Here is a 59,468-nt window from a genome sequence, read left to right as displayed (position 1 = left end):
CTTTGAAAACTTAATAAAAAGCTGATACCAAGGGGGTGTGTACCTTGTGATGTTTTTTCTGGTGTGTGTATTGTACAATTTGTCCCAGCCTCCACAAACCATATTTCTGTTCAATCAAAGGAACATTATGGATGAGTTTTTCTTGTTCTCCGGTTGTTAAATATGTCCTCGGCGAGAGGCTGCTATGTCAGGAAAAGCTATGGGGGTGGTACCATCTTCAACATTGTTAGAATTCAGATGTTTCATATATTAGGCCATATGTGCTAGTTTCATGTTACAAATGAGACAAATATAATTTACAAATTATTGTTGAAACATAGCAACATCGCCCCTGACTGGCAGACTTTGGGAGATTATGTCATTGGACGGGCACAAATCTGGTCAACATGTTCCATGCATTGAAAACCACACGTGTTGTAAACATTACTTCCCTATAGAGCCGGCATATCCAGTTATTTCAATACTGATGAATGGTGTAATTACTCGACGAAATGGATAACACTTAAAAAATATATTACCCCAGTTCCAGCGTGTGCCGCTGGACGGGAGGTGTTTGGTGAGGCTTGGCGACGTCATCAGTTGCGTCGAGCTGGCCGTGGCTTGTACGGGGGTTTCCTGCTTTCAGTCGGCAGGGTATTGCTGCCATTTTCAGAAGGAACAAACGACAAGACGAACTGCAGAGATGGTGGCAACGAAATCAAGTTGTATGCCGTACAGATGCTAGATGGAATGTTGCGTTGCTAGACCATGTAATAGATGGCTTGGGGAGGACGTGATCCAGTAACGGACCGATAATGGGTGATCATGGTGCTGTGGCATTGTGATCAATATATAATTGCAGGTTGAATTAAATTGTGGTTGGGGGTCAACTCGGCTCATCAACCATAGTGGGTTTATAATAAAGGTTTTTGGGTTGGATCGCGTTATTTGTAAATGTGTCGTAACCCTCCACCACCCGACACGGCCAAACAGTAAAAAATGTCTCACGTTTACAAAGGACAAATAGTTCACTACTTTAGCCCACTGGTGTGTTGAAGAGTGAATCAACATCATTGAACATTTGAGTGACGTCCAGCTTCATCGGGCAATTTGCCAGAATGGTGAGGCTCTCTTGCTCTCGGTCTTAAATAGAGCAGCAACAGGGTGACGTCATTTATTATAAATAATATTGGTCGCGAAAGCCTACATGTTAAACATAGGGGGTTTGATAAACGTCCGTACCAGTGGGAAGTGAACAGTGGTTCTGCTGTCACACGAGCCCCCATCATAGGAATGTGGAATTTTCGCCTCTGACAAGTGGTGGTCACAGATGTTTGCTCCTGAAGGCGGTTGGATGTTGACGATGTTGGGGCCGAAATTTATTTTTTCAATATGAGTCGAGTTAGATTCAATGAGACAAGATCCATCTTTCAGGAGTGAGATGGATTGTGACATTGCACTACTTAAGATATGGCGTCGGCGTGTGGGAGGCATTTATTTTGCAGCTGATTGATGACGACTGATAATGATTTGGGACGATAAAATCACAGCATTGAAGCTGTCAAAGTCATTTCGTGTGACAGCAGGCCATTGCTCTTCGCTAATTTTCAGAGGGTGGGCCACTTTCACCGACAAGACCACATCAGTGTGGGGGCCACCACACATTTTTTAACCATTGGGGGTTTGACAGCACGAATTGGGCTGTTGTCACATGCTGTGGATTTTCGGGGGCCGCACTAAAGGCCACGAGTGGGCAGCATTGGGGCCCGCGGGCCTTGCAATGAAGAACACTGCAGGAGATGAAAACCCCCTTCTTTGTCCCACCACCATCTCTGCTGATGCCCTCCAACCACGCCACCACTGTCTGCGTGACACCAGGTGGCAGCGCATGAGCACGAGGAGTTTTGTGCACACGGCATGCCCATGGTCATCCAATCACATGACAGCAGTTTGATAATTCTCTTACTCATCAACGTGGCAAGCCGCCAAGTAACCCGTAATGCTCAGCAGACTTGAGCCTGGAGAGTGCCAGGATGGGTGGCCACAATGAATAGACGCTGCTGCTGCTGTTTTTGGCCGTTTTGGGGCTTAAATTGGTGGTCACCAGGGGCAGCAGTGCAGTAAAACCCCATTGTAGTAGGGTACTGCAGTGTTACGGTCTATGCTCCCATCAGTCATCTATCCGCGCAAGCGTGGTGAAGTATGGTCAAATAACCCCCACGAGAACGCACGGTATGGGAGGAGCTCGTCCAGCAGTGGATGGACAACAAGGGGCCGTACCCGAACGTTAACTTTGGGTAACAATTACCTGTCAGTCATCGGTCATGCACCGTTATTGGAAGTTAACCTCGCTCGCAGCAAAATCACGTTTTTACGATATAAAATTTCGCGATGTCGATTATCGCTATATCGGTTTCCTCCGTCTCTTTGTAATTGTATTTGGCACGTGTGTCGTTTTGTTCTCTGCTATACTGACTGCGAATAAAACATATATGACACATTCCTGCGGAGGGAGCTGGTAGGAACGTTGGGTTGCTCGGTCAATGGCCAGGGTCAACGGCGGCGTGGTGTATTCCGCAAATATGGCCGACTGTGAGGGCGGGCACAAGCCGGCGTGAGTAGGTTAAACGTTGAGTTTTATAAGGGCACCACGGGGTGACCTGCCCCTCCCCACCCAGCCCAACCCCTCCCACCCCCCACCCAGCCCCACCCTTGCCACCCAGCCCCTCCCCACCCTCCCCTCTCCACCCAGCTCGACCACTCCCATTTTTGGATGCACGACGGACGGACACAAATCCCCTGTGGGCTGGTGGAACCAGGTGGTTCCTACCAGTATAATACTTCGGATGTTTCCAGGACTGCAGTTCACCCATCAAATGACCGTCATAGATGCCGCCTGATCGTTCACTGCACAATCGTAACTCGTTTAAATCGTCACGTTACACTAGCAAAAATGCATAAGTGATACCGTACACATTTTAAGCATAACTAAATAACCAGCACTACGGTATATTGTTACAAATTATTACTTGATATTTTATCCGGATAATACATATCGGAATGTAAGACGCACCCACAACGTTTGCTTTAAAATATACTTATTTAGAAAGTATTCGGTAATACGTAATTAATATTCGGTATTAAATACGCACACCTTGTTAAATTAGCGTGGGCACTACAGAATTATACACGAGTTGTAAATGATCAATAATTATCCAGGTAGATTAACAAGTTAACGAACACGTTCACTTACAATGGGCGGCAGTTCGACGTGGCCACTCCACATTGAGAGTGGTGGTGGTGGTGTCGTCCATATCACCGATATATCCGGCGATAAACTTACAAAAACACGACATTGAATTTGCAATATGGTACTGGAGAGATAAACTTCGTCAATTTTGTAAAATATATATTGGGAAGTGAAATATATTTTCAAAAACCCTCTGCAGTCCTCTACGTATTAAGATGTTTTCAGACAAAGGCTTGATCAGTTTCACACGTAGGCTTTCGCGACAAATATTATCCATATAACCCAAAACACCTATGGATGAAGGCTTGATGAAGAAAAGGGATGCTGGGGAAAAAGGATACATATATCAAACCAACGAGAAGAGACGGAATTCTGTTTAAACCACTAGGATTGCAATTAAGAAAAGGGAATGAGAGAACACCACACAATATTGACAAAGTATTAAGGGAAACATATTTGTTTTATTCAACAGCACATAATAATCATAACATCACATCATAAATAATTGCTGTGTAGTCGTTTGTGCCTGCTCGACTCGCGTTAAAACCCACAGCGTAAGAACGATCGTCAACACCGGCTAAGCAGGCTATTGTCCATCTCGTGGCAGTGCGCAGGTTGTGATTAACTTGCTGTGCAGATGCTGTTTGTGCCATCACATTCGGTAAGTGTATCAATGAGAGTGTTTTCTGTGTTTGTGTGTGCGTTGTGTGCGGTTGTGGACTTGTTTACTTCACATGTGCACGCATACCCAACTTCCTGCTTAATTGACATCGCATTTTAATGTCCAAAGATGCAGTCGGCGTTCTGTCCCGTGTTAAAATACAGACAAAAATTCTGCTCGGTACGTTTTAGAAACCCGAATGAAATGTGCCAAGATTTAAATGTGCGTACATCACATGATTACACCTCAGTTGTTGGGAAAGCAGAGTTGCTAATCATCAGTTTTTTGAGTTCATCCAGTCGCAATTTATCATCATCCACATCATCATCCCCCAAAGTCAACGTAAATAAAAACAAGTACCGTCTGGTGGTGTTACTCAACTCGGCACAGGAATGCGTACTTTCCCACCAATGGCTGTAAGGGAGATGAGCTACTGCTCAAAGCTCGAAATGTAAATGTCACATTTGTTTTTGCAGTTTTTCGATGTGTGTAGGGTTTTGGTAACATTGCTCACATGCACGAATGCGTTTTTTTTATTTTAATGTTACATTGTTTATACAGGGATACACAATTTGTTGCAGAACATGCCTGTGTAATGCACAAAAAAGTAGGCATATGCTATATTAAAAAAAAACATAAAAAAACCAAAGTGGTTACATGGCAAAATACTCTCCACCACACCACTCATTACAACCACTTCTACTAACCACTGTCGTTTTTTTTAAAATTCCCCCAGGGAAACTAAACCTTTACGATTTGACGATGTTTCTAAACACTGCTGTCTTATGAACGATCAGATTTAAAATGTGATAAACTTAAGGATGGTTAGGTACAGATGTGGCTGGGTGTTTGAAGGGGCTCCCAATTGATTATCAGTGTTCCAAAATGAAGCAGGCTCTGATAATATTCAGTCAGGTCACCAATTATGGCACAACAATAATGAGTATTGGGAACGTTTTTAAGTGCTTGTTGAGCCTCTCCTCTGAGGGCATATTTTGTAAGCAGGCACAGTGAAACCTCTTCTTCATCTGTATAGACTCATGGCCAAGGTAGGGCAGAGCCTTAAAGGATTTTGTGCAAACGTCTGTGATTTGTCATCAATAGCTACAATAGAATATAACAATTTGAAAATGAAAATTTGATCATTGTTCACATTGGAAAATAAATTGCCAGTGATTAAACATGAATGTTTTTACGTTACCTATATTCTGTAACAACACCTTTATTATTTTTTCAACATTGGATTGAACGTCCTTGATCAAAGCGAGTGCCCACTGATACCAATGATGACCCGAGAAATGGTACCATACTGATTTAGAGGAGGGGGGGTGGGGAGAGTTGGTATTTTTGGGGAGACTGCTGCCGATGATAAAATGTGGTATTGTTTCGTGACGCCAGCACACAGTGTCCTGCTTTCATGGCGCCACACACAGGACCCTTACCATTCTCTCGACAGCAAACACAACGATTTTATAGTTCTCTGCGGAAATTCCCCGGCGGATGTGGGAATTGATCCGGTCCGGTGGGTGAGTACGGTGACCTTTCTGCATGAGCGACCGCATAATTTAAAGATTTTAATTTTCCAAGAAAATGCGAACGTTGTTTCTTTTTTAAGAAGTTGCCTAAAAAGATGAAATTATACATTTGACGTTCGCCATAAACACAACCCAATGCATGCGCGTTTTAATTATCGTCTTGAAAAACACGCAGGTGAAATTGCTGAAAATGTCAAACCCATCTTAGCAATCATTAAGCTCTCGTATCTTTACCCGGACGTTATTGGATTTACTATTTCAATTAACTAAACACCCAAAGATTGTGTGTCTTCACTTCCTCCAAAGACCTTACACTTACCACAGGGGTGACTTTTAACACCAAAAACGTGTGGAAAACAACAGCTTGTGCTGCCCTTGACATGAAGTCCTGGAGACCTTACATTTTCCCAGGAAATGTTAACATCGTTCGTGACAAGGCAGTAGTTTTAACAACAGACGAGAACACGTGGAGAACATGTCCTTGCTTGCGAATCAGGACTGCATGTCCAGCTATCCAATGATGATTTTCATGTGCCCCATCCAAGCCAAAACATCTCTTAAGGTGAAGTTAATGCAGTGCAATCTGTATGCAATATTGTTGCTTGCAATAGCGTAGTTTCATATTGAACAATTTAACAAGGGCTGCAACCATTGGGGGAATGTTTTTGTTTGCGTTTGGGATTGGGGATCTGAAACGATGTTCCCCAAAACCAGTTTGGAAATGCGACTCTACTCATGCAACTTTGCTGTGATCGGTTGTAATCAGGTCATATGGGTTTGACAGGCACGTCAAACAGTAATGTCACAGCTGTAAAAAGGGTGTCAGTGTTACCGTGGCAAATATGTGCCTGAATTTGATTCTGAAAAATTGCTGACGTGAAAAGTAAAACCATGGAGAGTGGCGGCGAAATGGTTTGCCCTATGAACCCGTTCAACCGAGTTCAATTCCCGGCCATCGAAAACATCCGTTGTGAGTGACGATTAGAAGAAGTTCTGGGCCCTGACTCCACCAACCTTCACTGACCTGCGCAGAGAAGTGTAATCAATCAACCCTCGTGACCGATAGGGCATGTGGGTGAATTGAAAAATGGCATATTAAAATATTACATGCCATGAAGTGACTTTTTACAATTAGTATATATATTGATTTGTAAATTTTGAATGACACAGTTGATTTTTTGTTCTCTACAATGTTTCTTTTTTTAACCCGAGTATATTTGAGGAGGCCGCACCTGTTTGCCTAGATCACAGAGCCAATTTGAGTAAACTCTTTGGGCTTTGGCATCTCGGCAAGAGGGGTATGTTGGGGGAGAAATGCCCGTGGCTTATGTCATCCTATATTCATTATTTAAAATATGTCTTTAAATGTGCCGTGATTGGGTCGTGTGGCTAAATGACCTGCATCTGTGATGTATTACACAACCCAAAACGTTCACAACAATGAATGCCACGCAACTTTTGTAGCCCCAACAAAATTGCATTCAACAAAGTTGTAGATATTTAACTTCAGCTTAAGACTTAGATATGCTCACCTTCCTGGAGTAAAACATAATCTAATTTAGTTGTATATAAAAAACACATTCGGACACTGACTTTGTTCTTATCGAATGTATTACGTTTAAGCATAACTGCACCAAGGAACCCATTTATAAAAACGCTGAAAATATTGGCGTCTGAATTTGTCAAGGTGGCCATTACCACCCATACATGGTGAGCAGTGGTGCAAGAGTTGATGGAACACAATCTCTTCAACCTGGGTTCAATCCCTGCGTGTGAATACCTGTGACAAATGGTGTATACATTGACGGAGGGGAACCTTTCACACATTTTTAAATTACCTTTCATTTCCCATGACCGCACACCTTAATGTCAGAGGTGGGACAAAGTCATTGTTATGCAAGTCCAAGTCGAGTCGCAAGTCATCAAATTCATGACTCGAGTCTGACTCGAGTCCAAGTCACATGACTCGAGTCCACATCTCATAGGTGGGACAAAGTCATTGTTATGCAAGTCCAAGTCGAGTCGCAAGTCATCAAATTCATGACTCGAGTCTGACTCGAGTCCAAGTCACATGACTCGAGTCCACACCTCTGCTTAATGTTATCCATTATTAACGCCAAAGTGCGCGTGAACTTGGCGGAAAGTTTTCACCATCGCTAGGCTCCAGCCTAATCCCACTTACTTTGACCTCACGCTAATTTGTGTGCATCTCACCGTGGGAATAGAAATACCTCCGGGCATGCACGGGTGGGTGAATCCTCACCACCCCATTGTGCCCTCCACTGGCATTAACGGCGACTCGCGAACAGAACTTACTCCAACAGCATCTCTCGTCTGAGAGAGCGGTGCCAGCGTGAACCCACTGACAGCTACAAAAATAATAATATCGACTATCCTCGTACAGACTTAAGCTCGGTAGAGCTGAATTTTGGTGCTGCGTTGGAGCACCTTCACTCGGGGGTGCTGTGCTTGTTCGGTGTGGCTCCCTCTTCCTTCTCGCACGTCCACACAGCAAACGGTTTATCGCCCAACTCAGGACAATTTTGGGCCCTTGGTGCAGCTATCCAGATCCCGCAAAAACAAATGTTATGGTCGCGTCCTGTCTTGGCTTGCCCTGGTGTGTGTGCGCTTGTGGAAGTGTGTATATGCCTGTGTCTTTTTTATGCATGTGTACAGTGAAATCTCGATACATCCGTGGACAGATTTTCCTGGTTGTGAAAAAATAAATAAGATACCTTTACGTGCACACACTGGTTTCATTATGAGCAGCTCCCCACTCGTCGAGGGTCAATGATTCGGTGCCCACATGGCCGCAAACTCATCAGCCAGTAAACCGATTACTTAAAAAAACAACAAATGACAGATTCTACGACTTCGCCCCCATTCTACGCATGTAAGCAATACATGTTCCATAGCCGAGCTTACGCACGTTTTGCGTTTTATCCAGGCCACCCATACCCCCACTGCCCCGGGTAATCGAGAGTTGACTGCACATGTACACGTGATGCGTGTGCATGCGTATGCAAGCGTACACGAGACTGCACTTGTGAAACTGTCCCTGCGTGTTCACGTGCGCGCACGTGCGCGTGCGTTTACAATAATCATATTATCACAAATGTAGGTGCACGAGGCAAGGGGACACACAGAAATACGAAAAATCACGCACTTAAATCGCATCAAGTAAAATTAAATACGTGCACATTAACGGGCCCGAGACAGGCTCAGCTGTCTGGGCCCCCCCCCCCCACTGTTTACCCTCCCAACCCCGACATCCATCCTCCCGAAACCCCCACCCTGTCTCACGTGTGGCTGGAGGAACGGCCTCTTGCCGCGGTAGAACGCGGCGGTTCGAGCCGAGACGGTAAATTTGTGTGTGCACAACAACACAGCGCAAAGGGAGGGGGGCGGGCCCACGGCGAGAAGGCCAAACGGCCGCTTGTATTGCACAACAAGGACAGCATCCGGAACACACATTCATACCATAGAGGTGACGATGGAGGAAGGAGACAAATATTAAAGAGCGAGGCAGAGGTGGAGAAACACCAAGAGGGTGGAAAGGTGGATGGTTGAACCCGTTCTCGTTCCGATGACGTACGTGTACTTCTTCCGGACCTGAAAAACTAAAATAAAATAAATGTATTGCTACCGAGGCTCCCACAAGGCTATGCGGGAGGGCGTGTTGCACAGTTTGACGCCAGCTATCATAGAGTGCGGTCGTGTCGCTACAGTTCTTTGCGGTGAGTGCAATGTCTTTAAAGACAACGGCGTTTTGTCTCTCTAAATAAAATGGAGGCTGAACTTGCAGTCGTCTCGGAACGGGAAAGGATGAGAGAGGGACGGAGAGGGAGAACGTCAGCAGACACAAATCGATTGAAAGCTGCATTCAGAAATGGGCCACAGGAAGATGCAGAGAAACACAAGGGAAGCCAATATACAGCGAGGGGGCGATATGAAGGTCGCGAGAGAGCTATAGATAGGATGAACTAGGGGGGTGATAGAGAGGAATGCGATAGAAAAATAAGCAAAACCAAAACTAATGTAAATGAACACGTAAAAACTTGCGAGGAAGATAAGTGCGATTCGGGAGAGAACAAGGGCAGGGTACAGAGAGAAAGCGGAGCGCGGGGGAGACCCCACGCAGCGTCACGAGGTCTCCCAACCCCTGTCGGAGCGAGCACAAACCTCGGATGAGCCGTGAATAACTTATTCTTGAGGTATTGCAGCGACCTGGCCTCGAGGTCTCGCCGGCCCAGGGACAACCCGCACACTCTGTAGGGCCGTGGCGTGGCCTCTCAAGAGATGGTGGAGCTCGTATTAACAAAAATAATGCCCTCGCACCTCTCGTCCACGCTGACCGCCGGCCGCGATTTAGCTATCTCTTAATTCTAGATTTGAAGCTTTCGTGACTGCAAGGATTCATACTCTTAGGTTTTTTCGGTAAAGTCACGTAGGTAAAAAAATTCAATTAAAATTAATAAAAGTAATAATAGACATAAAATAATAAAATATAATAATTAATAAAAGTAATAATATAAATTTGTATTTTATTTCTATTATTACTTTTATTTTTATTTTTTTACCTACGTGACTTTAGCTATCTCTACCCCCCGGGACACACGCCTCAGGAGGCAGGACGGTGGATCCTATGTCAGATGAGGAAACAAAACAGAAACTGGATAATAAAACAGGAAATAACGAAGGTAACATTGGCGATATAGTTTAACACTTTTGCGACCAATATCATCCGTAATAGAGGTTTTTTGGGTTAGATCGCGTAAATATGTGTCGTTAAAACCCGCCACCACCCGACACAGCCAACTAGTAAGGGTTAGACTTCTCCACAAATCTGGCTGTCGCCTGATGAAGCTAGTTGTAATTACTGGCGAAATGTCGTACTCAGATTGTAAATGTTGTGGCTTGGCTCTCCAACACACCGGTGTTGCTGTACTAGTGACGAATTGGCCACGTTCTGTTTACGTGTCGGGTGGCGGTTACATATTTACGCGATAGATTGGCGATATAATTAACATAAAAAAATTAATTAAACAAACTTTGTTTTCATGGGAACCTTATGATTTTTAAATGTGGGCCCTGCCTGCCCCAAATCCCTTGCTGACCCAGCCTAATCAGTGGCAGGGGTTCCATCAAGGCTTGGGTCAGGCCTAGAGATTAGGCCGGGGCAGAACGGCGCTTTTAATCTCCCAGCAGCTCATGTCCCTGGGCTCACGAACCTCAGATCCGTTAGGCCCTTGTCTCCAGTGTGTTCTGCCAAGCTCCAGGCCTTATAACATCAATGGCTACCCAGTCATGGAAAACACAACTTTTGTATATATATATACACACACACAAACAATGTAAGAGAGTCCTTACATCCACAGTTTGTTATCTGTAACTCCTACTGACCACACATGCCTTCTATCTGCAGTAAATACCACAGCCCAAACAGATTAACGCGAAAGTTCTATCACGTTGCTGCAATTGCTGCTACGATCGTGGCATTTGATGAGACAAAACATCTTCATCGTGTCATAATATTCACAGTTACAGTTGCACGTGGCCAAGGCTCAGAGGAGTTGCTTGGGCATTTTTACTTCTACATCCAAGGGGCTTTGAGAAAAGGACATTGACATTTTCTACAAACTCCAAAGGACTGTGGAGGTTTTTAATACAGCCCACCTTTTTGCCAGGTGTAATCGCATGACACGATCGCCTACTGCTCAAGGATTTGGGGTTTCAGATAAGCTCATTATTTAGGTCAGAGCGAGTTTTTTACGTGTCACATTCTTAAAACGTCTTCGCCATTGTGTGTGTGTGTATGTATACGAAATACACACGATAGTTTGTACAAAGAAGCGAAAACTGAAAACTATACAGAAGTTCCCAGAGACCTACAGTTTTACGACCGATATAAATTATAAAGTGAAACAACGTAAATAAATTATAATTTAAATCCCTTAAATCCAAATTCCAGATTAAGAGAAGAATTGTGTCATAAGTGCTTCAGGAGTGTTCATAAATAATCACCTAAATAACACAAATTGTTGTTGATCCTCTCGTAGACATTAATTATAATCATCAGATGAATTATCACATAAAGCTTTGGAGAGGATACACACACACACACACTTTAACACGTGCACACTCACACACCTTCAAACATCTCTACCCGCACGCACACGCATTCATACCCACGCTCACTCATCCGTAAGTGTGCATGCAAGCCCCGCTTCAGTTATGTGCATGCACATACATACAGGGACACGCACGTACATGCACAGATGCATGCAAAAACGTACGTGCGTGAACAAGCATGTACACGGATATACACACAGAGACACGGGCACGCACACGCGCACATGCAGTTAGGTAGTCAGGCATGCGCAAGTACGCGCACACACACAAGCACGCACAGAGACTCACCCTCTCTCTCACGCACACATACCCTATGTACACACGCGCAAACCCACGGTAAGGTACACTCACACACGCAAACACAATGCCTAATCCGCCAAAGTATCACCATGCACATAGACACCACACAGGCAGAGTCTCACATCTGTCCTGGGAAAAAAATGTTTAAAAATAAATAAAATGTTTCACGTGGACTTCCACGGCAGCTGCTCAGAGATTGGCCGACAGAACGTCTTTGTAGTTTATTCAGAGGAGGGCAGCCGTTTCAATCCTTACAGTTGTTCCAGGCCAAGTCCAGTCTGTAGAGTCTTCAGAACACCTGGAGGCAAATCACCTGCATTTGCAGCAATAAGTGTGCTTCCCTCCTGCAAGCCAACAATTTTTTTGGTATGAAGAGTATCGTTTGTCAACCTTTTTTTCATTCTTCTTCTATTTCTTCTCAGGATTGCAGATGTTTGGACTTCAGAACACATTTGTGGGAGGGTAGTAGCCTTGCAACTGGTCACTCAAGATCATATTTCAAAGAAAAACCACAACACACTCGGCAGGTTTCACGGAGTGCATTTCAAGAAGATGGCCGACTCGCGGCCTGCTGCCCGCCGTCTATGTGATCCGCCGCTCACTCTGCTGTGCCACCCGCTAAACACCACGGCTTCGAAACAAACACCGTCACTACCACCAGGCAGCAGTGAACAAAACACGCTTCAGGCCTCAAATCCAGGCCATTTGTAACTCTGGTGTTCTGAAGCCTCATCGCGAGCGAGCGGGCTGCCCCCTTCTCCCAATTGTGACCCTGCTCACAGTACCTGTATGGCCTCCAGGCTTGACTGCTTGCTAATGGAATGCAGGCTCGGGTTAGCGTTCGGGCCCGGCGTCGCGCCCACCTCGGCACCGTCCGCCGACGTTGCCCTGCCGCCGACCGACTCCTCGAGCTCCAGCGCTTCGCTCCCGCAGCGTTGTGCCGAGGGGGGCTCCTCGGGCCGGCAGCTTCCCGAGGGCCGCGCTCCACCCGGCGCAGCCCCCGCCCCCCCACCGCACACCAACAACAACGGCGGCTGCGGCTCCACTTTCTCCTGCTTCTTCTCCTTCCCGTCCTCGCCGCTGGCCGACACCGACGCCATGCCGAGGACCAGCAGCCGCGGGGAATCCAAACTCTGCCGGCCATCGGCGGCGGGCGACCGCGCGCATCGCGGGTGCGACGCCTTCGCGGGTCGGTGCGACGAGTCGGGTGGCGGACCGGGGAACGGAGCGACGAACGGAGAGGTAGGAGCGCCCGGCGGGAATTCGAGAGGTGGTCCCGGCAAGGGGGGTGGGGTGCTCTCCCAAGGGCTGGGTGGCGTCGAAGGAGTGCTGGGAGAGAGCAGCCGGTAGTGGTCCCAGAGGCCCGGCGCGACGCCGCCCGCCGCCCCAACGCCGTCGCAGGAGACGGACAGCCACGGGGCGTCGCAGTAGCCGTTGGCTTGGCCACGCGGAAAGACGGCCATCGGGCTCGCCGGGGTGGATTCGTCGGGCGAGAGCTTCTTCTTGGGCCGCCGCGCGACGCCGCCTCCGTCCTCCCCGTCGCTGCCGTCCCCGGCGGGGCTCTCGCGGAGGCAAAACCCGCGCAGCGCCTGCGCCGTGTCCTCGGTCGGCGTGAGAATCGTCAGCGCTGGGTCGCCGCCGCCGCCGCCGGGCGGGTAGACGGTGGAGCGCAGGTTGAGCGAAAACGACCGCTTGAGGAGGCTGTACTTGTGCACGCGCTCGGGCGAAGGCGGCGGACTCGTCATGAGGACCGGGGGCCCCACTCGGCCACCGCCGCTGCCCTCTGAAGAAGAGGAGGAGGACGAGCAGGAGGAGGACGAGCAGGAGGAGGTGGAGTGTCCCCTGCCGTTGCATAGCGAGGCGGCGGCCCTCCCGGTCGCGCGCGCATCCTCCGGCGTGTCGTTTGGATCTCGCTCGTGGCTATTGGCGGGCAGAGGCGTCGCAGGGCCGAGGCAGTTTTGGGGAATGGAGATGCCGCTCCATTTCGAGCCACGGAGGCCCCGCTCGTACTCCAGCAGCTGCCCCAGGAAGTTGAAGTTTGGCGAGATGGAGGGTCGCTTCTCCTTCACGAAGCTGTCAAGGGTGGGGTGACAACGATTCTTAGTTCCTTCTTCTGGCCACTCATTATAACGCACACTGATTATCATTAACCTATTAACCCTCTCACGTGATCATCAAAAAGGTCACTCCACTGTTTACCTGGGCGAATACATTTTCTTCACACAAGTGGCAAATATCTGCACCGGTTCTGGGCCTCCCGTATAGCTCGCCTCAGTCTTACAATGAGTACCCAGTGTGCTGTGCAAACTGAGCATAACGGCCAAAAAAACCAAGAGTGTGGGTAAGTGTGCACACACCGCAGGGAGCGGTAGTGCAGCGGTTAGCGCTCTGGGCTACGAACCCGGCAACACCAGTCACGATTATCTGAACTGGTCCCGGGCCTCCCCTAAGTGGACGACTCAGCCTCAAACGAGTACCTGATGCGGTGTGGAAACATCGCCACTGGGGAGACAAAGGCGGACGGGCGTTGTGCTGGCCACCCCGACCCCTCGTTTTGTGCCATGCCGGCCTTCATAGGCGCTGCTCACAACAACACTCGCGGAGTGATCATTGTGTGCACACACCCACCGGTAAGCATCGTCGGACGATAGCCCCGTGGTCCGCATGACGTACGCGATGGCCACGGTGGCGGATCGCGAGATCCCAGCGAGACAGTGGACGAGGACGCGCGACTGTGACACCCGCACGTGATCTGCAGAACGACGCAGCGCACGGCCACATCAGCACTTGCTAACCGTCGCCGACCTCACCCACGGTACGCGGCGAGGTCTTTGGGAAGCCGCATCGTACGCGAGTTACATCGCAACAGCGGTCATCTTCAGCGTTCTTGCATCAACGACTCTCACCTACAACTTGCCGCACCAACGAACACTCCCGTCGACCATCGAACATCAACCAATGCCGATAAAACATGGCGCATAAACCCACACTTAACAACAACAACACACAAAATTTACATTCACCACCGGTCAATTTGAGCTGGGTCGGTGAGCCATAAAATACGACAACAACACGAGGTGCTTGTGGAACCGTGTAGTCGTCTCCTTGTCCAGGTGTTGCAACGTTGTGCGATGATAATGCTGAGCCATTGCATTCATCTCTAACTTCCGAATTCCAGCTTAGTCTCCCCTCTTCGAACCTGTCTCTAGGCCTCCTCCAGTCTACGTAACAAGCGACCCGGAAAAGTTGGGTGTGCACGCGCATGCTCGCGTACTGTATGTGTGCGTGTGCGTCAGTGTAAGTCCGTGTGCACGAGCGTTGACAGTGCGCGCCGCCGACGATGTGCGTGCATGTGTAAGAGTCCAAGGGGCGTGCGTGCGTTCGCGAGTTCAGTTTGCACACACACGTCCGTGTATATGCGTGTGTGTGTGTGTGCAATGGGGAGCGGTAGTGTCGTGGTTAGCACACTGCACTACGAACACGGCAAACCCGAGTTCAATTCCCACTCACGGCCAAAGCCAGTGACGATTATCTGCATCGGTTCTGGGCCTCCGCTAGGTTGACTCGAGTACCTGGTGCGGTGTGTAAACATCGCCACCAGAGAGACAAAGGCGGCCGGACGTGGAGCTGGCCACCCACCCCCTCGTGTGCCGTGCCGGCCTTCATAGATTGCTGCTCGCTAACAACGCTTGCCCCAACAGTCTGTGCTAAGACCTTACGGAGGGGGAATCTTTGTCATCTTTGTGCATGCAAGCGCGTTGACGCGCGCACCGACGAAGGAGACCTGCATACGTGCGTAAGAGTCCACGGACGTGCGTGCGCGAGTTCATAGGTGCGCGCGCGTGGGTGCATGCACGAGTGTGGGGGCGCGCGCACCGATGAAGGAGACGGACGGCTCGAGCCAGGGCAGGATCTTGTCTCCGTAGCCGTCGTTGACGGGGACGCGCATGAAGCGGCTCTCGGGCAGCCAGTCGGGGCGCGGGCATGACGTGCTGGCGTTGAGCACGTACGCGATGCCCGTCTGCAGCATCAGCCCCTGCACAAGCACAGGAGGAGGAGGGACACGTGTGGATCAGACAACGTATTTATTGTACCAGGGAAGGCCCATTTTAGCTATATAGCTCTTTGCAGAAGCTATCTGGCCACAAGCGATAGCTCAACAAAGAAGCTTATCACGTGGAATATATATCGCAGCCAAATACTCTAAATGAATGTTTCTAAATATGGAGGAAAAAAATCAGAGGACCCGGAGAAAAATCCACGCTGCCACGAGGAGAGTGAACATGCAAACTCCAAATATACAGGGTCGGGATCGAACCCAACGACCTCCTGCATACCAGGCGAGGGAGTTAACATCTCCCCACCGCGGCACCCATGCAGCTTGGAGACATCCTCAGAGTATGTCATGAGTCTAGGACATAGATCGGCAACCAGAATAATAATGAGAGACATTTTTTTTTATTCGGTATAAAAAAATAGTTGCAATGCACGTGAATAAATCCGAGAAGCTGGCGCTTAATAAGTAACGTCACGAAAGCAGAGGTCCTTAAAGAGCCACACACGCCTCTGGACCCGCACGTTGCCGACCCCTGGTCTAGGACCATCCTGCAACTAAACCACGTCTATATTTACATATTTTACAGGCAAGTCTACAGGTTACGCAGGTGAAACGATTCCAGGCCGAGGCCTCGCCTTGTTTATAAGGCGAGCAGGGTCAGTACTGAGCAGGAAGAAACGTCCCAAGCCACCCCGCGTACTTCCCCTGCGGCGTTGCAGTATCTTCCTTTTGTCATCAATCCCACTCCGCAATACGCTCCATCGGCATTTATGGATATTTCAATTCTGTCGACAAACAGCAGTCGCATTTGCCAATGTTGAAACAAATAAGAAATTGACTCGCAAGCCTGCGTCTGATGTCCTTTAATGGTGCATTTTACACGCGCAATAAAACTGCACTCTCTTGAAATGTGTAATAAAGTCATCTACTTAGTGGCTATCGATTGAATGAACCTTCGGAGCTGGGCAACGTTAAATTAAGGTTCGATTGTGCAGCCAATGGCAACTGATATCAGAATTTCTCCACAGTGTGAGTGAGTCTGCGGATGTATCGCACAGGTGTCAATATCCCACAGTGCGACTGCAGCCGCCAGTCAGCCTCCAAACCACGGACCGCACAGGAACACCAACGCCAGGTTCGATCAATTCGCAGGCAGCGTTTTAGATGTTCCCCACCAGGAGGCTACTTTTGTAACCGTCCACTGGATCAACCCCCGACCTCGACGTGAACTCGTAAACATGGCTGATCCAGCCCCCCACCACAAGGAAGAAGAATCAGGAAGAAGACGAAGAAAGAGAATAGGCCATTGTGTGCCATCGCCACGCGAACCCGCAATGGAACCCAGCTTCTTACCAGCGTTGTGCTCAGTGTTCCAACATGGACATGAGACGAGCATTCTTAGCCATTCATCCGCCACGGCACTGCAGTGATGCATGCTGACGTGCATGTTAACGCATGTCAACATGCATTTGTGGAAGATGCTTATTTGAGGTCAAGTGAATTCTGGCCGGGTGGCCTTGTGAGTAAAGCATCTGACTCGGCGACCGGACCGCCACGAGCGAAAATCTGTGGTCGACAATGGCCCATCATTCCTTAGGGGAGGGGGGGGGGGGTCGATAAATCGAGTACCGCTTTGTAAGAAAGCTATAGTGGTAGTGCTAGGCCATTGGGGAACCTTAAGCACGCAATTATTTTGGGGTAGCCTCCTTTGCGAGACAAGAGAAATGTAGGCAAAAGCAACAAGATTGAGATGTCGTGATATGTGAGGAGAGATGCAGACAAGACAAAGATGACCAAGATGAATTGGCTCGTTTACGTTCAACATAGGTGATGAGCGACGCCGCAGAACTCATTCGAGCAGAGAAATACTGGTTTTATTTTTAACAACATAGGAGCAGCTTTTGCCCGACAGCCACAGACAGCGATCGCTGCCGATGATGCTAGGAATGACACCTGGGAGGTCACTGGCAGTGAGATCATCTTCCTCACCATCATCATCATCATTATCGTCTTCACCCGTCAAGAAATAATACACCTGAATTGTGCCCCATCTGGTCAGATCTCGGACGTTGAGCACAGATCAGCAGGAATAGTGCTTTGGATGGGAGACCGCCGTGTATGACAGGGTGTTATCGGCTGCTATGTGGGGCTAAGTGGTGGGCAGCACAGGGCAGTGCTGCGAAACAATCCATCGTTGTGCTGTACTGTGCTTTCTCACGCTCCCGCGTCTATGCTCCCCCGCCTTCACCAATCCGCAGTGTCCGGCGCGGTGGTGAAGTACGGCATCATAACCACCCACAACCAACTCGGCGTAGGGAGACCCTTGTCCAGCAGTGGACTGACAAAAGGGAATGTAATTGTACCCGTGCTACTCATTATTACACCACTCCTACGTCTGGCTGTTACTAACACGGTCCGTGCATTTATGAAAGAGCGTATTTAGTTGGCTTTATGTCATTGTTTACACGGTGTGTGCGCGTAACTATGCGTAAATGTGCACTATGTGTTTGCCTGCAAGTGTGAACACATCCGCGTGTTGGTACACGTGTTGGTGCGCGTGTGTACGTGCACTTAAAATAATAATCAGGCGTGGTGCTGGCCACCCACCCCCTCGTGTGTCGTGCCGGCCTTCATAGGTGCTGCTAAAAAGCGCTTGCCCCAACAGTCTGTTAAGGCTATACGGAGGATCTTAGTGCACTTATTTGTTGACGATTTGAGATTTACGCTGTTCAGCGTACTTGGTATAAATGCATAACAGGCTCACGCCATCATCATCACCCATTGTCTATCCACTGCTGGATGAAGGCCTCCCCATGCCCACGTCATCCCTTTACGATCCCGCCATGCCACAATCCATCTTACTCCTAGGCATGAACTTATCTCAAAGCTCTATAATAATCAGCCGACACAGTTTATTAGACAATTGATCGATTCATCATTATACTTATTTAACCAGGGAAGCCGCACCGAGTCTCAACTCTCTTTATCAGGAGGGTCCTGCCAAGTTTTCAGTTGGGAGCGATACTGCTGCTGCAGTGTTTAATCCCAATTGAGTGATTTGCAGGTCACTTTTCAGCATTGGGATGTTTGGCCAACAGCATGTACATTTGTATGGTTTTGATTTTCTTGGGGAGGAAACCGGAAAACTCGGGAACCCAAGCAGAGCAGCTGGAGAACGCACAAACACTCCGTGCAGATCGGTGCCAGAGATGGTGATCAAACCCAGGCCCTTCTTGATGTGTTGCCACTGCACCGCCCTGCCACCCAAAAAGAATTGCTCGACGCCACAGCAGCTCCACTTATACCGCGTGGACAACAAAAGTTTCCCACGTTGAAGCGTGCGCAAGCGAACATGTTTGTGTGGTGGCGAGTCTGCGCACTGATCGCTACACCACCGCTCCCCACATAACACGCGCACGCGCGCTTGCTTGAGAGAGTGCGTGGCACAATAGCAAACGGGCGCAATGCGGCCAAGCGCCGGCAACCTTGGTTCGATCGCTGACCGCTCACGACGTGCATGTCAAACCCCCAAAAGGGGATCTCGAAGCCGTGAGGCCCCCCTCCTGAAAGACCTCGGGGTGGGGGGGGGGGGTTGACCCCAAAAAAGGCTGAAACTAAAACTGGAGAAATGGAGACAGAAACCAAAGATTCCGAAGAAACTGGAGCCTGAAACTCCAGCAACTGAGGCACAGAATCGCGTGTCACGCAGGAGGCAAGGGTGAGTCTACTTTGAACAAAAGAAGTGGGGCGGGGGGGGGTTTAATGAAGGAGTTTGTGTAGCAGCAATGGGTTAACGTACACCACTATGCGAAGACCCCCACTCTCAACGATTTAATAAGAATAACCTTGGGTAACTTTTTTTTTTACTCGTTTCCCGCTGTTTTCTCATAGAAAAGGTTGCAAGGAACGACACAACTGTCGGAACTGACCCTTAAATATGACCCTGAATCATCGGCAACAGCTGCCCGTGGACCGCAATAATTAGGGCTGGGTTGAGGTATTTACATCAGGTAAAACAACCACCACAACAACAACGACGAGAAACGTGAGAATCCATTTCGTGGACGTGAGACACCCAAAACCGTGAGTCTCAAGGATAATAATCCTAGGTCACTTCACACGCGAGCAGTGCCAGTTGCTAAGTGGATCTGCTCTGAGCTTGCCATAGGTCGACTTGACATAAAATGAGCACCTGCTCTGCTACAGAGCTCAAAATCATTAGCGCGGACACAGAGGCACTGTGCGAGTTGATGACTTCACCACACACCTGTGCATTCACCATGAGTGCCTGTGTGTGTGTGTGCGCGTGCGCGCGCGTGATTGTGTGTGTCAATGTGGGGAGCGGTGGTGTAGCGATCAGCGTGCCGCGCTACGAACTCGGCAACCCGGGTTCGATTCCCGCTCACGGCCAACACCGGTGACGATTATCTGAACCGGTCCTGGGCCTCCCCTAGGTCGACTCAGTCTCAAATGAGGACCTGGTGCGGTGTGTAAACATCGTCACTGGGGAGACAAAGGCGGCCGGGCGTGGTGTTGACCACCCACCCGCTCGTGTGCCGTGCCGGCTTCATAGGTGCTCGCTAACAGCACTTGCCCCGACAGTCTGTTCAGGCTATACTGGGGGGGGGGGGGGGATCTTTGTCTTTTGTAAATGTGCACAGGTGATGCATCGGCCAGTCATCTCAGTCGGCCAACCCATGGCACTGGGGTCTGTCCCGTGACCCCCTGCCAGCGGGCGTTGAGACTTCACGTGGCCTTAAAGTGCACATGGCCTGGCACAAGCGCCGTGGTGACGTCACCGCCACTTCGTGGGGAATCACGGTTGTTGTTGATTCTGTTGTTGACTGTGCACGGGGAGCGGTGACGCGGTGGTTAGTGCAATGCGCGACGAACTCGGGGGCGTTAACCGTGAGCGATATCTGAATAAATTCTGGGCCTCGCCTGGTTCAACTCGGCTTCAAAATCAGTTCCTGGAGCTGAACGTAAACAATCCAGCAACGGGGAGACAACAGCGGCCCAGCTGGCCACACCACTCATCATGTGCCAAGGCGGCATTAATAGGCGTTTGCTAGCAGCACTTGCCCGAACGGTCGCTTCAATAATATATGAGGGAGCTTTGTCTTTTAATGTGCACAAGTGAACGTGTTCAAGTGTGATTGTTGCGTTTGTGCATTTGTGGCATGCGTGTGTGTGTATATAGAAGTGTGAATGTGTGTGTATGTATGTGCATGAAATTGCGTGTAAGTATGTTGAACTGTATGTATGTTGAACTTCTTTCCCACCGTACGTAGCCAGCCGTGTTAATCAGAGGTGCGGGTGTCTGTAAGTGTGTGAAAGTGTGATTGTGTGCGAGTGATTGTGCGGGGAGCGGTAGTGCAGCGGTTAGTGCGCTGCGCTACAAACCCGGCGACCCGAGTTCGATTCCCGCTCATGGCCAAAACCGGTGACGATTATCTGAACCGGTCCTGGGCCTCCCCTAGGTCGACTAAGCCTCAAATGAGTACCTGGTGCAGTATGTAAACATCGCCACTGGGGAGACAAAGGCGGTCGGGCGTGGTGCTGGCCACCCACCCCTTCGTGTACTGATCCGGCCTTCATAGGTGCTCGCCAATGGCACTTAAAGGCTATATGGGGGGGGGGGTAGGGGAGCCTTTGTCTTTGTGTGCTTGTCGCTCTCACCCGGTCGAGCACGTCCCTCTGCGAGCCCAGGTAGAGGTGCGGCAGGATGCAGGTGGGGCCCAGGCTGCAGGAGGAGGAGGAGGAGAGGCACGGCTGGGAGATGCTGGAGGGGAGGGGGGCGGGCGGCCGAGCCACCTCCACCAGCCCCGGGAAACACGCGGAGAACGCAGCAAAGCCCCCTGCACGCACACACACGTGCAGCAGACACGTGCATACAGAAAGACAATGATTCTCTCCTCCCTACCCGTATATACTGTAATGCGTAGACTGTTGGGGGCAAGCATTGTCAGCGAGCACTCGTCGTGACAGGCACGACGCACGAAAGGGTGGCGTGGCTAACACCATTCCCGGCCACCTTTCTCTCGCCAGCGCTGATGTTTGCACGCCTTCACCAGGCACTTGTTTGAGGCCGATTCAATCCAGGGGAGGCCAAGGAGGCCCGGGACCGGTTCAGATATCGCTTGATGCGCTTTCCAGATGACTGGTAGAGATGCACAAACGGTGCTCCCCACTGTGCCAACTTTCAGCATTTTAGCCACACGGCGTTCTGCTCGTTGTTGTGAGCATCGCTCCTCTGTGGGTGGAGGGCGACTTCCTTATGTGCAGACACACACACAAGCTTGTACACATGCAAGCACGTACGTACATACGCAGTCATGTCCGCTTACAAATGTATTAGCTTACACACACGTATTAGCTCATGCGCACGTGTGCGAGCACGAAAACACAGACACATTCCACGGTCACACACGCACACACACGAACGAGCCTGTGTGTGTGTGTGTACGGGCATTGCGTGTTTACACGCTTTTCTGCATGTGGAGTGTTGATTTATTTAGAGATACTCCACTAAGGTAACTTGAAGAAGTAAGATAAATAAACACCGGTCTCAATCCACTTAACACTCTCCTGATACACTTAGTCCAACATCATAAATAAGCAGGCAATATATTTCCTTCATACGTGTTCCTCGTATTTTTCAGACGGTTCCCATCAAACACAAAGAATTCTGGGAGTGCACAATTTCAGCGGCTTTTGTTCAATGCAAGAACATTCTGGAGTGGTTTCGACAATGTCTCATCAGTGCGCAGGCTTGCTTGAACCAATTCTGGTGAACTGCCAGATGTTTTTGGCAAGGAGAGATGGGTTGCAAGTCCAACGTAATATTCTAGTCGCTTCGTCCAATTACAGGTGGTCCAATTTGCCGACAAGAAAGTTAAGAGGATCATTAGAAATCAGTTTGGGTGTCTGCACACGGACCGCACCGTATATGCCGCACCGTGCGTGCAAAAGCGCGCGCTCGTTAAGAGTGTGCGTTTGCACGTGTGTGCTTGCGTGCGCGTGTTATGCGTGTGTGTTGCTGCACAAGGTGTAACCCCAAACAAATTGAGTCATCTCCTCGTCGCAAACCCCCCCCACACCGCCCCCCCCATACCTCCCAACCACCACCCATATAAACGCCACTCCCAGCTGCACTTCACAGGCGGCATGACCTCACCGGCGCATGCTTTTCTCGTGAGCATCTGCATGCAGCCTGCACTCGCGTTGTGGTCTCACGGCGCCCGATGCCCGTGCGGGGGAACTCGGCCAGCACCGCTGGGAAGCCCCCGAGTTCAAACCCTGGGTCTGTGCGGCTCAGGAAGCGTGCGCCAAGGGGCTCATGCTGAGACTCGGGGAGGGGCGAGGCGACAATTTTTGGGAGAGCCTGGGTGTTCGCGAGCCTTCAGCTTGGGTGGGTGGCTCAAATAATGAATGCGAGCAGTTTTCGTTCACTCTCTGCGAGGGAGATTCATTGGCGTGAGAAACCGCAGACAGAAGTGACGCTACCAACAATTGAAAAATGTTAACTACCTCGCCTGGTATACAGTCCTGACGCCTACTTATTTGGAGTTTGCATGTTCTCCCCATGGTCGTGTGGAAATTTCTCCGGGTTCTCCGGTTTATCACTCCGCATTCTTAAACGTGCGCTTAGAGTCTATGGATGCTGTAAATTTCCATCTAATAAGCGACTTCGTTGAACTATTATTTGTGGCCAGGTCACTTCTGAAAAAGAGCTATATAGCTCAGTGGGATTTACTTGGTAAAATAAAAAAAATTGTTTAGTTTATAGTTTCAAAGCTCTGTGGCCCAATAATGGGATGTTTGTCCAACTCCATCAATGAGTGTTTATACACGTGGGAGAAAACTGGAGTACTGTACACGGAGAAAACCAACACGTGGGAGGGGAACCGTAGGGCAAGTCACAACCCCATACAGATGGAACACAGATGGAAATTAGTCCACTTGCTGTACTGCCGTCATACCCTGGCCCCACCAGGAGATGGCGACCTCGCGGGACAGAGGGTTTGGGAGTTTCAGGAATGTGTGATCCACCAACCCTCGCTGCTGCCTTCACAGTGCGGGGTTACAGGTCACGTGCGCCACCAGCGCCCGGCTAAAGGGGCAGTGAGTCACGTGAGGAAAATAACGCAACGGCTCACGTATTTACAACAGGGTGAATCATATTGCTGCACGGCATGTTGTCTTTTTAACCAACTTTAAAACAATTGTTCAATCAGAGACCCATCATCACAAGACGGAAAACCCATCTTTGGGTTTCTTCTTTGTGTTCGAGAACTGCTCGCTGATGTGGATACCACAGAGCTACTTCTGAGAAAACTCTCTTCCATGAAGTAGTGGACAGCACTTCCCCACCCGCCCTGCTACAGATGAACGTGCGTCACGTGGCTTTCAAACTGAATTTTTTTTTTAATACTCAGAACTAGACTGGAACAAAATTTAGTGCAGAACCAAATTTAATACAATGAGGGGTTTTTGTTGCGTGTTAAGTCATTGGTGACCGGGCTGAGCCCATCAACTTATTACACTTGAGAAACCGGTTTAATCACTGGTGGCTGTCTGGATTGAAACCCATGATCTAAGCGCTGCCGGCCTGAGGCTTTGACCTCTGAGCCACCAGGCCATTTCAAGACAAATGATTACATTTTCAAAGGAGACCCAGAAACTTGTAAAAGGAAAGGACTTTTATGACCAACTTCTTCTCTAAAATGGCCAGTAAATACCTGTCACATCGTCTGCTATGGTAAGTCATTGAAGGATGGCCTTATAGCAAAAACGTCTAAAAAAGACACAATCCATTTACAATGTTGGTCACAATGATCATCGCCCAGATGTCATCTTCTAATAGGTGAATGGAACTCTGTGGCTATGTACAGTGCAAAAGAAGTTCAACATACATGCCTACATAACAGAGAAACAAAAAAATACCAAAATTATGCTACTTGTAAAGTAGCGTTAATGTTGGGAATGCTGTCACTGAAGTCTGTGACACACCGTGAGTTCTTAGCCACAGGACTCACGAATTTTGGGATTTTCACCCCCGCGGAATGTTAAAAGTTGTCATGGACTGTGGGTTCACGGTTGATTTTGTCTGAATATTGTGTCCTGTAAATGTTTTGAGACATTGATTACCGTGCAATTTTCCACACCATTCTTGCCAATAACCTAGTGCATTGTGCAATCATTGAATTAATGTTCATTCAGGGCTGAATGAATGTCTCACCACACTGTGTCAAGTCATGCATTTAAAGTTTTTTTGGCAGCTATAAATTTCAACACGATAAGCCACTTCGTTGAGCTATCATTTGTGGCTAGGTCGCTTCTGCAAAAAGAGCCACATAGCCCAGTGGGCCTTACCTGGTAACAAAAACAAAAAACTTTAGTTTAATGTTATATATATCTACCATACTCCACCACGTTGGTCAGCGTGGGTTGGTGAAGCGGTGGCCCAGGGCCTGTTCCGATGTCACTCGGCCACCGATGGTAGCCGGGAATCTAACTCGGGTCGCCAGGTTCGCAGTGCAGTGCGCTAACCGCAGCGACATGTCCCCACCCTGCAAGCGTGCGATATGGACGTCCAATAATAAGATTAACGTAAGAAGACATTTCTTCTTATCTTACTTATTCCCCAAATGAAGATACTATTGTCAACAGTGTTTACGTAAGACAAAATGTTTTACAGTCATCTCAAATGCTCCGTAACCACGTGATTTACCGCTATTAATTTTGCACAAGATGGCAGTTAATCGTTATTATGATTACGCTTGCTTTTTAAAGAAAGCCTCACTGAGTCTGAAGACTCTTTTTTTTAGGAGTCGGGGGCAATGTTGCTCCTGTGCGTTATCCGAATTGAGTAATTTGCAGGAAACTTTTATTGCAGAATTGGTATGTTTGGCCTAATACCAGTTACATTGTGTGTGTGTGTTTAATGTTTAGCTACGGGAGGAAACCAGGACAACGCGGAAGAAACCCATTCAAAACACGGACGGGGAGGGGGAGCGGGGGGGGGAACATACCAATGCCACACGCAAGAAAGGCATCCGAGTCAGGAATCGAACCTAGGGCCTTCTCGCTGCGACACACAAACGTTGCGACTGCATGACCTTGCCTCCCACTTAAGAAATGACGATTTGCACTTCCCCCTCAAAGCAACGTTACAAAACATGGAAATAAAAACAACCTGGTGGTTACGCACACTTGGCTGCATGCCGTGCTCCGGAACGCACAGCACGCGTTGCCGTACGTGCACAAGAATGCGAAGGCAATGTTTTGAACATTACCTATTGCTGTCGCAGTGTGGGAGAATGCAGAAAGCAGAAGAAATACTTTCACGATTTGCATGTCGTGGAGCCTCGCCGCACAGTGAACTGGCCAAGCAGAAATAGACCATTTTGATGAATTTTAGGATTACGGGCATTTTTAAGAACTCCAAGGGCGACCGATTTTAAATAATCGTATCGGAAAACATGTCTCAAGCTGGTGTGCACGGCTGCCTTAATCAGGTTTTAATGGGTGATATGCTTTTGATATTTCAGTTGCACTAATTTAAATATGATTTTTTTTTTCTCTCCAGATAACCTAAATACTAAATCACCTGGAATGTGCATGGAAGCCTGCACAGTACTTGGATGGGTGACAACCATGAACAAATTTCGATTTAAAGCTTTCGTGACTGCATGGATTCATATTCTTGGTTCTTTCGGTAAAGTCACGTAGAAGGGAAATAATACAATAATAAAAATAAAACATAATAAGAATCTTATCTTGTTATGTTTTATTATTATTAAAATAAAACATAATAAGAATTGTATCTAATTATGTTTTATTATTATTTTATTATTTCCCTTCTACGTGACTTTACCGAAAGAACCAAGAATAGGAACCATGAACAAACATGTTGTCATAGGTTTACAGGCCTGCGTGGTGGGCAACAGAAGGCAGCTTAGTAAAATCCACTGTTGTACTGTGTTTCTATGCTCCAGCATGGTCAAAACCCCCACGAACGACATGAGGAGGCCCTCGTCCAGCAGTGGATCAACACAAATGGGTCCGCAAGTACAATATAAACATTACACAATCACCGCATAACTTTCAATCACGTGCCGGAGCAACACGAGTATTATTTCGGTGACGCCGCCAGGATACGCAAGCATCCCAGCCAATTGAATTCCACAATCCAGTCGCACGCAAGTCAAGGCTAGGCTGGTGAGAACGTAGCTTTCAGGCAACACAGTCTTCCACTGTTGAATATCACATTCGCAGGGCGTTGTGCAATTCACACTCTATGCCCGTACATTGCAACCACTGCGACACTTAAATCTGCACCTCCGTCGACAACACTGCAGCCTCAAAGGGAAGAGTATATAATAGGCGACGTTTCGGGCAATGGCCCTTCGCCATTGCCTTTAAGTGTGCTGTAAAGAAGGGAGGGGCCATTGGCCCGAATCGACGCCTGTTATTACCAGGGCGTGTCTTTTAAAAGTATACCCAAGTCGTATTGACGAATGTGTTGAGTTTTTTGTTGAGTTGTGCTTGTGCATCCAGCAGCAGCATCAGCATCATCGCCAGCTAATCTGTTTAAGTCGGCACATTTTACAACGACCTTTGAAACGGCCCACTCAGAAAGGATTTGAAAATAGCCTTCAAATTAGATTACAGTACTTCTGATGCTTTCGTGAGCAGTGGCACAGTGTGGCCATACTTCACCATGCTGGTCAATGCAGGTTGATGAAGGCGGGGAGCAGAGATACAGAGCCATATCAGTACAGTACAACATGGAATCCGCGGCAATGCCTTCTGCTGCCCACCACGTAGCCCCACAGCAGCCAAAAACAGCCTGTTGTGCATGCCAGTCGCCTGTCCTAGCACTCATCCGGGCTTCAACCTGCTGAGCTTCACGAGATCTGACAAGCTCAGGTGGCATACGGTCATACGGGTGAGATGTTAATCGTACTTAACAGCATTAAAACACCGGCGCACTGCTCAGTCGGAGGAACGATTCTCCTGACGAGGCCTAAAGCCCGGCCTCAGCAACTTAGGACCCCAGTCCGCGAGGAGAGATTTGCACAGAGCAACACAGCGACCGTCGTCAAGACTGTGGCTCCGGTGGCGGCGGTGTCTGCGTGGCATCTGGGTTACTATTTTTGGTGACATCAGCGTGCAAAAAGGGCATGGCTTTGCCTGGCACATTTCAATCAACAGGCCAATCAGTGACAACTATGTCATCGTGTCCAGCCTCAGCGCCAACTGCCCACCCCTTTGACTATCAGAAAGGACAGCACGTGTCAGCAGAAGCCTGTTCTGTATCTCAGCGTACAAGTAGTATAGCAGTCGATTGGCTTTCCAGGGCAATATGAGCAAGCAGCATTTGTATCAAAAAGCAAGCTCTGGACCTGTTTTGACCTTCTGGCTCTCATCAGCAGTGTCAGGCTTGTCAGACGAAGTGCTGCTGTCAGCAAACACATTCACGGGAAGTCACATTGCACGTTATAGTGTCGTCTCGTTTGTTGTCCTTTCCCCGAGCCTCCCATTTGTACAGTTGGCGACGTACGGTGCGAAAGAAGTGCACACATACATACATACATACGTCTAATGGTTCTGTGGGCGACACGCACGGAAAGAAAAATGGTACGTGTGTAGCGGGCTATGTGGTGGGCAGCTGACTGCAGTAAACCCATTGTTATACTATACTTTCATGCTATCACATGTGTGTTCCTCGCCTTTGCCCACCCACACCCACCCACCTGATGAAGTATGGCCAATAACCCCCCCCCCCCGCACCACAACCCACATGGTGTGAGAAGGTCCGTCAGCCAGCAGCGAATATTGACAAAGGGCCGCACGTGTACACGCACTGGGCCGTCAGAAAACACAAGCGCTCCGCTGGGACGCCGAGTGATGCGGTGTCCGTCGCGGACGGCCAAGCCGTGGCTGTTGAACACAACGACGACGACGACAAGAAGCCAGAGATGAAGAAGACGTCGGCAGGCAGCCAGACCGGCAGCGGGGAAGGGCATCCAGAAAGCGGATTGCGATCGAGGCCGACACGAAAAACTTCGACCGGCCAGCGACTGTGCGAGCCGATTTCTCGGCGTCTGGTAGAGAGCCAGAGATGCTGCCAAGTTGCACGAGTTTGAACCGGGCCCGTGTCTACCCACCGCTGGGCAGAGGGCTCCCCGATCGCTTCGCCACTCCCGTGGCTACTGAGATGTTGTTCTTTTCCCAGTGACGACTCTGTAACCCGTCAATTTCGTCGCTCTAGCTCTGTTTTTTCTGGAGTCATCATGACATAATCGCCAATGGGATAGCCTGATCGGCACCGTGGCATGGGGAGGTTTCATCAAGCAGCAGATAGAACACGTCTACTGATGTTGATGATGATGATGACTGTAATTCGCAGACAATGCACTTTGTTAAGAACGACCCATGGAAATTGCAAACATCGGACTGTTGGCTCTGTACAAAGTGGCTCGACAGAGAGCATCTGAACAAATGGTTTGGCAGCCAAACTGGTAAACACGGTACCTGTGGGGTCACTGCCTGGCAACCAACGTCCCTTGGGCAACCCTTTCTCTCTCCCCACTGCTGCCCCCCCTTCCATCGCCACAACAGTGGCAAGCGAAATAACGTGATGAGACTGCACACACATACACACACGCACGGGCGTGCGCGCGCGTGCCAAGACCTCAAAATATTGTAACACAACCCGGTGAGCTTACTGCTCTATGAACTCAGCTACCCGAGTTCGATTCACGCTCATGGCCGACATCAGCAAAGAATATCTGAACCGCTGCTGGGCCTCCCCTAGGTCTAATTAGCCTTAAGTGAGCACTTGGTGCGGTGTGTAAACATCAGCACTGCGGAGACAAAGGTGGCCAGGCGTGGCGTTGGCTACCCATCCCCCTGTGTGCCGTGCCGGCTTTCATAGGCGCTCGCTAACAGCACTTGCCCCAGCAGTCTGTTGAGCGACTTCCGCGACACGCCGTGTAGAGAGTACTTCTTCTATATTACTCACACGGAGCACAACACAGGCCAACACTCATCCTCTCCCACACCGAGTACAACACGAGGTATTAACGTCTCTACTGGCTACACACAGCCGATCACTCGGCGTGGTCCCACCGCCCCCACTCGGCTACGCCGCTGGCTGGCGGCGTGACGATGACGGCGATGGAAACCACGCGGGAGATCTTCCACGTGGCCGGACGACGGAGAGAGATGTCTGCGAGCAACGACGCAGCCAAGACCCAGGACCCCACACACGAGCCCCGAGCTCCGGGTCCGTTCCCCCTGATATCCCCCCAGGCGTGGCTAAGCCCCGCCTCTGGCCACGCCCTCTCATGGAACCTTCGAGCAGGTTCCCGGAGTATATCTGCTAGCTCCACCTGTTACCTTTACCCCAGATACATCTCCCTCTCTGATTGGTTGTTACTTAACCGTGCCCCTACACGTGATTCCCCTTCCAGGCCAGCAGGTGTCACCCTGCCATTACACATGCACTCACTTTGTGTAAACGCGTGAGATCCCCCCGTGTAGCCTTGAACCGGACTGTCGGGGGCAAGTGCTGTTAGTGAGCACCTACGAAACGCGCGTGAACGCGCGCGTGAAAGCGTGCGTGCGTGGCTGCGTGCGTGCGTGGCTGCGTGCGTGGCTGCGTGCGTTACCCGTGAGCAGGGCGACGCCGGGGAAGGTTCGCTCCAGCTTGGCGAGCAGCACGCACACGAAGTGGTCGGGAGCGAGCCGGCGCACGTCGCGCGTGCTCTGGTCGTACACCACCACGCTGCGGCACTCCATCGTGTCCACCTGCGCCTGCGCAAACACATACGTTCATTCGCACGGGACAAATGGGGCTATCGTGCCACCGTGTCATGAGGCGAAGCATCCATCTGTTGGATGCTTCCTATTGGAGGATGGAAAATGAAAGACAAGCCACGGTGCGACTGTGGCCACACAACCCAACCTGTTGTCACATGGTAAACCACTGTGGTCTGGGCTCATTCAGAGGAGGAAAAGCAAAACTTAGGAACTCTCTCCTGAAGACTTACTCATGGCTAGCAGACCTCAACACGCACATCTTCCAAGAATGGAACAGAGGATGGATCGCGGGTGACCAGGCTAAGATTATATCCTCTCTACACTTGAAAACTGCCTTAATCACAGGTGGTTGCCTGTATTTCAATCCAGGACTTTAGCAGTGCCAGCTGAGCATCCAAACCTATGGGCTACCCAGCCACCTCGAAAATTGACTTTTTTAGATCCATTTGCAACCCCTTCATAGGCACAGTGTGGCAGTCGAGTGGCACGTGGCCCGTGTTTTATTTGAGGAAGCAATGACAATTCCCAGATCTGAGTTTTCCAGGATTCGCTATAAAATGGTGAAATTGCTTACTTGGTCATTCCACCGCTAGACGAAGGCCTCCCACGCGACATCGATCGTGGGAGTTTATTTCACCATTCCTCACCACGTCGGTGACAAAGCTGAGACCACAATCGCACCTCCGATGAGCACGGTTGGCTACGTGCGGCGCGAAAGATGTCCAACGTAGTACGTGAACGCATTGTCTCGATCCGGTGCACTGTTGTGCAACTTGGAACAAAAACATTGCGGGTTTCCCAGGACAGCGGCTACCTCGAAGAAGAAGGAGGAGGCGATTCCAGGAAAACGAGGACACAGCAGCTGCTGCTGCTGCTGGTGGTGACGACGCGCTGAGTGCTACCGCTGGCTCAGCGGTCTTAACGGGGAAGAACGTGAGCGCCTCGAGCAAACCAACACCTCCCTGGGAGGCTCTCCTCTTCGCTTGTAAAAACCCTGCCCCGCCGTCCACTCGCGACCAGTGTCGTGGGGGGGGGGGCAGGAGATGCCGGTCTGACCAGCATCGAGCGACAACTTGGGTGCGAGCTCGCGCGTGCGTGATGTCAGGCGACTTGCGTCATTGGGATATTATTAAAGTGAAGTAATGAGGAAGGAAAGCAAGAAGCGGCACCCACGTGAACACAATGGAGACACTCCCGACACGCACGCTCTTACTTACACAACACAAATACAAATATTCTCCCCCCGTATAGCCTGAACAGACTGTTGGGGCAAGTGCTGTTTGCGAGCACCTATGAAGGCCGGAACGGCACACGAGGGGGTGGGTGGCCAGCATCACGGCCGACTGCCTTCGTCTTCCTCGTAGCGATATTTGCACGCTGCACCAGGTACTCATTTAAAGCTGTTTCGACCTAGGGGAGGCCCATTGGTGTTGGATGTGAGCGGGAATCGAACCAGGTTTGTAGCGCAGAACACTAACCACTACACTACCGCTCACACACACAAGCACTTGCAATCTTAAATTCCCACGAAGTAGTACTTAAGGCTGATCAGCCCCCATATGGTTGATAAGCCGAACGCCAACGGCAATTTCAACTAAACTTTCAGAGCATGAATTGAGCGTGATGCCACAGCAGCAGTAGCAGCCATGATCAATATACTGCTGGATGAAGGCCTCCCCAACTGACCACCAACACTCATGGTCCTGCGATGTAGAAATCCATTTGGCACCCACACAAGAGCTGATTTGACTGCTCCGTGTCCTCCAATCAATGTCCTTTCGAATGCGGATTCCTCCTTTGACTGCCATTCCAACGTCAGTCTTGACCTCTGGCCACGATCCTTTCTAGCAACGTGTCCTGTTCAAGCCCCCACTTATTTTTCTCAACAGTCAATCCGCTGTCTCGAACTTGCTCGTGTTCTCTCATGCACGCGTGCATCATGCATCTAAAACTATCCGTGATATTCGCTCCTGTGGGCAGTTTTCCAACACGAAAAAGATCTCGCGCTACTCTACAAAGAGATCCGAATGGATGCTTTGTCCCAAGACGTGATGCCAATCACTCGGTCGGGGATAAATTCAGAGAGAAAAACGATGTGCGTGCGAGAGAAATCAGGCATGCATACGCATGGATTCCAACATCCTCTTGTCCTCGGAAATATTGAACGTTTTAATTTGACGACCGCATAATACTTCAGTGAGCGGGATAATATTATTGTTTTTTTCGGTAAAGTCACGTGACTTTACAGAAAGAACCAAAAATATGAATCCCTGCAGTCACGAAAGCTTTAAATAAAAATTTGAGCGGGATAAGTTCATCATTCGTGCGTTACTCCGTTCTTATGGATATACTGGATAAAACTGGAAAACATGACACCTCACGACAACCGGAGAACTTAATAAATAGGACCGTAAGGTTGGGCTCAAGTTAATTACACCATGTTCTCTAAACAACTGAAGGCATCTCTTCCAGGGACCCAAATGGGGTAAAACCAGAATATGTATACCTCGGGCAATGATTGAAGGGGGACTGGAATCAAAAAGCTAAAAGAAAGAGGTGGGTGACAGCTGGTTGGAGAGCTTTTGGAAAGCTGAACTTATTTACGGCCAAAACATTATTAGACGATCACCCGTGAGTTACGTGTCGCGGGGTGAGAAACAACTCATCATTGCGTGAGTTCTGGTCTTTCTCCGAGCCGCTTTTTGGCTGGCCATCGAGCAAAGACGGCCACCGCATCGCGCGCTTAAGGATGCGCTTCTGCGGCCGTCTGGAACCGCTTTTCCGGCCGTCTGGAACCGCTTTTCCATCCAATATTAGGAAGCCACTGGAGCTATGCACTTTTAAATCATCGAGATTGAAAACGAATTTCTTTAGAACTGCTCTTTGTGTTACGTTTGTTGTCCTTCCCCGCCACCTCCGATCAGCACACTTGGCTACGTACGGCGGTGGTGCGAAATAAGTTGAACGCACATACGCACACGCGTGTCACACGCTCGTCACGCGCTCGCCCGCCCGCCCACCTGCGCTGCGTGCTGAACCAGCTCCCGCACGCTCACGCGGTCCTGCTGCAGGCGGCGCTTCACCAGCGTCGAGCTGCCCACGTTGACGGCGCCGACGATGTGCGACGACGCGAACTCCACGAAGGGACGGCTGTCGACGATGAGCGTCGAGCGCGAGTCGCGCCGCCGCAGGACGGCCGCTAGCGCGTCGGCCTCCATCGGCCGGGGCCCCACCACCTTCCCTCCGACCATGGCGCCCAGCAGCGTCGATCGCAGGAACCGGCTTCGGCCGTGCCGTCGCGGCGGAAAACACGATCAGGTGAACGACGTGGCGGTGGAAGTGGAGAGAGGCGCGACAGTAGGTGGCAGCAGACGGCAGAAAAAAATAGGGGGGGGGGGGGGGGGGTGGCGGCCGTGGAGGGGCAGCAAGAGAGGGCGGCTGGGCAGTTGGTCGCGGCTGCCGTATTTGTGGGCGGGAGAGGGGTGGGTGGGGTGCAGCGGATCTGCCGGTCGACCTGACGAGGGTCGACCTCGAGGTCAAGCAAGGTCAGACGAGGTCGTTGGCGGCGGCGGCGTCAGCGGCAGCAGAAGCGGCGCCGGTGAAAATGCCGCCAGCCTGGACGATGGCGCGTCCGCGTCGTATCTGAGCGACGGCCCCATCTTGAGTGGTGGTGGGGGGGGGGGCGGTGCCGGTGCTGGTGGTGGTGGTGGTCGCTCTCAGAATGGAAATTCCTCCTGGGGATTGGGGCTTAACAAGCACACGCACGCAAGCTTAATTAACATTAGCACATACAGGGCGCACGAATAAAGACGAAGGATCCCATTTTTAGCCTGCATTGCACCGTAGGAGAAAGTGCTGTTAGTGAGCACCTATTATGGCCGGCAGGGCAGATTAACAGGTGGTGGATTTAGCAACGCGCAGAGCTGTTTTTGTCTCGCCAGCGGCGGTGATTTAGACACAGCGCTCCAGGCAGAGTGGATTTGGGGGAGACCCAAGCCAAGTTTTGGTGGCACCGTTATGCGTCGCCAGGAATTGCATTTGGGCCGCTGCGACGGTGGAGCGGTGTGTACGGATCACTGCTGTGCGTCTCTCCAGAGACAAAGATCCCCCGTATAGCCTCAACAGACTCTCGGCGCAACTTCTGTTTGCGAGTAGCACCTACGAAGGCGGGCATGGCACACGGTGGGGTGGACGGGTCAGCACCACGCCCCAAGCCGCCTTGATCTCCCCAGTGGCGATGTTTACCAGGTACTCATTAGTGGTTGAGTCGATCTAGGGGAGGCCCAAGACCGGCTCAGATAATCATCACTGGTATTGGCACTGCCCGGGAACCAAACTCGCCGGGTTCATAGCGCAGTGTGCTAACCACTACACTACCGCTCCTCTACAAACACACACACGCGAACATGCATTCACATACAACAGTATAGTAAATGTGATGATTCGCCTCCCCGTTATACGATGAATTGTCAAAGTTAAAAGTCACTATTTGATGCAATAAATGGTTGTTTTTTTTACTAACTTTTTTACCTCTTACCATCTCGTTTGTATTGTTTCTCAATAATTTCTGTCTCAACTGTGCAGTCTTGTCTACTCGATTAGCCTGTTTGCAAATAATTATCATAAATTGATAATCATCAATTCTTGCAGATGCGATTTGATTCAGGTGCCCCGAGCCTTAACAATCAATGAGGGCCTTCTCACTCCGTACGGGTATTGTGGGGTCATTTTGCCATACTCCACCATGCTGATTAGTGCGGGTTGGCGAAGGTGAGAAGGAAACACGAAGCAGCAAAGTTCAGTGTGTTCAAAAAAGATAAACGAATTCTGTACGGACACCATGCATAGGTCCAAATAGAAAGATACGCACCTTTGTCCTCCTCTCCGCGCACAGTTTTGACAGGAACCTCAACGTTCACGCAGACGTCTAGCTCAAGGGGACAGCAGCCACCTCGAGGAGGGAGAAGTCACCCCGTAGGAGGCATGAGTGTCATGCTGCTCCAACCTGTGCGCACAGTCGCACACAAACAGAGAGACAGAGAACCCTCATTATCGCCTTAACAGGCACCAAAGACAACATTCCCCCATATAGCCTTGACAGGCTGTTGGGGCAAGTGCTGTTAGCGAGCACCTATGAAGCCAGGCACTGCACACGAGGGGGTGGGTGGCCGGCATCGCGCCCAGCCAGCTTTGTCTCCCCAGTGGCGATGTTTACACACCGCACCAAGTACTCAGTTGATGCCGACTTGACCTCAGGGAGGCCCAGGACCGGTCCACATAATCGTCACTGGCATTGGCCGTGAGCAGAAATCGAACTCGGGTCACGGGGTTTGTAGCGGAGCGCGCTAATCGCAACGCTGCCGCCCCCCACGGTGGTCGCACACGCGCACACGGAGACACCCAAGACCACGGCCGCCTGCTTGGGCAGGATGAGCTGTTGCTGGCTACGAGCGGTGGCACAGCGGGCAGAGCACCGCGCTACGAACCCGGCGACACGAGTTGGGAGTCCCCGGCCACGGCTCACGTCAGCGGCGAGTGACATCCGAACCGATCCTGGGCCTCCCTCCTTCACACAGACCCGCGCTGGCCAGCAGTAGGCAAGGACGATGAAACAAACCCCACGACTAACACGGCACGGGGAGGCCTTCATGCAGGTGTGCGTTCACAAAGGCCCTACAACCAATGCTGAGTTTACAAAGAGAGAACAGCACCATACACTCCCCCACGTGAGCGTAGGACTGTTTGGTGCTCAAGTTGGGAGCTACATCCGAGTGTAATCATTAAAGGGCTGAGTTGACCTAGGGGTTGCCCAGGCCAGGTTCACATATCAATTGCCACCGGTGTAAAGGTGAAGGACTGAGCCCGGGCTGGTGAGATTGTAGCGCAATGCGCCACTTTTCAATTCTCACACTAACCCTGAATACAAATATCTCGCATTCAGCAGTGCGATCTTTCGAGGGAAGTGGTGTTAACAAGCACTCATTAAGTCCCACCTATGCATATCTCCAGTGGTGATATTTTTTATGCCACAGTGAACTTAGGGGGCCTATGACCACCTAGAATGCAGCCAATCTCATTGCATCTGGAAAAGCTAAGCAAATTTAATCCTGGATAATACTTGGACAGGTGACCACCATGTATTAACCTGGTCGTTATAGGCAGTGCAGCAAAAAAAAATATTGTTGTACTGTATATCTATATTCCCACGTCTATGTTCGCCACCTTCACCAACTCGCACTGACCAGCGTGGTGAAGTATGGCTAAATATCCACCCGTGACTCATTTGCCGTTGGGGTCAAAGCCCTCACCAACCAGCGGACTGACAAAAGGGCCGCACACTCGTACGTAGCCAAGGTGAGGTCTGGTGCAGGATGGTCATAAAGGAAGCACCACTGATGATACACATGGATAGATATCGAACCCAACACCACTTGAGTTTGCAGTGCAGTGCACGAATCCCTGCACCACAGCTCAGCGCGCACACGCACACATACATACACACGCACACATACATACACACGCACACGTACACACACACGCACACATACATACACACGCACGCACAGCAAAGTGCTAAAGAGAGAACGAGTCCGTCATACAGTGAGCTCCAAGCCAGGCATGGCTGGGACACCCTTTAATAGCGAATTCCTATTAATACCCTGACAGTGGCGGGTGCTGGAGTGGTGGGCAATGCACGTACAGGCACGCACGAGCACGCCGCCACGCAGGGGCACAGCCGCACATACTTTGGAAGTTGGGGGCTGTCCTAGTCGCGATTGGTTCCCATAGTTTGTTAATTGTGTTTATACACTCGCCTTTTGTCCGTCCAAGGACGGGTGTATTGCAGTAAATCTGAAGCTTGCAAGCGAAAAGCAGACCGCGACGTGATATATTCATTGCATCAACTCGTGTGCAAGTTGCAAGCGAAAAGCAGACCGCGACGTGATATATTCATTGCATCAACTCGTGTGCAAGTTGCACACGAGTTGTGTGACACAGACCTATTTCATTTAAAGGTTATAATCCCTTGTTCATCACGACGTCCTTTTTACTTTGATGTCTCAACAGCGTTACGGAGATGGCGTGACGTGAGGGTTCTGCCTTTGTAGTGAGGGTTGTGAGTTGACGCCGAGGAGGGGGAGGAGGCGCCTCGCCACGGCGATAGAGCGTTGCACCCGTGGGTTTTCGCCGGGTGCTCCAGTTTCCTCCCACTTGTACAATAAACACTGATTGTCATTAATTGGCTGAAAACGTCTTAAAATAATAAAAACCCAATTCAGGGCCCCCTCCTGAAAAAGAGTCGTTCGACTCAGTGTGGCATTCCTGGATAAACAGGTAAATTATATAGGAGCCGAGAAATTCCTCAATTGGGATTACGCGTCACACTCATCGCCCACTACCGGCAGACCAATGTCCGCTTGCAGGCCAGGTGCCGAGTTGACAGCTGCCGCTAGGGGTGCCCTTGCAAATTGTTGAGAGGAGGTGTAATGCCAAGAATTCTGAGACACCCCAGCGTAAAAGGCACTCAATAAATAAAACAAATTCTTAGGATTATCATTAAGTTTCCCCTCCCATCCACTTGGTTACATATACTGTTACTATTTTAAAAATATATATGTAATGGTTGCTAAGCATAGGGCCCCAATGTCAATAACATCGAGTGTGCAGAAACAAACAGCACTCCTGGATGTGTAAGAGATCAGGTAAAATGCCTCTTGAATTGAGCTAAATAATTATAAGTGCTTACTAAACAAAACTATTTTTTTTATCTCACCAGGTAAGGCCCACTCAGCTCACTAGCTGTTGTTCAGAAGCGACCTGGCCACACAAATGACAGCTCAACTAAGCGGCTTAGCACGTGGACATTTTTCGAGGCCAAAAAAACTCTGAACTTGGAGAAAAAAGGCAACGGGAGGGAATTAAAGAGCTGAGCCGTGAGAGGAAAGCAGCAGAATGAGAGGTGTTTTGGACAGCGGTGTGGCGATGGTTGAACTCAGCCTGCACGAGATTAAACACCGGACCTACGCAGCCATTGGCAACGGACTCAGCTGAACCTACTTATCCGTGCTCCCACTGTGCATAATTTCAAAGTTGCGTCGTTAGGGGCCGTCCATAAATGACGTCACGCGATTTTGGACGATTTTTGACCTTCCCCCTCTCGTCACACGGCGTCAGACACCCCCTCAAATATGACGTCACAAAGCTCTGCCCACCCCCCCCCAAAACCATATTTCCATTTTAAAAAGAAAACATGCTTCAAATCGCTTTAAACTATTGTCATTGTAGTGCGTATTTAATGTGGCGCTGCACTCTGATGTTGTAGGAGAAAACATTTATTAAAAAGTCGATTTAATTAAGTAGAACGTGTTGTCTATATTTATTTAAAGTTGCACATTCTGATGTGACGTCACATTTCTCACCCCCCCCCCCGTCACACATCGTCACAAATGTCTGACCCCCCCCCCCCTACGTGCGTGACGTCATTTATGGACGGCCCCTTACATCAGCACATCAGCATCATCGGCAATTACGACTCCTTCTCAGGGGCGGACACAACGGCAGACCCATGTGTGCCATGATTTTTTTCATCCAAACTTGTTGTGGGTGTCTCTTAGTCACAGCTAAAAACGGTTGTGGGGGTGGGCGGTGGTGTCTGGACACACACACGCACATGACACCCACCGTAGCCCCCCGTGCCTCTGGCACACAGCTATGCCCAAACGCTTTTCCACGGCGCCCATAAATCAATGGGCATGCGCCATCGGCCGGAGTAGCCACCTCCGAATTGAACGAAACAACTGTGCTGGAGAAAGAGCGCAGGGGCGCGCGAATGAAAGCGTTTGTCTGAACAACCAAAGTGGTGCATCCTGGCGAGGCAGATGCTTGGGACAATGGCGTTGATCAAGTCACAGCAGGCGTTATTTAAGGAGAGTCTCACAAATACGTACTGTCCGCAGGTGGCACTCCAAACCACCGCCGCTGCTGTTGCACGCATGCAGACACAGCTCGTCAGCATAGACAGATGATGCACGTGACCCTTTGCACAGCGGTAACATGGGGAGCGGTGGTGCAGGGGTTAGCGCGCTCGCGCTACGAAGCCGGTGGCCCGAGTTCGAGATTGCCGCTCACGGCCAACACCAGTGACGATTATCTGAATCGGTAGTTGAAGCAGTGCCGGATTAAGCTCGTGCGGGCCTGTAGCATATCTTATAAAGGTGCCCCTAAATTACAAAAAATCACAAATATTAAAACACTAACTTTTAACTTGCATAGTAAAGTAATTGTATTTTTTCATTTGCTATATAGCCGGATAATATGGCAAATCGCTAACCTTAAACACCCAGTCGTTCATACAAGTTGAAGGCGGTATAGTACTATAGTAATAGAGCAAGTGCAGAATCACTGAACCGGAATCGATAGCTTGAAAGCACGGGGCCCGTAGCATGTGTAGCTACTTGTGCTACTAGGATAATTCACTATGTAACACGACTTTTGTCCCTGGGTAGTAAGTGTTATATTTTGTATTGCTTATGCCTAAAGAGTATAGAAAATGGCTATCATTCCCCACAAAATTTGCTTTTACATATACTGAGTATAAGTATGGTCACGACACATCATACACGCGTTATATATGCGCAGATGTCACATATTGGGAGGGAACATTGGGGCCGTCCTCTGGTCTGCGATGTCATGATGCTCATGAAAGTTTTAGCGATTGCCCCTCGGTCTCGACAGCAGAAATGTGAATCAATCTCTACGCCTGACAACATTTGCCATGTGCGGCCCTTAACATTCTGATCAAAGCGACGGTCATCCACGAAACGTACACCATCTCTCACGGGTGACGCGATGCAAAAAAACACAAATCCATCTAGCTCCTGATAAACAAGCCACTCCATCTCTGTAGTGGACGTGCTCTTGGGTGTATTCCCTCTTTTGCTTGCAACTTTGTTGTTATTCTCGGGTCACCGAACATCATCCCTCCTCGCAACGTCTCGTCCGGCCAGAGGCCATTTGGTTTACTTAAGAGTCAACATGATGTCTCGAAGTTAGATAAGTGATCTGATCCGTGTGTTCGATTTTTAAAAAAATCTATTTTTTTGTTTACCTTATAGTGACGTCAGAAGCCTGTAGCGGCTACAGGGGTCACGTTAATCCATTACATACAACATATTATATAACAATGCAATATAATAAACAGCCCTTTGTCAATCCACCACTGGATGTATGTATTTTTTAATCCTTTATATTAAGTTCGCATGCTTGCTTGCTTGCGCGATTGCTTGCTTGCGTGCTTGCGTGCTTGCTTGCTTGCTTACGACCGTGCAAATCTTTCGGTCGTTTTTTAACCCACTTCCCGTGATCCAATCGAGCTGACATTTTCCACACACACTCGTTGTGCCAGACAATTAATGTTCGTGAAAAAAAATTCCCAAAATGTTACACTTTTTAGGCAAAAAAAAAATATTTTACATATATTCAAATAGAACTCATTCATCGCTTTGGCTGAACGTCACAGTATAAGAGCCCAGAGCGTAACCCCTCCACAGGCCGTGGCGGAGTAGCGCAGTTGGTAGCGCCCTCGCTTCCCATGCCAAAGGTCGCGGGATCGATCCCCGCGTCCTCCACAGGCGAATATTTGTTTAATTAAATCCTTTATATTAAGTTCGCTGCCACGCATATAAAGGATTTATAGTGAAAAACTTTGTTTTTACGGGTTATACTTATTTACTTTTTTTATTGTTAATTTACCACTCATCATACTTTCATATAATTCGAGCGCATTTCATTTCACCACAGCACAATAGCAATATCATTAACACGACTAAGCGGGGTGTCACGATGCGCTGATATGCCGATGAATAGTCATTCTTCTGACACACAATATACCCATAAGGCATCGCGTCACATATGTGTAGCAATCAAACATTTGATTGATATTTTGCACGTTGTACGTAGCAGGGTTACGTGACCCATCCAGCCATGGAGAAGCTGTTACATTCACCTGAATGTCAAAAAACAATCTGCAGGTGAACCGTGACCCTGAATTGCGACAATGAATAGCGACTATTGAATCGCGAGGAGTACGAACAGCTACATCCCCCCGGTATTGACGGTGCACTTTCTCGCTGGGTCAGGCCGAGTTCAATTTCCAGTGCTCTTTGGGCAAATCTCATGAGTGCATCGCATAGTACAGTGCTGCACTATCAGCGCTTGCCATTTGCTTTTTGGTGGTGGACGGTGAGAAGCCGTGACGTGCAATCATTGTCGTTGATGTTGGGAGCCCGACATCCCATATATGCAAACGTGCCCACACAATTGTCATCGTTGACGAATGTGTCTAAGCAAATAAGATGACTCACTGTAAAACAACACCGATGCCCGCTCTCTCGTCCTGGGTAATTCAAGGACGTGGCGGTGAATCCCACTCGACCAGCTTAGGTGCTTTTTGGCTTTCCACGAATATTGCTTTTCTCACATTGCCAAGTCTGGGGTGTGCTCCCTCGAGAATAAGCGAGAACGCAGACTTGAAACGAATTTTTACATCGAGATTTTGATCATCGCAGCGGCAGTTAGCGGCAACCTCAACTGCTGTGAAACGCCACCATTTTCATAAATGGCCAGTAATCTTTGGGGTTTGTTACATAACCCCCCCTGGTTTCATTACCTAAGCGACATTTGCTGTTCTCCAATCATTTGCACATCGCAGGGGTCGTGGTGGTCGCCACGGATTGTGCACGGTGCGTTACGCCATTGCCACATCGCTGCCCAATGCGCCTTTACGCGTTGCGTTGTCGTTCGACCGTACTTCACCACGCCGGTCCACTGCACGTTGGCGGACGAGAGCGTGGTCCCCACGACTGGTTCGGATGACAGTCACGCTCGTGGTAGTCGAGGCCAGAAATCAATATCCTGTACTGTATACAGTGCGAAAATCGATATCCACATAATGTACAGCATTGAGATACACAGACCTAACTAAATACACTATAGCAACAATGTCCTTAATGTAACTGTGTGAGCTCCGATTAACCAGTGTGAGATCACCGTTTTCCTAGGGGAAGCCAGAAAACCTTATTTAAATACTGTATTTCTTGTTTTTTTTTTCATGAACATTTAATCACAGGGCAATTCCATGATTTCGGACGTGCAATTCGGGCACATTAAAGGTGTTGATAATCGTCAGTGAAATCACAACGGGGCTTTTTACCTGGGACAAAGCATGTCAACCAATTAGGAATATACAGAGTAATTGAGATATAAATAATGTTTCCACCTAAGGGAGAAAGGCATGATGATAACATACCACAGCGGTGGCACGTACTCGGATGAACTCACTTTTACATCTTAAGATTTTGCAGAGGATGCATTCATTTTCGTACACGTGTCAAACAAAAGTCTTCTTCAATAAATTAACCAAATTTTATGAAACTATAATTGCATTCAAAGTTTTAACCCCCCCCGCCCATATGTATTATTAGGAAATGTTTTGACAGTGAGGTTTGCCAAGGGTGTCGAGACTGACGCACAGGTAATTGAAAAAAACATTTTGAACGTATATATTAATTCCTGAAAATAACGTCACAAGCCTTTAGCATCCGATTCATATCTGACAGGGAACTGTGGTAATTCCCTTTAATTAACCACCGGCGGCTGTGGTCAATGACAGCTGACTCGGCAAGCAATGAATGCAGCGAGCACGGTGCTTACCGGTTCTACCGAAGCAATAACACACGCGGAGTGGTGGCGCAGCGGTTAGCGCACTGTGCTCAGAATCAGTGGCGATGTGATATCCGAGCTGGACCTGGGCACCCCCATTCACTCACTCGCACTGAGCAGTGCGGTGAAGTATAGCCTTACAATCCCCATTACTGCCACGTGGTGTAGAGACCTTCATCAAGCAGATTGACAAAGGGCTCTACGTTAGTTTACGCAATTATGTACAAATAGATAACGAAATAAAACGCTGTCAGTGAACTAACCACAAAGCCCGATGTGGTGACAGTAAAAGCTGAGTTCCTGAGAGTCGCCCAGCAATTCCTGTTGGATATGACAACATTTTTACCAGATGGGAAAAAACAAAAAAAAATTCCCTTCTACGTGACTTTACCGAAAGAACCAAGAAGATGAATTCTTGCAGTCACGAAAGCTTTAAATCGAAATTTTTACCAGAATAAAATTTCCGCACATCCGCCTGGCAATGTGTGTGCAACAGTTAATTAAGCCGTGTCTGCTGTCTGACGTAACATTGACATCAAAGACTCTGGGTCATCTTTCAGGAGAGCCAATGCGTTCCCGCGTCATAACCCACATCCCAAATGAGATGCAGCCAAGTGAAACGATTTCCTGCAAATTAATATTCCCCATTGCTGGCCCTTGGCCAAGCGTGGACATTTCACATTTATATGGTGGGGTTCATGGTCCGCATAGGATAACCTCCGTTGACTTTCATAGGATTGACCCCATGGCTAGAGAGGTGGCTGGGATGGCGCAAAGGTCAAGAGCTCTGAGCTGACGCCGCACAAGTGATGGGTTTGAATCCAGGCAGCTGCCTGGAATTAAACCGGGTTCACAAGTGCAGTGAGTTCATGCTCTCAATGCGGTCATCAATGGCTGCGCCAAAAACAAACAATCCATCACATTACATATTGTTCTGTACTTTATTTGGTTAACTTGCAACTCTGTGAATTACTAACAAACTATATACATTTTAATGGAATGCGATGAACGTCACTCTCAGTTATTTTTGTGTTTAGTTTGCTGTCCTTTCGCCGCACCTCCGATTAGCACGTTTGGCTACATACGGTGCGAAAAAAGTCCAACATACATACGTACAGTGCGGCTGTGAACAGTGCTGCCCCCTACTGTGCGGAACACATGTCACTTAAATCGATCTCAGAGGCAATTCTGTGATGTTTGCTTCTGTGGGCTGTTCTCCGAAACGAATGGCAGCACAGCTTTGTAAGATATCCGAGTGGATATGTTGTCTCATGATGTCACACACATCGCAAAATCAGGGCAAAAACTGAGAAAAAAACCCACAAAAAAATACATTAACCCCAGAGTAATGATGGACAGTCGACCCCCTGGCCAGGATTTCAACTTATAACCTTTTATCAAAATCTCTGCCACAATATCACCCAGCCAGACAGATTAATTTCTCATAATGAAACAGCAAAAACTCATCCTATGCAAATGCTGCTCCGCAGAGCGCCAAGTGCCAAAAATATAATCAAATCACGCTTCCGAAATCTCTATGGGTTCTCGCCTGCTAAGCGTTCAAGTACATTGATAGTGCTATTAAACAGTGTCTCTATACAGATTTTACATCTGTTTGTGCAATATTACCAAGGGCAGTTCACGCAAGGCTTGTTATATTGTTCCTCTGTACAAGTATGTTCACTGCTGCTTAAATGTACCAACCCTCTGTTCAACAAATATGCCATTTTTACCAGGTATCCATTCACACGAGAGAGCGGGGTTGCTGCAGCGGTTACCTGAGTTCAATTCCTGACCACAGCCAACATCAGTGGCAAAAAATACCTAAATCAGTCCAGGGTTGCCCCCACCTTCACCAACACGCACTGATCAGCGTGGTGAAGTATGGTCAAACGACCTCCTTGACAAAATGGCATGGGGAGAGGCGTTTATCCAGCAGGCAGGGGATTAACAAAGGCTAGTAAATTATAATTTACATTGTATCCGTACAATGTTGTCATTTTATTTTTGTAATAATTGCATGTTGAATATGAAGTAAAACGAAAAACCGGCAATTATATTTAATCACAAAGCAAAAAAGAAAATGCAGAACTGCAATTCTCAAAGTGCATTGAGAAATTCGCGCAACATTTGAATGACTCCACATTTCACAATCAAGTCTTGTGGGCCCAAACTGGCATTTGGCTGATGATGCAACATCACATCATTATCAAAATTGACTTCATGTAGGCATCATATTGAATGGATTATTCGAGAGCAGTGAATTGATTTAAACCCTCAGTGGTGGCACAGATTCAACAGCCCACATACACACACAGCTACATTGCCATAACTGTAGGAACTTACACCTTGACACAAGCACAATGATACCATAACAGGCAGAGTGACACACATTGTGTGCACTCACCGAGTAAACACAAATATCCCTCCCCTCCCCACCCGTATAACCTTAACAGATTGTAGGGGAAAGTGCTGTTAGCGAGCACCTATTAAGGCCGTTTACACACTGCATCAGATATTAATTTACGGCCGAGCCGACCTGAACACAGATGCACACAATGGATACATTGATACTAGATATGAAAAAATAATAATAAACAATGTACACCCTTTTGGGGCCGTCCATAAATGACGTCACACACCTAGGGGGGGGGGGGGTCAGACATTTGTGACAATGTGTGACGAGGGGGGGGGGGGTTTGAGAAATGTGACGTCACATCAAAATGCGCAACTTTAACTAAATATAGATATAACACTAATTGTTATAACAACACTCCAACAACATCAGAGTGCAGCGCCACATTAAATATGCACTACAATGACAATAGTTTAAAGCGATTTGAAGCATGTTTTATTTGGGGGGGGGGGGGGAGAGCTTTGTGACGTCATATTTGAGGGGGGGGGTCTGACTTTTTGTGACGTCGTGTGACGAAGGGGGGGGGGTCAAAAATCGTTCGAAATCGTGTGACGTCATTTATGGACGGCCACTTTTGACAATTCACTGCTATAATGATGGCCTCGTGTCGGTCACGTGTTAGTTGCTTAGCCATACGTCACCACACTGGTGTGGATATCACTCACAGCTGGCGTCAGCCCGGTCAAACCCGCTGTACGGTAACCACTGCTCCTCGCAAACGCGGTACACTTCAGAATACAATCATTCGCAGTGACATGACAACTGCACACACACACACACGTACAGCAACATGAAGACACAGTGGTCCACACACACATACACACAGGTCCCACGCCACTTATATGGAACAGACACACACACGAACACACAAACTGGGTGACGATATCCATGAAGGTCATAACAGGGACACACATCGGAAGACTGTAAACACCGCATCGCACTCTGCAATACCGTACCAGACACATCGTGTATAGTACGAGCACGCGCGTGCCAATGGGCGTGCGTTCGTGCCATGTGAAAATGCAGTGCCACGCGCTTAAATGATTGAACGCATATCGTTCGACACACACACACAATGGCACATCAACAGTGACAGGTCAGACCTGTTGTACACCCTTAAACACAATGGTGCCGTATATGCATTAAACAACAACAACAACAGCAGCCGTCGCCATTCGCCACTAAGTGGCGGTGATGTCATCACACTGCTAATGTTATGCTCGGTGCACTCTGAAGCCACGTGAAGCATCAATGACTCGCTGCTCACAGGACAGACCCAGATGTTATAGATTGACTGACTGAGATGACTGGCAGATTGCACCACTTGCGCTCCCCACTTAGCCAACTTGCTGTGTTTTAGCCACCGGGTGCTCTGCTCGTTGTTGTGAGTACGGTTACCCAAACCCTCTGTTGTTGCTGGTGGACCCGTTGCCTCCAACTGCCCAGGAGTGTCCTTCACGAGCCTCCTCCAAATAGGTCAATCTAGACACCGCTGGCCAGCTGTCGCCAAGTTCACTCAGCTACAATTCCTCCTGTTCCACATCAGCCCATCTTTTCTGTAGCCATGCCACTCTCTGAGCATGCGGGCTACATCACTCAGCCAATGCAACCTTGCCTGGTGATTGAGCTCTCCGACGGAGCTGTGTTCGAATCTTTCAAGGATCTGCGGGTTCCTCACGTAATCCATTTTGGTTAAACGTAGGAAGGATCGTAGGCAGGCCAGGCTGCATGTTCAAGCAAGAGCACATGCTCCTGTAAAGGGGGCATTTTTTTGTTCTACGTTTTATTGGCAAAGAGAAGAGAGGGCATGATTGGTGGCGGTGAAACCCCAGAGCTTTTTGTAGCATGACAAGTCCAAGGCAGCTTCCAAACAGCATTACGTAGCCGATGAAAAAATAATGCCGCACTAATGATTTAGAGACCACCGCTGCCAAGCTGAAGCTGGCCATGAGCACACTGTCCAGGTATGGTAACTTCTCCACTCTCTCCTCACCACCTCATTAATCATGGAGAGTTGAGGGGGTGGAGTGTTCAATGACAAAAGGACCCCGGCAGGCACATTGTTTTGGTGGGGCTGATGGGAATAACCTCATGAAATAACCTTTGCAGGAGGCCTTTCCACAATGCGGTGAAACGTGGACACGTTTCTAATGATGATGGTAAGGCCCCGTCTCTTTGTGGCAAAAAACATCCAACTTCAAGAGTCTCAAACTCCTGCTCAGAGTGAGCAGCAAATATCATATGGTCAGCACTGGTTAAATAACATGACTGATCAGTGGGCAGCACTTGGGCACCAATCAACTTCCCATTCTATCTGTAGCAGGACGTTCCACTGTTACATCCCTAGAAACCTTCTAGAACTGGGTGATAAAAAAATATGTTAAACAGTATAGAAGCCAGAACACATCTCTTTCATGCCCTCAAATGAAGAGGGCATGGCTCTGACCCCTGGCCACACAGCTTTACCTGGGCCTGCCCACCATCATGAAGAGTATTAATGATTGAGAGCAAAGGGTTAGATACTCATAAAGCATTAAGAGGAACCCAAAGCCCTGGCCTCTGGATGGTATTGTAGGCTTTGACCAGGTCAATAAAGCAGAGGTGCTGTTAGTCATGTAGAAATAGCTGCAGCAGACAGACAGAGAGTGTGGTGTCTGTGCAGTCTTGCTCTTGCCTGAAACCACATTGGAGCGCCGTGAGGTTCTTCTCAGCATGTCTGGCAAGATGATGTAAAAAAAATCGCCAGTATCCTTCCTGGCATGTTGAGAAAGGCGATGTGCCCCTAATAGTGGTTACAATCGGTGCGGTCATCCTTATTAAAAAGGGGGGCCACCGTAGGGACCACCTATTAAGTGACACATGCCCACACAGTGGCACACATATGGAAACAGTACAGTTGCTATACATGAAGAATGGCACACACCTACATACAGTTGCGGGCGTAAACAGTTACATTTAACACAAGTTTACAGTAACGCAATACAGTGGACCACAGTTGCAAATATACATCGTGGCATTCACGTGACAGGCAACGCATATACACAGTATTATGGGTGTAAAGATTTGTCAAAATCACAATTCGATGTTTCGATACAAGAGTCGATTTGATTTTGTACATTGTGGTTATTGTAGCGGCCTCTAGTGGCTGGAGGGGTCACGTTCACCCATTAGACACGACTATGAATAGAACATTTTTTTTATTCTTGCACGTGCTATTTGATTCATTTCATGAACTCAAGCGTCGTTATTACGCACACATAAATATGAAACACACCTTGGCAAAACAGCAGGCATCTAAATATATACACCAGCGACACACACCTAAATATGCACAGTGACACATGAATCTAAATAGAGTACAACTCCAAATATTTAGCGGTGATGTGGGGGGAGGGGCGCATGGTGGATTCGCTGACCCTGTATTCCGAGGCACATTGCATGCGATATTAACTCAAAAATCCGCACTGAAATATTCGTGGAGTAAAGGATCAGAGGGACATGCGACTAAGCACGAATTATTTGTAGGGGAAAAAAATAGCGGATTGTTGAGAGGTTCCCAAATTCTTTTAGAAAAAAATTTTAAATGGAGGAAAACGTCCTAATGGGATCTTTATTTGAGAACAATAAATAAAAATTACAAAAATTCCGTGAAACGTAAGCAAAACAAAAACAATCACTTGTTTTTGTGCCGGTGTGTTTATTTGCATCTCCATTTGTCTCTTTCTCTCTGCATCTCTGTCGCTCTCAAAGGTAGAGTTCGAGAGAGACACGTGTTTGAAGCGTTTCAAACAAGATGGGAATGATTCTTGTTGTTAAAGTCCAACGGCCATACTGAAAAGCCAACTGGCTCCTTCAAATCCAGCCAACAATTAAAAAGAAATCATCCCATCGCGGTCTCTCGCGAATTTGAGGATAATTTTTGGCTGCTATAACCTACACGATTTTTTTGTGTGGATTCCATGAGTTTTTAGCCGCCCTACAATTTTTTTTGTCAAATATGCAAAAAAACACCCGGATTTTAGGATGTTCGCCAATGCAGATTATGGGCATTTCCCTGAACCACAGGGGCGCCGTGACTTTCAGGATTCGGGGACTTTCAGAAGACAGGTTTTTAGGAATTTTGCCGCATGCATACACAATGACACACAACTGTGCTTTATACCACGTGAAACTATGGCACGCAAAGTCATAAACACTGACACATGTACACATTGCATAACAGTATGCAGACACACATCTGAACACAGTACAAACGAATATGCATACATACATAGTAACACAGAGACACCGATCTAAGTTTACACAATGACACAATGAAACATGTACAGTGACACACGTGAATATGCACAAACACATCGAGTGTTACACATATCTAGAAATAAGTCGACAGTATAGAAACACACCTCCATATACACACACACACGTGCAGACACAATGACAAACACCCAAATGTGCAGTGACACAGACACACACCTATACAGTACTGCATAGGCAAACACACAATGACACTGACACACAGGGACACACACACACACAATGACACACACCTATATGTGCACACACACACACACGTGTGGACACACACTGACATGCACACACAATGACAATACCTAACATGCACACACAGTCACACGCAAAGACAAAGATCCCCGTACGGCCTTGACAGATGTTGGGACAAGTGCTGATGTGAGCGTGCATCGACAAAGCCCGGCACGGCACACCAGTAGGGGTGAGTGACCAACACTACTCCCGGTCGCCTTTGTCTCCCCAAATGATGATGCTTACACACAGCGCCAGGTACTACCCATCAAGGCTGAATGACACACACACACATACACAGCTATGCACACACACACAGCTACAGCTATGCACACACACACGCGCACATACCACACACGCTCACACACTGACAGATACACCTTCATGTAAAGACGAAGATCCCCCCACGCATGGCACGTCACATGCTGCTGGTGCAAGTGCTGTTCGCGAGCACCTATTACACACACCAGCATGTGCACACACAGCGGCACAGACAACAACACACACACACACACGTCCACACAGCACACACAATGACACCACCACATTCGACATCGCCATCCCTAACCGCGCCATCCGCGGCTGCGTCTCACCTCCTCGTCAACAGCAGCAGCAGCAAGCAGCAATCTTCGCCTTCCTCCTTCCTCCTCTTCCTTCTCAAAGCTACTGCCTCCTCCTCCTGCTGCTGCCTCCCGAAAGCCGAGCCAGAGCCATTAATCCCAGCGGCGAGCAGAGGAGGAGGAGAAGGGGAAAAACAACAACAACAGCAGCCACGGCCACGGCGCAGCAGCAATTAAATTAATGAATCCATTCGCTGGATCGCGAGACAGACAGTCCACACAAGCCGCTGCTGGTTATAAAGATGATGGTGGTTGGTTGGTTGGTGGTGCTGCTGCTGTTGTTGATGATGATGATGTTGTTGTTGTTGTCCTATGCGGCTTGTGTGCTCGGGACCCCTGTGTGTGTGGATGCAGAGAGAGAGAGAGAGACCCCCTCACTAACCCCCCCCCCCACAGCTGATATAAATAATCCCGGAGCGAGCTTCGGCCGCCGGCTGCGATGACATCACCTGCCGTGAGAATAGCGCGTGGCGGCGTCAGCGCGTGCCGTCATCGGCAGCCAATGGCAGCGCGCGCCTGCGGCACCACCAGCGCAGCCACGGATCGGGCGCAGGGGTCAGATTCTAGCTCGGGGAATGTCCCCCACGGTCCCCACCCCACACCCCCCATGGGCCCCCCCCCCGCCCAAACGGCCTCTGCCCCCCCCCGCCCACTGGCACCTCCACGGCCCAACCACCCGTGCCCCCCCCACACACACCGACTCCCCCCTCCACCACACCGACCTCTGTCCACGGCCCTAACCCCCACGCCCCCACTAAGCACCCCCCCCCTCCCCATTGGGGCCCCCTCCGCCCCACCGGCCTCTGCCCCCCTACCCCCCACCGGCACCTCCATGGCTCCACATCCCATGCCCCCCCCCCCGCTAGACTGCTCCCCCCTCCACCCAACTGCCCCCCCCCCCTCTGCCCCCCTCCACCCAACCGCCCCCACCCCTTTTCAGGCAGACTTGTGATGGTCAGAATATAGGGGGAGTAGGGGGCGGGGGTTGATTGGGTTGGTGGGGGGGGGCAAACTGCTAGGCCATATGGTGTACCCCCACCACCAACCAACCACCCACTTCAATTTGCTTTGAAAGGCTGTGCTCAGGGTATTTTTCGCTGATGTGAAAATAAACGTCGCTTCTGGATCTCCGAGGCTGCCTGGCGGCGTGGCGTTTGGGTGCCACTTGCACAGCGCTGCGTTGGCAGTGGCCCGCCGGGCCCGGTGATCTCGTCGCGGGGTGATGGAATCGACGCCTCTCCTTCGGTGCTTCTCATCAAAGAGGCTTACGACCGCCGCAGAGATGGAGCGATGGAATTGCGCGCCGCGGCCTAAGTTGTGGTGCGATGCGTCGCTAGGACCGTGAGCGATTGGCGACGGATTACAGCTGATGACGATGATGATGATGATTGTAATAATGAAGAGTCTTCATATGAACTCCTCCTTCTCTTGGTTGATGAACGTGGGCCAACATGGATACCTGGTCTCCTGCAACACCAACTTCAAGACTGTTCCCTGGCCGGTCCAATAATTGCCCCCTTACAAAATATTTCCCAAATAGAATGTCCCCTTGACTTTCCTCCGAAATCTCGAAGATAATAGCCCTTTTCTTTCACTCCGTCATCCCTCTAACGTTATTAACTATCGCTGCAATCGCCAATGCAATGACCTGCTATGCACCTTTACGGCAATGTAGGGATTTCCTCTCACCCATCCTTGCCAGCCCATGAAGTAGTGTGTGCCGTATACATTCACTTGTGGCCTAAGACAATAGTATGCCCTCTTGCTCACCCACTGCTGCTACCGTTGGTGCAATGCCCTCTCATCCATACCCACAACTCCTAAGGGAATGCCCCCTTAGCCATCCTATGGCTAATACATGTCTTCTTAAGCCCTAACCCATCCATCACAACCACACACCACTAATCAAATTCAATTCCCTTCAATTGCGTTTCTTTTCAAAATCAAATTGTCTTTTGCTCAAATGGAGCAATGTGGCTGTGCTCAGTCCCATTGGCGACCCGGAGCTAGCAGCGCACATTCCACATTCCCATGTCAGGGGCCAGTCTATTTGTAGGAATACAAATAAAATCAGAATGGACGAGGGACTTTGGTTGCTCTGCTCCTAGGCTCTGCAGCTCTGTTCTGCACAAGTCACATCGGGAATGCTGTCGGCACAAATCTTTCAAATTAAACATAAGAACAACATCTTTGAGTTAGATTATTTTTCATGTTGGCTTGATTGACCAATGACTTATTGAGTTTATATTGTAAAGTGCCCTGTTATGCTCTGCATTAAGAGTGCTATAGGATGATGGTAAAGTGTAAAAGTCAAGCCCTGCAATGTCTTGCTCACGCCACTGCTGGCGGAAGGGCCTCCACCCTAGAGGGTTATTTGGCCTACTCTTCTACGCTGGGCCAGACGTCTTGGAGGAGGTGGGCGTACCCACACTTTGCCCCTCCACACCTGACCTGCCAATCGACTGACTGTAAGCACGCCATGTAATCGCTTCATGTATTGCATTGTAGCCACGTGGTGGCTCAGTGGCACGTGCCATCTCCTTATATCCTCCCCATCTAATTATCCTCACCTGGCCATTCACAGCCCGCTCACCTGCTCACCCACTCAGCCACTCACCCGCTCACCCACTCACCCGTTCACCCACTCACCTGCTCACCCGCCCACCCACTCACCTGTTCACCCACTCGCCCTGACGAACCTCTTGTGCAGTGCTTCCCCACCTTTCTGGACCCGTGGACCATCGTCAACTATCCGTGCACCGATAACACTTTTCAATATTAAAACGTCTCTAAAGCAACTGCAAAAAATATGAATAAAAACGAATGGAAAAAAACTCGATGAACTCACGCTATAATTACTAAAATAAAGATTGTGCTCTTGGCAGAAAACAAACTTACAAAATGTTTCTATAAACATATTTACAATCTGCACAATATCCGTGGCTCACTTCCCATGGATTGTCTGGCGAGCAGTGAGTGGTCCACGGGACCACAAAGGTTCGGAACCACTCCCCATAGTCGAGCGTAGTCACGTGGGGCTCGAAGTAGCCGCGTTACGTTTCAGAGGAGGTTCGTCGGGGCCTGCACCCAGCATGGGCGCCGCCGTGCGATAACAACACCTAAGCCATTGACCCGCGGAGCCATTTCACTCGCGGTCCAAATCAATAACGGAAGCCGTCCTTAGCGTGGGAGCGATTCACGAGATCCAGCTGACGAGACGCAAGTTCATTTGCTCACTCACAAAACTGCTGTGCCAGAGCGGCGAGCCAGCACCGCTGAAATCCGGGAGATTCGAAATCCTTGGCTGCCACCCAAGATAATAAAAAAAACACCATTCTAAAATATATCGCATTTGATGACATCAGCCCAGTCACTGATGAACGTTCACAACGCATTTGTGCAACGATTCGTGTAACTCAGACTCGACATCTCGATTTAGACTCGAGGAATCCGGTGTGCTACGAAGCTATTTTTTGTTTACAGATGCCCCGTATGGGCGGGTCACCAAGTTACAAGAGCAAACAATACAAAAAAGAAGCTTGGCTCGTCGAGAGAAATATGGGGCTGCCGGTACAAAATGCGAGCTTGGGGCCTCAATAGGTAATACCTCCCACCCCCTCTCATCAGGCCCGAGTGTAAGCAGAGGGACTCATCCACTCAGCCACCTGCAAAAGTTCAAGAGGAGTCAGTTGTCCTCCACTCCACAGATACGATACATACATGGTGAGCAGCAGAGGGCAGTGCAGTGGAATCCATTGTTGCATTCAGCTGATACGCTCCCACCTCTATGCCAGTCGCCTCTATACCAACCCGCACTGCCCAGCTTGGTGAAGTATGGTCAAACAATCCTCACGACCCGCACGCCATCGGAATGCCCTCATCCAGCAGTCGATTCATAAAGGGCTGCACATTTGTTTAATGAAATGCACTTCATGAATAATCCAGGTGGCACCTCCTTAGTCTGTGGACGCAGGCTGTCATCAGGCATAGGCTCAGGGACTGAGGGGCTGAGCTGTTACCCCGGTAAGCCAGGCAGCCACTGGGGATTAGCTGCTCAATGCTGGCGCGGAGTTGTCACGGCACAGGTGACGAAGCTAAGAAATACCATCGACCGGTCCCCTACAATCAAACACCACCACGAGCAGCAGCAGCCGGTAAAATATTAATCAGATGATGCGGGCTTGCGCCATTCAGTTCCTGAAGAAGCTCCTGGCACGTGGAGCGAACAATTCGACCCGAGCCCCCCGTCGCGGAGCGATGCTGGCTTCGCGCACACTGTGACCGTGGAATGTATTACCTACGCCGCTCAAAATTGCTAATTCTCTTAATGCCCTTAAAGGCCAGCCTCGAAAGCTATTTTTTACCCAAACGCATACCGCGATTGCGTAACGCGCTGTATGTTGAGCTTCTTTCGCGCCTTACGTAGTCAACCGTGCGAATCAGAGTGTGCGGGCGGCGGATGGGGTGAGGACAACACACGGATGTTATCCAGTGTTGCAAGAGCTACGATGATTGCTGATAGAGGCACAACGCGCAGATAATACGATTCTTCATCAGCCATATTCAAATCACTGCTGCATGAATGCCCCCCTCCCCATGCCGTCTCCGTGTCCCGGTCTTGCGATGCAACAATCCTGCACGCGAGCTGATTTCATCTCTGTGGCTGGCCGCCTCTTGGACACGCGCCCTCATTTTGGCTGTGCCACTCGGTGATTATTCTCGACTAAGGGCCATCATTTTTTCTCTCGCGACATGTCCTGCCCAAGCACACTTACGGCAAGAATGATGTCTCTGACTTGCTTATGCCTCCTAACCCCAAGCGTTCATCTCTCTGTCTCTCAATGCAATTCCAAGCATGCATCTCTGCATGCGTCTTTGCATACTGTTTTGGTTTTGTTACGGTTGTTCCGTTCCATTTATTCCAATACGATTAAGAGGATGCTCATGAAGATAATGAAGAAGGTGAGTAATTCAGAGGGTAAAAGCACCATGAAATCCTGGGTTCACATCCCACCTTTCCACCCAAGATAAAATGCATGTCTTGGTTTTCGAACCCGATGACACGAGTTTGATTCCCTGCCACGGTTAACATCAGTGTCGAGTGATATCTGATCCGGTTCTCGATCTCCCCTTTCACCAACCCACACTGACCAGCGTGGTGAAGTATGGTCAAACAACTTCCAGGACCAACAGAGTTTGAGGGAAGAAGAGCTTTGACAAAAGGGATGTCAATTATAACAGCTGAAAATGTGCTTATTTTATTCAGCTTAAATGAAAATCTGTAAATGATCGAAAACCCATCAAAACGGAAAAAATATTTTAATAATACTATCGGTGTCATGTCATGAAACATATAATCCATATTTGGTGTTCTCACAGAGCAGTGTACTCCTTGTGTGAGAGTATGGCTGCTGAAAAGTAATGTTACAGGGCTTCTAAAAATTCCTTAATGTGACGTCCCTTTGCCCTTTACATCATAGGGGGTGCACACTTTCTTAATGCACTCTGCTCTGATATTGTTTTGAACTTGACCGTCAAATCTTATCGTAAAATAAAGGAAATTATTAATCCATAAATTTCCACATCTATTGATCTCCACCTTCACCAACCCACAATGACCAGTGTGGTAAAGTCGGGCAAAATAACCAAGACCATCACTTGCACGGCATGGGGGAGACCCTGATCCAAACTAAAACTAAACTATTTTGTTTGGTTATTTTAACAGGTAAGGCCCACTGTTCCATCTGTGTATTGACAAAAAACGATCTGCACATTAGCACGAGTCTCTTCTAAGCCACCTTCAGGCGTCCAAAGCTGTTCGTGAAAACGGTGTCATGATGAGCTGGCCACAGAGAGAATGGTTCCTGTGGTAATTCACTGAATGGGCAGTCACGGTGATTGAGCATCCCTGCTTGCTCGCTACACAATCAATAACCGAAGCCATTCTCGGCCGTAGAACGATTCAAGAGATTCAGCTGACAAGCGATTGGGTTCGCATCTTCAAACATCCGCGCCGGAGCACTGAGCCATCACCGTTAATGCAAAAGGAGCTCAAAAAGTGGCCCACCCCGTCCCCGCTACATGATGAAAACAAACATGTTCTCCAATCTAATTATTGTAATTGTGTACATCTACAGCCCACTGCTGGATAAGGGCCTCCACAACGCCTGCGGGTCGCGGGGGTAATTTGGTGAGGGAGGGGAGCGTAGACGCTGCAGCTTAGAACAGCACAACAATGGATTTTGTGGCACTTGCCGAACTCGGCTCACCGAGTCGATGGCACGGTGCGCTAACCACTGCGCACCCCCCCCCCCCCCGCTTGCGTCCTGCTCGTGTAGCTTTCTTTAGTCACATCTCTGACAATGTTGACGGTCCTTGCTCTAAACCTTTTTTTCCCCCGAGTAACTCTGATTTATTTCAGGATTCTGCCTTGACCCGTCCGTCGCCGGCCTAACGTTTCCTCTTCATTAACGACGATCGCCTTTCACTATCGTGCAAACCTTACGCGTCACCTGTACCGTAGGTGTCGTTCATCATTCAGAGCGAATTTCAGTGACTCACTCGTTTCACGGTGTGGCGTCTGGCTCGCGGCGTCAGAGAGCACACTGTCTGGCTCGCCTGTGATGGTTTTAAAGAAACAAACTTTCATCGACTCCACTCAGCCAGTACTAAAAGAAAACCGTCATCAATTCCTTTCCAAACATTTCCTCGTTATCCTTGCCTCGTTATCCCCGGCTTGGAGTAGGGGTTATTGGCATAAGGCACTACCACCACAGTTCAAGCCATGCCAATCAATAATAAACCAATATGATTGTACCCGATGTTCCTATAATGTTATGAACACCATGGCAGTATCATGGGGGAATACTAAAGTGAAATGGATGTGGTCTGCCAAAGTAATTGCTGGAATTGTGTTCCGGATTTTTTTGTCTTCAAATTAAAATTGCTTTAGCACTCATCCAATTGTTTGGAGTTCACTGTCCGAATATCCACGCCGTTAACTTACTCACCCCCCCCCCCACTCAAATCTCTCCACTCTCTTCTGTCGCCGTGGTACGCGACGGTCATCTCCCACAAATCAAATCACAGAGGTCTCCGGCATTCACTTTAGCCCCCCCCCCCCCCTGATGTGCCGCACTTTGGCACTAATCTCTCGGCCAAATTATTTGGCAGCGGCCCGGGCCGAGGAGCACCATCGGCCCTGGCGAGCGTCGCGCCCGCTCGATCGTGCAAAGTGCCGCCCGCCCGCTGTGCGTTCGGCCCAGCACGCCGCGTTACAATACACACCAGCTGTCAGCTGTTTGGGGTTCAAGTCCTGGCCATGCACATCGGCGGTAAATGAGATGTAAGCTTGGTGCGGGCTTCCCTTTGGTCTTCTCGGAGCTCAAAGTGAGTGCCCGTCGCGATGTAGCAACAGCGGCCTGACGAAATTGACTGCAGATGCTGCCGTTCCCCACGACATCATCTCTCGACGAGTCAACATTTTATCTTGGGGTTTTTTACTCTTATTCAGGATCTTTCCCAGCCTCCAGTTTTATCCCGATTGATATTTCGCCATTATAAGCCTCAAGAACCCATTCAGAACTCTCGCAGGGCAGAGGCAACTCTTTGTGTTGGCGAACTGCCCACAGAAGAGGATGTCATAGAGCTACCTTCAACGTTTCCTTCAAGTGACCTCTGGTCCACAGAGTAGGTGGTAGCACTTTACCGCCCACTCCACTAAGTAATGTTCGTCGCATGACAGTCTCAAAGCTATATTTGTAATTATATATTAAGTACAGATCCAAATTTAATGCGATGAGTTTTTTTTGTTGTTGCCGTTGTGCAGGTCATTTGTGGCTGGGCTGAGACGAGGCAGTTGCCGTGGATTTGGACACACAGCCTCAGCGGTGTCGACTCTGGGCGCCACCGCAGCCAGATGTTAAATAACTCACCTGGTATATAGGAGGTCGTGGGTTCGATCTCGATCTTGACGTCCGTATATTTAGAGTTTGCATGTTCTCCCCGTGGTCGCGTGGATTTTCTCTAGGTCCTTCGGTTTTTCCCTCCACATTAATATTTGGCTGCTTATAAAGGGCCACGCGATAAGCCACTTCGTTGGGCTGTCAACAAAGTGGCTTATCGCGCGTTAAGCGAGGACTGACCGACTACCACTGGACGCTTTAGGGAAGCGGCACGTTACAGCAGTGGCGCGTATGCCGCTAGCTGTAAGAAGTTCGTGGTTCGACAACCATTAGGCCACCCTGGTTAATACTGCGAGTGGATAAACACCCCCCCCCCCAAAAAAAAAACGAGTCGTCTTTTGATTTTTGCTGTTGACAGTTGACGTTAAAAAAATCCGTGACGTGTTTTGAAAAAAGGAAGAAGAGTTGGCTATTGTGTGCCCTCGCCACGTTCGACCTGAAAAATATATTTTTCTCACAAAAA

At 49.2% G+C, this 59,468-nt stretch overlaps 1 protein-coding gene and 1 long non-coding RNA gene across 2 annotated transcripts; both read right to left on the bottom strand.

Annotated features, from left to right (window-relative positions):
• Positions 1 to 7,875: 7,875 nt before the first annotated feature.
• Positions 7,876 to 34,086, bottom strand: LOC144932312 (dual specificity protein phosphatase 8-like). The gene is made up of 7 exons (XM_078856252.1): positions 33,767 to 34,086; positions 30,596 to 30,740; positions 21,594 to 21,772; positions 15,734 to 15,893; positions 14,486 to 14,609; positions 12,643 to 13,930; positions 7,876 to 7,917 (listed from the first exon to the last, which is right to left on the bottom strand). The coding sequence occupies exons 1-7, from the start codon at positions 33,995 to 33,997 to the stop codon at positions 7,876 to 7,878; spliced, it is 2,169 nt and encodes a 722-aa protein (XP_078712378.1). The 5' UTR covers positions 33,998 to 34,086.
• Positions 34,087 to 34,210: 124 nt separating this feature from the next.
• Positions 34,211 to 51,382, bottom strand: LOC144932450 (uncharacterized). The gene is made up of 3 exons (XR_013636913.1): positions 51,015 to 51,382; positions 35,617 to 35,751; positions 34,211 to 34,493 (listed from the first exon to the last, which is right to left on the bottom strand). It is a non-coding gene; the product is annotated as an uncharacterized LOC144932450 (long non-coding RNA).
• Positions 51,383 to 59,468: the final 8,086 nt, after the last annotated feature.

Source organism: Lampetra fluviatilis, chromosome 5 (genome assembly GCF_964198595.1).
Source record: "Lampetra fluviatilis chromosome 5, kcLamFluv1.1, whole genome shotgun sequence".
NCBI lineage: Eukaryota > Metazoa > Chordata > Hyperoartia > Petromyzontiformes > Petromyzontidae > Lampetra > Lampetra fluviatilis.
The sequence above is the reverse complement of the archived record's forward strand: the minus strand, read 5'-3'. Positions and strand labels throughout refer to the sequence as shown.

Bases quoted from the DNA above. Each gene is read 5' to 3' on its own strand.
- LOC144932312 (XM_078856252.1), bottom strand. From the start codon at position 33,997: ATGGTCGGAGGGAAGGTGGTGGGGCCCCGGCCGATGGAGGCCGACGCG. The intron at 30,741-33,766 runs GTGGGCGGGCGG...GTGTTTGCGCAG, and splicing joins TGGTTCAGCACGCAGCGCAG to GCGCAGGTGGACACGATGGA. The intron at 14,610-15,733 runs GTGCGCGCGCCC...GTCGTTCTGCAG, and splicing joins GCCGTCCGTCTCCTTCATCG to ATCACGTGCGGGTGTCACAG.